We start from the raw sequence: 72089 nt of genomic DNA, 5'->3' as shown, positions 1-72089 counted from the left end.
AATTTTCATGGTGCACGCCCACACGCCCGTCACCTAGCATGTGTATCACCTCCCAACAATTCACATAATACATATATTCAGGGTTCATACCCTCAACTCTAAGATTAGAAGAATTAATTACCTTGAACAAGACGAATCCAATGTCGAGCAAGCTAAACAATGCTCCAGAAATTCCATTATGCGCGTATCAACTTCCGAACGGCTCGAATCTAGCCAATGTCGAGCAAGCTAAACAATGCTCCATATATTCATCATTACTCAACTTGTGTGCGTAGTCCGTAAATTTTTCCGAAAAGATTTTATGTGAAAAATTGATTAAAATGTGAAATAGAGCTTTAACACCTACTTAAGTTGACTTTGGTCAACATCTTTAGCAATCGAACCCGGATAATTGTTTTTGACAGTTCCGATAGTTCCGTATCGTGATTTGGGACTTTAGCGTATGCCCAAAATTTAATTTGGAGGTCCCTAGTTCAAGTTATGATCATTTAACGGAAACTAGAAATTTAAAGGCTAAAGATTTCCAAAGTTTGACCACGGATTTGACTTTATTGATATCGGACTCGGATTGAAATTTTGAAAATTGGAATAGCCCTGTTATGTCATTTATAACTTGTGTGCCACATTTGAAGTGATTTCGGATTCGTTTAATATGTTTTGGCACGAGTTTTGCAAAGTAAAAAGTTTGAAAAATCAAAAGTCTGAATCGAGATGTGAATTGTAATTTCGATGTTGTTTGACAGGATTTGAAACCCCGAGTAACCTTGTATTATGTTACGAGATTGGTTGGTATAATTAGACGAGGTCCTGAGGGGCTCGGGTGAGTTTCAGACATGTTTTAGATCATTTTTGCAAAAACTTTCAGTTACGGTTATGGTGTTTTGCACCTGCGACTGTTGGAGCGCAGGTGCGGCTCCGCTTTTACGGAGAGTCTCGTCACTTCTGTGATTTGGAGCCTGGGCAGCCTACTTGCTTCTGCGAGAAAATGGTTTGAGATGCGACCACCATTTTTGCAGTTCGGCGTTCGTAAATGCGGAAGGTACCGCTTCTGCGGCTCCTTCATACGCTTCTGCGCAGCTGCAAATGCGGCTCAATTTCCGCAGGTACGAAAATGCCGGACATAACCCATAAAATCGGAAGGTAGCCATTTTTACTCAATTTTGAGTTTTGGGTCTCGGATTTAGACGATTCCAAAGGGATGTTTTACGACTTTGAATTGGGTTAGTGTTTTATAACCAAAAGTGATTATATTTCATAAATCCATGTCTATATTCATCGTTTATATCGGATTTAGATGGAAGAAATTGGAAGTTTTGTAAAACTTTCCAAAAACGAAAATTTAAGATTTGGATGTCCATTTTACATCGAAATTTGGTAATTTTTGTATGGTTAAACTCATATCAGAATGGGTGTTCAGATTCTGTGAGTTTTTCTGAAATTCGAGACGTGGGTCCCACAGTCAATTATTAAAATAAATTTCAGATTTTAATCCGAAAAATTAGTAAATACATATGGAATTAATTCCTACGACTTGTATTGAGTATATTGAATTGTTTTGTTACTAGATTTGACGATTTCGGACAGGAATTCGCGAGGCAAAGATTTATTGCAATCATGAATTTGGTTACATAGCGAGGTAAGTGTCGTGGTTAACCTTGACTTGAGGGAATAGAACCCTTAAATGATTTGTTATATGAAATTCATGTGAACGACGTATAGGCTAGGTGACGAGTGTCTATATGTCGTCAAATTAATTGTTTATATAATTATTTAAACATCTTAAATAGTTTTAAGACACAAATTAATTGTTATAATAATCGTTTCTCTCGTATTCCTTGTCAAATATTAATTCTTGTATTCCTGCAATAATTGTTACATGTTTATTTGATTTATGTGTCTTAATTGCTACTTGACATTTAGCATAATAAATATTAAATTTCTTATTGTTCTCCCTCATTTGCACAATTAATTTCTACTTGTCATTATTTGTTTCATATATAAATTATAATTATTGTATGCCTTGATGCTTAATAGTTTCTCATTGAACGAGGTATTTATTAGAGTTTTTTTATTACATTTAAGAGTTGTTAAATCATATTGTTTGAACGGTTTGCACGCCACAACGAAAATGAAAATAAATATATTGGGGGATCGAGTTGCATACCGCAACAGATTTATTTAAAGTTTATATTGTTGGAGCGGGTTGCCCACCGCAACAGAATTTAATTGAAGGTTATATTGTTGGATCGGGCTGCACGCCGCAACGAATTTTATTCTAAGTTTATATTGTTGTAGCGAGTTGCACGCCGCAATGGAAATAAATTGAGGGATTATGACTGCTAAATTGACTTCAATTATTGATATTATTTACCGGTCTTACTACTATTCTTGTTATTATTATTATTATTATTGCGTACATGTTAATGTAAGCGACATGCCTTAGCCTCGTCACTACTTCGTCGAGGTTAGGCTCGACATTTATAGAGTACATGGGGTCAGTTTTACTCATACCACTCTGCAGTTCTTGTGCAGATTTTGGAGTTGGTCCCAGTGGCGTACTGTAGAATTGCTCGGATCCAGCTACCAGTGGAGACTTGAGGTATAGCTGCGCGGCGTTCGCATTCCTGGAGTCCCCTTCCACTTTATATTAGTTGTATGCTTTCTTTCAGACAACTTAATTTTATTCAGACCCTTGTTTGTATTATTCTAGAAGCTCCTGCACTTGTGACTCCAGTTCTGTGATGGTATTTAGACATCGCCATTACTATGGAGTATTCACTTTATTTCAGACTTTATTTCCACAATTGTTTCTTTTTTTATTAATTAATTTAAAAATTGTTTTAAAATGGCTAATATTATTCTAACCTTGGCTTGCCTAGCAAGTGAAATGTTAGGTGCCATCACGGTCCCGAAGGTGGGAATTTTGGGTCGTGACAGTTGGTATCAGAGAACTAGGTTACTTAGGTCTCACATGTCACGAGCAAGCTTAGTAGAGTCTGAAGGATTGGAACGCAGACGTCTGTACTTATCTTTCAGAGGCAATGAAGTTAAGGAACAATATCACTTCTTTCCTAATCTATCATGCGATCTTATTCTATCATCGATGATTGAACCATTTTATTCTTATTCTCTCGTAGATGGTGAGAACACATAATACATCTACCGATGGACATGGAACAGAGCCCCCGGTGGCAACTATGACCAGGGGTAGAGGTCGAGGCCGAGGTCGTGCTAGAGGCTGAGGCAGAGGAAGAGGTAGAGCTCAGTCTAGAGCTCGAGTGGCAACACCTGTTGTAGAACCTTAGGTGGATCTTCAAGAGGAGGTTCCAGTTCAAACTGTACTAGTTGGACCAGTTCAAGTCTCAGAAGGATTAATATCTACTCTTGTGGTTCATCACGCTCTAGTCCATTTTGTGAGTCTTATGGAGGGTGTGGCCCAGAATGTTACATTTCCAGGTGGCACCAACCATCTCACAAGCTGGGGGAGGAGCACAAACTCCCACTACTCCCACTGAGGAGTACATGTCTTCCCAGTATTAGGCTCCAGTAGCCCCACCAGTTGGGGTAGTTCAGCTAGTAGTTGTGGCACAGGCCAGTGATAGGCACACCATGTCTTCTTAGGCCTTATTGAGACTCGATAAGTTTACTAAGCTCTTTCCAGTTCACTTCAATAGTACAGCTTCTGAGGACCCATAGGATTATCTTGACCGCTTCCATGAGGTATTGCGGAACATGGGTATAGTTGAGACCAATGGGGTCGATTGTGCTATATTTCAGATGACGTGTTAAAACCAAGAGGCGTTGGAGAGATTTTTGTTGACCAGACCAGCTGGGTTGCCTACACTGACTTGGGAGAAGTTCTCACGGCTATTTCTAGAGAAATTTCTCCCTATCACATTGAGAGAGGATTTCCGCATGCAATTTGAGCATCTACGGCCGGGCAATATAACTGTTACTCAGTACGAGACCCGTTTTGTGGATCTAGCATGTCATGCTCTCCTTTTACTTCATACCGAGGGAGAGAGAGTGGGGAGGTTTATTGAGGGACTTACTCACCCTAGTAGGCTTCAGAGGGCCAAGGAGACCTGAAGAAAAATTTCCTTTCTGGCGGCTGCTAATGTTGCGAGGAGGATCGAGATGGTTCTTGCACAGGAGAGAGGCCAGGGGTATGATAAGAGGCCTCGTCGGTTCAGTGGGTTCAGTGATGCCTCGTCTGGAGGCAGGGATAAATTTGTTAGGGGTAATCCTCCCAGGTCGTTTCATTCAGCACTTCAGGCATCTCACGGTGCTTCGGGGAGTCACGGTCCTATTATGCCTTACTCTAGGCAGCCAGCATTTAGTGCACATTCAGCTCCTAGCAGTGCACCACTACTCTAGAGTCACTACAACAGTTATCCAAACCGTTCAGGTCAGCTTCAGCTTTAGCAGCCATGACAACAGGATGGGTGTTATGAGTGTGGGAACATTGGTCACATCAGGATGTATTGCCCTAGGTTGTCGAGTAACAGACCTCGGTAGGATTCTTGTGCCATCATACCGGCACCGGTTGCTTCACTGCCTGCTCTGCCTGCTCAGCCAGCTAGAGGCGGGGGTCAGGTAGCTAGAGGTGGAGGTCAAGCCATTAGAGGTGGAGTCTAGGCCGTTAGAGGTAGAGGCCAGCCAGTTAGAGGCTGTCCTAGAGACGCAGTTCAGGGTGGTGGGGCCCAACCCTGATTTTATGATTTTCCAGCTAGGCCTGAGGCCGAGTCATCCGATGCAGTGATCGCATGTATTGTTACAGTTTTCCATAGAGATGCTTCAGTTCTATTTGATCCAAGATCTACTTATTCCTATGTGTCCTCCTATTTTTATTCATATTTGGTTGTGCCTCGTGACTCTCTAGGTGCTTCTATATGTGTATCTACGCCAGTGGGAGACTCTGTTGTAGTAGATCATGTCTATCATTCATGTGTGGTTACTATTGGTAGTCTTGAGACTAGCGTGGATCTTCTACTTCTTGACATTTTAGATTTTGATGTTATCTTGGGTATGGATTAGCTGTCACCTTATCATGCTATATTGGATTGTCACACCAAAGCGGTGACCTTAGCCATGTCGGGGTTACCTCGACTAGAGTGGAAAGGGACTCTTGGTCATTCCACCAACATGATTATCTCTTATGTGAAGTCTTGTCGTATGGTCGAGAAGGGTTGTCTAGCTTATTTGACTCATATTTGCAATTCTAGTGCGGATGTTCCTTCTATGGATTCAGTCCCAGTTGTCCGTGAATTTCCAGATGTATTTCTTGCAGACCTACCGGGGATGCCACCGGAGAGAGATATTGACTTATGTATTGATTTAGCTCCGGGCACTCAGCCCATTTCTATCCCACCATATCATATAGTCCCGCCAGAGTTGAAAGAATTAAAGGAGTAGTTACAAGACTTGCTTGATCAGGGATTCATTAGACCTAGTGTCTCGCCCTGGGGTGCACCAGTATTATTTCTAAAGAAGAAAGATAGTTCTATGCGGATGTGTATAGATTATCGGCAGTTGAATAAGGCCACTATCAAAAACAAATATCTATTGCCAAGAATTGATGACTTATTCGATCTGCTTCAGGGTGGCAAGGTATTTTCGAATATTGATCCGAGGTCTGGTTACCATCAGTTGAAGATTAGGGAATCCAATGTCCCTAAGACAGCTTTACGGACTCAATATGGGCATTACGAATTCCCAGTGATATCATTTGGGCTGACAAATGCCCCAGCTACATTTATGGATTTGATGAATCGGGTGTTCAAGACCTATTTGGATTCTTTTGTGGTTGATTTCATTGATGATATCTTGATTTACTCCAGCAGTCGAGAGGAGCATGAGCAACATTTTCGGAGTGTGCTTCAGACTTTGAAAAATACCAGTTATACACCAAATTTTCAAAATGTGAATTTTGGTTAGACTCAGTTGCCTTTTTGGGACATGCAGTACTGCTGAAGGCATAAAAGTGGATCCTAAGAAGATTGAGGTAGTTCAAAATTATCCTAGACCTACTTCAGTTACGGTGATACAGAGTTTATTGGGTTTGTTAGGTTATTATCGTCGGTTCGTGGAAGGGTTTTCAGATATAGCAAGCCTATTGACCAGACTGACTCGGAAAGGTGTTCCATTCGGATGGTCAGATGAGTGTGAGTTGAGATTTCAGAAGCTCAGGACTTTCTTGACTACGACACTAGTGTTTGTATTACCCACAGGTTCAGGATCCTATAAGGTGTATTGTGATGCATCTCGCGTTGGACTTAGTGCAGCATTGATGCAAGATGGCAGGGTGATTGCATATGTGTTGCGGCAGTTGAACGTTCACGAGAAGAATTATCCTGATCATGACTTAGAATTGGCAACCATTGTTCACGCGGTGAAGATTTGGAGGCATTACCTCTGTGGTGTCTCGTGTGAGGTAATTACTGATCATCGTAGCCTTCAGTATATGTTCAAGCTAAATGATCTCAATTTGAGGTAGAGAAGATGTTTAGAGATCTTGAAAGATTATAAAATCAGCATTTTGTATCACCCCAGAAAGGCCAATGTGGTGGTGGATGCTTTGAGTAGAAAGGTTGTGAGTATGGGCAGTCTTGCGTATATTCCGATTAGTGAGTAGAAAGGCCCACAGTTTTTGGTATTCTATTCATCCAGGTGCCGCCAAAATGAATCATGATTTACGAAAAAATTATTCGTGGAGGAGAATGAAGAAGGATATAGTTGCATATGTAGCTCGGTGTCTAAATTGTTAGCAAGTCAAGTACGAGAATCAGAGACCTGATGGTTTGCTTCAGAAGTTAGAAATTCCTGAGTGGAAGTGGGAGCGTATCAGTATAGATTTTGTTGTTGGGCTCCCACAGACTCAGAGAAAATTTGACGCAGTTTGGGTCATTGTGGACAGGTTGACCAAGTCAGCACATTTCATTCTAGTGACAGTTACCTATTCTTCAGAGAGGTTAGCTAAAATTTACATTCGTGAGATTGTTCTCCTTAACGGTGTGCCCGTGTCTATTATTTCAGATCAAGGTATGCAGTTTACCTCACACTTCTAGAGGGTTGTACAACGTGAGTTAGGCACGCGGGTTGAGTTGAGTACAGCATATCATCCACAGACAGACGGACAGTCAGAGCGCACTATTCAAATATTGGAAGATATGCTTCGCGCTTGTGTTATAGACTTTGTAGGTTCTTGGGATCAGTTCTTGCCACTTGCGGAGTTTGCCTATAATAATAGCTACCAGTGGTTCATTCAGATGGCCCATATAAAGCATTATACGGAAGACGGTGTCGTTCGCCAGTTGGCTGGTTTGAACCGGGAGAGGCTTAGTTCTTGGGTACTGATTTGGTACAGGATGCCTTGGATAAAGTCAAAATTATTCAGGATCCACTTCGTACAACTCAGTTTAGGCAAAAGGATTATGCCAATCATAAGGTTCGTGATATTGCATTCATGGTTGGTGAAAGAGTATTGCTCCGGGTTTCACCTATGAAAGGTGTAATGAGCTTTGGAAAGAAGGGCAAGTTGAGCCCAAGGTATATAGGACCCTTCGAAATTCTTGAAAGGTTGGGTGCAGTAGCCTATAGGCTTGCACTACCACCTAGTTTATCAGCGGTTCATCCACTGTTCCATGTGTCTATGCTCCGGAAATATCATGGTGATCCGTCCCATGTGTTAGATTGTAGCTCAGTCCAATTGGACAAGGATTTGACTTACGAAGAGGATCCAGTAGCTATTCTAGCCCGGCAGGTCCGACAGTTGAGGTCTAAGAGTTATCCTTCAGTTCGGATGCAATATAGAGGTCAATCGATTAAGACAGCAACCTGGGAGCCTAAGTCGGACATGCGGAGTAAATATCCACACATTTTTACTAGCTCAGGTACTTTATTGATATCGGACTCGGATTGAGACTCCAAAAATTAGAATAGCTCTGTTATGTCATTTATGACTTGTGTGCCAAATTTGAAGTCATTTCGGATTCGTTTAATATGTTTTGGCATGAGTTTTGTAAAGTGAAAAGTTTGAAAAATCAAAAGTCTGAATCGAGGTGTGAATTGTAATTTCGATGTTGTTTGACGTGATTTGAAACCATGATTAAGTACGTATTATGTTACGGACTAGTTGGTATAATTGGACGAGGTACCAAGGGGCTCGGGTGATTTTCGGACATGTTTCAGATCATTTTTGCAAAAACTGTCTGTTCTGGTTCTGATGTTTCACACCTGCGACAGTTGGAGCACAGGTGCAGCTCCGCTTTTGTGGAGAGCCTCATCGCTTCTGCGATTTGGAGGTTGGGCAGCCTACTCTCTTCTGTGAGAAAATGGTCGTAGATGCGACAACCGCTTCTGCTGCTCGACGTACGCAAATGCGGAAGGTACCGCTTGTGAGGCTCCTTCATACGCTTCTGCGCAGCTGCAAATGCGGCTCAATTTCCGCAGATGCGAAAATACTGGGCAGAACCCATAAAATCAGAAGTTAGCCATTTTTACTAATTTTTGAGTTTTGGGTCTCGGATTTAGGCGATTCCAATGGGAATTTTCACGACTTTGAATTGGGTAAGTGTTCTATAATGAAAATTTATTATATTTCATAAATCAATTTTTATATTGATCATTTTATTTCTGATTTAGATGGATGAAATTGGAATTTGTGTAAAACTTTGCAAAAACAAAAAATTTTAGATTTGAAGGTCCATTTGACATCGAAATTTGGTAATTTTTTTATTGTTGAACTCATATCGGAACGAGTATTCAGATTTTGTGAGTTTTTCAGGAATTCGAGACGTGGGTACCACAGCCAATTATTAAAATAAATTTTGGATTTTAATCCGAAAAATTAGTAAATTCATACGGAATTAATCCCTACGACTTGTATTGAGTATATTGAATTATTTATAACTAGATTTGACAATTTCGGACATGAATTCACGAGGCAAAGTTTTATTGGAATCGTGAATTTGATTGCAATGCGAGGTATGTGTCGTGGTTAACCTTGACTAGAGGGAATAGAACCCTTGAATGGTTTGTTATTTGAAATTCATGTGAACGGTGTTTAGGCGAGGTTGCGAGTGTCTATACATCGTCAAATTAATTGTTTGCATAATAATTTAAACATCTTAAATTTTTTTAAGACACAAATTAATTGTTATAATAATTGTTTCTCTTATATTCCTTGTCAAATATTAATTCTTAAATTCCTATAATAATTGTTACATGATTATTTGATTTATGTGTCTTAATTGCTACTTGACATTTAGCATATTAAATATTAAACTGCCTATTTTCTCCCTGATTTCCCCAATTAATTTATACTAGTCATTATTTATTTCATAAATAAATTATAATTATTATGTGCCTTGATGTTTAATAGTTTCTCATTGAACGAGGTATTTATTTGAGTATTTTTATTACATTTAAGAGTTATTAAATTATATTTCTGGAACGGGTTGCACGCCGCAACGAAAATGAAAATGAATATATTGGGAGATCGTATTGCACGCCGTAACATATTTATTTAAAGTTTATATTGTTGGAGTGGGTTGCACACCGCAACAGAATTTAATTGAACGGTTATATTGTTGGATCGGGTTGCACGCCGCAACAAATTTTATTCTAAGTTTATATTGTTGTAGCGGGTTGCATGCCGCAATGGAAATAAACTGAGGGATTATGACTGCTGAATTGACTTCAATTATTGATATTATTTATCGGTCTTACTTCTATTCCTGTTATTATTATTATTATTGTGTACAGGTTAATGTAAGTGACCTGCCTTAGCCTCGTCAATACTTCGTCGACGTTAGGCTCGGTACCTATAGAGTACATGGGGTCGGTTGTACTCATACTACAATCTGCACTTCTTGTGCAGATTTTGGAGTTGGTCCCAGTGGCGTACTGTAGAATTCCTCGGATCCAGATACCAGTGAAGACTTGAGGTATAGTTGCACGACGTTCGTAGCCCTGAAGTCCCCTTCCCCTTTATTTTAGTTGTATGCTTTCTTTCAGAAAACTATATTCTATTAAGACCCTTGTTTATATTATTCTAGAAGCTCGTGCACTTGTGACTCTAGTTCTGGGATGGTATTTAGACATCGCCATTACTATGGAGTATTCACTTTATTTCTGCATTTGTCTCTTTATTATTAATTAATTTAAAATGGCTAATATTATTCTAACGTTGGCTTGCCTAGCAAGTGAAATGTTAGGCCTCATCACGGTCCCGAAGGTGGAAATTTTGGGTCGTAACAACTTCTTTGTGGACAATATATTTTTGTGTATGTTTCCTCTAAATTATTTGGTTGCTCTACCTTTACAAGAACTTTTGTTGTCGATCTTGATATCCCTCTTGAAAGTGCATCATATAGTTGTTTGTGCAAGAAAATATATTGCGGTAAATATAGTCCAATATTTAGGATGGTTGTCCTTGTGCTTTATTTATTATATTTGCAAAACATAAACATACCAAAACTTATTTTCACACAAATTTAAAATGATATTCTTTAGTTTCGGAAGACGAAAGTTGAATTAATGGATAAGAACCTACTTAGAAAAATATTGACCAGTATCATAATTTTTGCATGTAGGACTTTATTATCTAAACTTTTATTTACTATTTGTGTGCTATTACATAAGCTATTCAGCATATTTAAGTTTTTTAGTAGCATGAGAGACATATTTTTCTTCATAATTAACCTATATACAATGGAAGATCAACTTAGTCTATATATACGGTGACACTAACATACGCAAGAAATAATAAACTTGACAACAAACATGTATGGTAGAAGGTCATTTGGTATTAAAGTATTTAAGTATTCGTCTTGGTTGTAATTATTGGTATCATTTTTTGCTGAGTCAAAAACAGAAAAAATATTTTGTTTTTGCTATAAAATTTTGCAATCAATCTTTTTTTTAGTTGATAAACATATTTATTTCTGCTAGCTAAGATATCTTTTTAATTCTATCATGCAATTTGCACAAATTGCGTTTTAATCTAATAAGAGAAATATTTCGCTTATTTAATACATACTATTACTATTGGGATTGATAACCAAGTGTTCACGAAAAATCAAATCATCTTTTATTGGATGCTCTTATTCATTTCCGACATGAAGCAAGAAGACACTGAATACTGAATTTGTTGTTACTTTATATTTTTTGTAAGTTGAATCTTTTTAATTTGAGGCCAGAAGTATAACTTTGGCAAGCTAGCTTTTATAGTCTTTGCTTTTGTCGATTTTGGAACTACTGGTAGTACTTGACATAAATTACCTCCTAAACCATTAATATTTCACCAAATGGTTCATTAATATCCAATATATCTCTAGAACTCTGTTTGTAATGACTCGACCGGTTATTTTGAACACTAGAATTCTGTTCAGCTATTTGGAGTCTTGATTAGCTTTGTATTATGTAGTATAACTTGTATGTATCGTCGATTTTGATTTTTAAGTGTTTCGAAATTAGTTTGGAAGAATGAATTCCATGTTTGCAACTTTAAATTGGAAGAGTTGACCAAATTTGACTTTTTAGTATTTGACCTTGATTCTGAGTTTCAATAGTTCCGTTAGGTCCAGATAGTTATTTTGGACTTAGGCGTGTGCCCGTATTTGCATTTGGATAATTCTAGAAGGTTTTGGCACTAATTGGCGAAAGTTAGAAATCTGAAGGTTTGAAATATTCATAAGTTTGACCGGGAGTTGACTTTGAGGATATAGGCTGCGGATTGTTGTTTTGGAAATTGGAATAGCTTCATTATGTTATTTGGGACCTGTGTGCAAAATTTGAACTCATTCCGGCTTGAGTTGATATATTTCGGCACGAGTTTTGGAAGTTGAAGTTCAAAGTTCATTTAAGGTTGAATTGAGGTGCAATTTGTCGTTTCTATATTGTTATGTGTGATTTGAGGCCTCGAGTAAGTCCGTGTTATGTTATGCGACTTGTCGGTATATTTCGATGTTTTGGTCGTTTATTTCACATTTTGGGATTTTGGAGCACAGTTTTGGCGACATTGGAGAGGAATGTGATAACCTTAATTTCCCTTCGTAATATGTCGTGACGGCATCTAGTCTCTAAGACTAGGTAAGCCTAACAATTACTAAATTAATAGCAAAATTTAACCAACAACTATGAATTTTGATATGGAAATTTCCATACAAGCCAACAATCCCAAAACTGGTAGTACAAGTCATAAGCTCTACTGAGTTTGATAGAAAAATTCCTAAATACAATTGTTTCGGAATAGAAATAAACAGTAAAGGTACAATATCAGAAGGTGACTCTGAGGCCTGCGAACGCGATGGAAGGTTTACCTTGAGTCTCCTCAGCAAAACCCGAACAACTAGCTATTCATCAACCAATTCCGAAATACCTGGATCTGCACAAAAATATGTATAAAGCGTAGCATGAGTATACCACAATGGTACCTAGTAAGTATCAAGATTAATCTCAGTAGAGTAGTGATGGGGGACAGTCAAGACACCTACTTGACTAAACAACCTGAACAATTATGAAGGTGAACTAACGGGGAAACAATGTTAATATAAAGTTAAGCATGGTAAGGAAGACAAAACAATACTAGCAATGAAACAGTAGAAACTACAATTAGCAACAAGAAGCAAACAGATAGTAAAGTTGTAGAGTAAGCTGGACACATTCGAAGTCCGATTAAACCAAATAAAGGAAAATAAGTAATAACTCAACAAGAACAACCGCTTTTACACCAGATCTATTCAGGAATTTCCATGAGGTACCAAACCTCATAATCACAAATCACGGGTCCCAATTCTTGAACCCTAATTACTTGGCCTCTTGTGGCCACATTAAAAAATCATAATCGCACGGATGACTCACATGCCAAGAGAGTGACAATATCTAATATCCGCAAGGACCACTCATGTGCCAACAATAAAAATGACTCATGCCTGCACGGACAACTCATGTGCCATTAGGATAACTTTCACACAAAAGGCAAGTACAAGGGAGTACATGTAAATGGTAAATAATATCTGGATTCATCTTCGTAGCCGATATGGATGATTTATTTAAGTGTATGCTTGGGCAAGTGTTCTACCGCAATTCAGGTCAACAAGTAAGAGTAGAGACAATGAATGGCATATAAGAAATGATCACCACGAAATGGAAACGGTATAACTCACATAGGGTAAGCACACCATTACACAAAAAAACAATAATAACAATGCCCCTAGGCCATCACAAGCCATCACAAATCATTCTCCTACATAGCCCACTTTGTCTTGCCATGTGCACAATAATAAAGTAAATGCTTGCCTTGTCTCGCCGCACACGCATAATAATATTCCCACCTTATCTCGCCACATGCACAAACCCACATATATAGCTCGCATTGTCACGCCGCATGTGCAAATATCAATAGTAACAATAGCACGGAGAACTCAGGCGAACACCATGGCTATCCTCTCAACAATACCACGTGTTCCAAAATATAACAACACAATAAAATGACTTTCACAACATGTTACCATATGTCACAACATTTTCTCAAAATAGTTTCAATACCACAACCACGCATAGCCCTCGTCTCAACAATATTGGGTACAATATCACTAACACGATAATACGGAAAGTAAATCAACTCAAGAACTTCAGAACACAAAGAAACGGACGAACGAGTTCACAATTAAAGAGACAATAGAGAATAATGGTTTCAACAAGAATATCGCAACAAGGGGAGAGATAGCGTGCAACATTGATTTCTACATAACTACAACTCGACAGTAAGAGAAATAGCATGAATCAATGATTCTAAATAAGGATAAGTCAACAATGAAAGGGATAACAAAACTTCAATTAAGTTTGAGCAATTACGGAAAAGATACTACTAAATTCAATTAAGGATAAGCAATTACGGAAAAGATAATAATGATTTCAATTAAGGATAAGCAATTACGGAAAGAATAATAATAACTTAAATTAAGGATAAGCAATTACAGAAAAGAAAATAATAACTTCAATTAAGGATAAGATTTTACGGAAATGATAACATGGAAATAAAAGAGGAAACATCTTCAATTAAGGCACATAAGCGTTTAACTGGCAACAAGGGTAAAACATTAATCAATTAATTCCATATAAGACACGTAAGGGTAAATTTAGTAAATGGAGAATTTAACATGATAAAACAACTTCACGTCTAATGAACATAAAAATCTAAGAGTCCTAAACGATCAAATTTCCATAAATAAGCCCGATTATGTACTCGTCACCTCGCATACACGGCCTTGACGTGACACAATTAGCATAAATGACTCGAATCCTAAGGGGTAGCTTCCCCCCACACAACTTTAGGCAAGATATTTACCTCAACAAAGCTAGACCATTACTCTAATATGACCTTTTCGAGTGAAACATACTGCTCAAATCTAGTCAAAATAACTTTAAATCATAAATAAAACTCATAAGAACCGTTTCTGGATAATAAAGTTTCAATCTTTAACAAAAACTAAAAAGTCAGCCCCGGGCCCGCAACTCGTAACTCGGCCAAATTCACAAAATCCGAACACCCATTCAATTATGAGTCCAGCCATACTAATTTCATCCAATTCTGACTCCAAATCGATATTCAAAACTCAATTATTCTCTTTTAAAACGTTTTTGATTAAAAAAAAACCCAATTCTCCAATCAAAACATGGATTAATTGAACTTCTGTAATCACCCTAAAATACAAAAAAAATATAGTATATATACTGACCCCCATGAAAACATGAGAAGAACGCCACAAAAATCACCTCAATCAGAGCTCTAGAACACAAGATATGCTCAAAATACTAAATAAATGCAGGCTGGTTCTTTAATACACAGGGAGTTTCACTTCTGCGCCCATAACTCCACAGCTACGGTCTGCCAGCTGTAATTTCCGCATTTGCAGACCAACTTTCGCACCTGCGGGGTAGTATATGTGGACCCAACTTCGCATATGCGAAGCACCAACACCAGCTCTCTTCTCTGATACAAAAATGAATATAACGTCCTCATACGATGTCCAAATTTGATGATTCATTTTCCTATGGCTCTGTAATTATGATATGGATATAATGCTTCAATCAAAACAGAAATTGGAGCACATTTTCTTTATGTGTTACCATGTATACTTGAAGAAACGACGTCGAAACATAAAAAAACTAGCGCAACACAACCCAAACCTATCTGAAACACACCCGAGCTCCTAGGGACAGTGTCAGAACATACCAATAAGTCCCAAAACATAATGCGAACCTGATCGAGGCCTCAAACCACATCAAAAAATATCAAAACTATGAATCGTACCTCAAATCAAACTTAATGAACTTATGGACTTTCTACTTCTACAACTCGTGCTGAAACATGTCAAATAAACCCGGAATGGCGTTGAATTTGGCATGCAAGTCTTAAATGACATAACGGAGCTAATCCAACTCTCAGAACAATAATCCGAGCCCCATATGAACAAAGTCAACTACTGGTCAAACTGTTAACCTTCCAAAATTTCAACTTTCCAATTTTCGCCAAAATGCTTCAAATTATCCTACGGCCTTCCAAATACAAATATGGATACACGCCTAAGTCCAAAATTACAATACGAAGCTATTGGAATAATCAAAATGCGCTACATTGCCAAAAGTCTACAAAAAAGTCAATCTCCGGTCAACTCTTACCGTTTAAGTTTCTAAAACAAGAATCCTTCTTCTAAATTGATCATGAATCATCCGATATCCGAACTTAACCACACACACTAGTCATAATACATAATACGAAGTTTCTAGAGACCTTAAGCCACCGAACGGGACGCTAATTCTCAAAGTGACTGATCGGGTCATTACAAGGAATTTCACCACACGAACTGGGGTAAGCATTTTTAACTCGGTTGTCCATGCGGATTCAGATATTGATACTATAGCACGTGAGTTGTCCGTGCATCACGTGAGTTGTCCATGAGATTGATATTGATGTGAGCTCTATGAAAGCTGGTTACCATTAATGGATCGGGTCGGGCGTCGTAATGTGCTAATATTTGGTTATTGCATTTCATCTTTACATGAAAATCCCTTGACTAATTACCTGATTTACTTGCATATCTTCTTTATATGCTGGATTGTTGACTGAGTAGAACACTTTAAAACCAAGAATTGTAAGCATCAAAAATTGTTTTACCTGAGATTGTTCCTGATTTGATCATACACATGTTCTATACTTGTTGGAAATATTAAATTGCACAAGTGTTAGTGAGTGTCACGACCCAAATTCACCCTTCGTAGGAAGTCGTGATGGCACATAGACCATAGTACTAGGTAAGCCTAACAAATTGCGGAATAACATAATATAAAACTGAAGCCCAATTCTCAACACATGAAATAAATATAAAACTCCAAATCAATAATTACAACTCCCAAAATCTGGTAGGAATAAGTCACAAGCTTCTAAGAGAAAATACTAAGTATCTTTATACATCAAAGTCAAAAGAGAATGAGGGGAAACAACATAATAAGGATAGAGAGGGACTCCGAGGTCTGCGGGCGCTGGACGATATACTTAAAAGTCTCAACGCACGGTCCAACTCACTGATATCTGGGCTGGTAGGATGAACTTGGATCTGCATAAAATGATGTGTCGAAGTCTAGTATTAGTACACCACAATGATACCCAGTAAGTGACAAGCCTAACCCCAGTAGAGTAGTGATGAGGTCAAGTCAGGACCCTACTGGTTTAAAAGATAAGCAAGGCAGAAGAGATAATAATATTTGAAATAAATGAGAATTTAAAACAACGAGAAGTTTCAGAAAATAACAGCACAATAAATGGAGGTAAACATCAGAGGCTCTCCCAAGGTACCCCCTCGTAGTCCCAAATATAAATATGCAAGACAAGGGAATCTCCCGAGTAAACGCCCCGTAGATCCAAACTAAATATGCAGTGCAGAGGGATCTCCCGAGAAATCGCCTCGTAGTCCCAAAGTAAATATGCAGTAGATAACCGAAGGAACAACTAGTTTACAACAAGAATCTTACAATTAAAGATTTAATTCAAAACAAGGGAGGTAGGAAATTCAACTAAGCATGCTGAACAAATTGCAAGTAAGAGTTAATGTACGTATACATACGGTACTAAGCTAAACATGATCACTACATATGCTAAGAAAACTAAGTTAAGGAATTTAAAAGAAGACAACCCAGTAAGAACCGGAATTTCCAAAATTAGCATGTGTACGCTCTCGTCATGTAACGACACACATCGACACCAATCCTAGGGAGAATTTCCCCCATATAAAGTTAGACAAGTCACTTACCTCGACTTGCTCCAATTTAATCCGCTAGTAGGCCTTTTCCTCGATTATCCAACTCTGAATGGCTCAAATCTAGCCAAAATAATTCGATACAGTCAACAACAATTATAGGAATCAATTTCATAAGAAAATATTACATTTTTCAATAAAAATCCAAAATTAACTCAAAAATTGCCAGCAGGGCCCACGTCTTGGAATCTAGCAAAAATTATGAAATATGACAACCCACTCACTTACGAGTCCAACCATACCAGTTTTACTCAAATCCGACTGTGTATCGACACCTAAATCGCAAAAATTCATTTCTATGAGATTTCTAAAATTTTCCCAAATTTCCATCTCAAAACACTAATTAAATGATAAACAAAACCATGGATTAGGGTAATCTAACAAAATTGATTTAAGAACACTTACCCCGATATTTTCTCTGAAAAGCTCCAAAAAATCTCCTCCCCAAGCTCCAATTTGTCAAAATGGAAAATGGGACGAAGTCCCCTGTTTTATAACTTACAGTTCTGTTAGGCTTCCCTCTATCCTCGCCCCTCTATCATGGCCTCGATCATGTCCCTCAATCATCGGCCTTAATCCTGGGCCTTCGATCCTTGGCCTCGATCCTAGCCCTCGATCATGGCCTCGATCCGTGCCCTCGATCATGGGCCTCGATCCTAGCCCTCGATTCTGGGCCTCGATCCTGGTCCTTGATCCTCGGCCTCGATCCTAGCCCTCGATCATGGCCTCGATCCTGGCCCTCGATCATCGGTCTCGATCATCGGCCTTCAACCCTGCCCTTGAATTTCCAGCAGAATAAAAATTGCAGCAACTGTTTAAGTCCAACTTTTGATCTGTTAACCATCCGAAACTCGCCCTAGGCCCTTGATACCTCAACCAAATACATCAACAAGTCCTAAAACATCATACAAACTTATTTGATAGCTCAAATCACATAAAACAATGCTAAAACCACGAATCATACCCCAATTCAAGCTTAATGAAACTTAAAAATTTCCAACTTCTTCATTCGATGCCGGAACCTATCAAATCAAGTGTGATTGACCTTAAATTTTGCACACAAGTCATAAATGACATAACAGAGCTATAAAAAATTTTGAAACTAGATTCCGACCCCGATATCAAAAAGTCAACTCCCCGATCAAACATCCAAACTTAAATTCCTATTTTTGCCATTTCAAGCCTAATTTAACTACGGACTTCCAAATAAAATTCCAGACACGTTCCTAAGTCCAAAATCACCATACAGAGCTGTTGGAATCATGAAAATTCTATTCCGGGGTCGTTTACACATAAGTCAACATACGGTCACTATTTGAACAAAAGCTTTAAAACTTGGAACTAAGTGACTAGTCACATAACAGTAAATAGGGGAATGGGGCTACAACTTTTAAAACGACAGGCCGGGGTGTTACATCTTCCCCCTCTTAAAACAATCGTTCATCCTCTAACGAGCATAGAGACATACCTGAAGTGGTAAAAAGATGAGGATAATGGTTGTGCATATCCTGCTCGGTCTCCCAAGTCGCCTCCTCGACCGGATAACCCCTCCACTGAACCTACACTGAAGCAATGTTCTTTGACCTCAGCTTTCGAACCTACCTGTCCAAAATAGCCACTAGTTCCTCCACATAAGATTGTGCAACTGAAATGAACTGAAATCTAACACATGAGATGGATTGCCGTGATACTTCCAGAGCATAGAAACATGGAATACCGGATGAACTATAGAGAGACTAGGTTGTAGTGCAAGTCTATAAGCCACCTCTCCAACTCTTACAAGAATCTCAAAAGGCCGAATATACCTAGGCCTCAACTTGCCCTTCTTCCCAAACCTCAAAACACCCTTCATAGGCGAAACCCGAAGCAAGACCCGCTCACGGCCCATGAATGCAACATCATGCACCTTCCGATCCGCATAAATCTTCTATATAGATTGGGCTGTATGAAGTCGATCCTGAATCAATTTAACCTTTTCCAAGTCATCCTGGACCAAGTCTGTACCCAATAGTCTAGCCTCGCCCGGTTTGAACCAACCCACTAGAGACCGACACCGCCTACCATACAAGGCCTCATACGGAGCCATCTGAATTCTCAACTGGTAGTTGTTGTTGTAAGAAAACTCCGCAAGTGAAACGAATTGATCCCAATCACCCCCAAATCTATCACACACGCACGAAACATATCCTCCAGTATCTTGATAGTGCGATCGGACTGCCTATCCGTCTGAGGGTGAATTGTTGTACTCAACTCCACACGAGTACCCAACTCTTGTTGTATAGCCCTCCAGGACCGTCATGTAAATTGCGTACCCCGATCAAAGATGATAGATATCGGTATGCCATGAAGTCTAACAATCTCGCAAATATAGACCCGAGCCATCTGTTTCGAAAAGTAAGTAGTCATCACTGGAATGAAATGAGCTGCCTTGGTCAACCTATCCACAATCACCCAAACTGCATCAAACTTCCTCTGAGTCTATGGAAGCCCAACAACAAAATCCATAGTGATCTGCTCCCATTTCTATTATGGGATCTCTAACTTCTGAAGTAATCCACCCAGTCGTTCATGCTCATACTTCACCAGCTGGCAATTTAGGCACCGAGCTACATATTCCACTGTATCTTTCTTCATCCGCCTCCACCAATAGTGTTGTCTCAAGTCCTGATACATCTTTGTAGCACACAGATGAATGGAGTACCGTGAACTGTGAGCCTTCTGGAGAATCAACTCACACAAACAATCTACAGTAGGCACACATAGCCTGCCCTGCATTCGTAATACACTGTCATCTCCAATAGTGACTTCCTTAGCATCATCGTGCTGAACTGTATCCTTAAGGACAAGCAGATATGGGTCATCATACTGACGCTCCCTGATACGATCATATAGAGAAGACTGAGAAACTACACAAGCCAAAATTCTGCTCTGCTCGAAAATATCCAATCTGACAAACTGGATGGCGAAGGCTTGAACATCCAAGGCTAAAGGCCTCTCTGCTACCGGTAAATATGCTAAGTTGCCCAAACTCTCCGCCTTACGACTCAAGTCATCGGCCACTACATTGGCCTTCCCGAGATGATAGAGAATGGTGATATCATAATCCTTAAGCAACTCCAACCATCTTCGTTGCCACAAATTAAGATCCTTTTGTTTAAACAAATGTTGTAGACTCTGGTGATCGGTGTAGACCTCACAATAGACACCATACAAATAATGCTGCCAAATCTTCAAGGCATGACCAGTAGCTGCTAACTCAAGGTCATAGACAGGATAATTCTTCTCATGTACCTTTAACTATCTGGACGCGTAGGAAATTACCCTAGTGTCTTACATCAGCACTGTGCCGAGACCAATACGCGACACATCACAATACACAGTATAAGACCCTGAACCTGTAGGTAATACTAATAATGGGGCTGTAGTCAAAGTTGTCTTGATCTTTTGGAAACTCTCCTCACATTCCTCGGTCCAATTGAACGGAGTACCCTTCTGGGTCAATTTGGTCATAGGTGCAGCAATAGAAGAGAAACCCTCTACAAATCGGCGATAAATACCATGCCAAACCAAGGAAACTCAAGATCTCCATAGCTGAGGACGTTCTGGACCAACTCTGCACTACTTCAATCTTCTTCAAATCTACCTTGATCCCTTCGTACGAAACTGTATGGCGAAAAAATTGAAATAAATCGAGGAAGAATTCACACTTTGAAAATTTTGCATATAATTTCTTTTCTCTCAAAGTCTGAAGCACATTCCTCAGGTGTTGCTTATGATCTTCCTGACTCCAGGAATACACCAGAATGTCATCGATAAACACAATAATGAAGGAATCAAGATAGGGCTGAAATACACTATTCATTAAGTGCATAAATGTTGTTGGGGCATTGGTTAGCTCAAATGACATTATATTGAACTCATAATGACCATATCGAGTCCTAAAAGCAATCTTCGGAATATCTGGCTCCCGAATATTTAACTGATGATAGCCTGAACGCAAGTCAAACTTAGAGAACATTTTGGCACCTTTAAGTTGATTAAATAGGTCATCAATACGTGGCAATGGGTACATGTTCTTCGCCTTGGGGTGCTCCTGTTTTCACAAATAAGACAAGAGCACCCCAAGGTGACACACTAGGCCGAATAAAGCCCTTATCAAGCAACTCATGTAACTGTTTTTAAATTATTTCAACGCTGCTAGGGCCATACGATATGGTGGAATAGAAATGGGCTGAGTGCCTGGCAAAAAATCAATGCCAAAGTCAATATCCATGTTTGGTAGCATACCTAGAAGATCCGCTAGAAATACATCAGGAAAATTCCTTACTACAGGAATTGACTCCACGGTAGGAGTATTAACACTAACATCTCTCACATAGACCAAATACGCATCACACCCCTTCTCAACCATTCTTTGAGCTTTAAGAAATGAAACAACTCTGTTAGGAACATGATCCAAGGTACCTCTCCAATCTAGTCGTGTAGACCTGGCATAGCCAACGACACCGTCTTGGCATAATAAGCAAAGATAGCATGATAGGGCGACAACCAGTCCATGCCCAAAATAATATCGAAATCCACAATATTGAACAATAATAAATCAGCTCTTGTATCAAAGCCACTGATAATAATTAAATATGACTGATACATGCAGTCAACAATAATAGATTCACTCACGGGTGTAGATACATAAATAGAAGAACTCAAAGAATCATGGGATACGCCCAAATACGGGGCAAAATAAGATTACACAAAAGAATAAGTGAAGCCTAGATCAAATAAGACTGATGCATCTCTATGACAGACCGGAATAATAATTCAGATAACTGAATTAGATGCAACAGCCTCTGTCCTAGCTGGAAGGGCATAATATCTGGTCTGGCCTCCCCCTTTAGGGTGACCTCTACCTGTCCGACCTCCACCTCTAGCTGGATATGCAGGTGGAGTAGCAACCGGTGCAGTAATCATGGCCTGAGAAGTCTGAGGGCCTTGTGGAATAGGTGGGGACTGAGAAATATGTAGAGGTTCACCCCTCCTAAATCTGGGGCAATCCCCCATTATGTGACGAGTGTCACCACACTCAAAACAAGCCCTTGAAGGACGTGGCTAGTGGGACTGGCTAGGGCCTGATCGACTAGATTACCTACTGAAGGCACCTCGTATAGGAGGTATAGAAGACACTGGAGGTTCATAATATGGAGCATGAGGTCTGGGAGTAGCCGGAATACCACTGGAAGCCTAAAGTGCTAAATTAATAGGATGACTCACATAACCTCTACCATGACGGGCTGCAGAGGGGACACAAGAATTATTAAATGTGCCAGAATCTCGGGGTCTCATAGTTTCCGTCTCTTCTCTCTCCCGAGTCTGCATACCCTCCAATCTTCTAGCAATTGACACCACCTGTTGGTATGTGAATTCTATTTCTAGATCTCGGGCCTTACTACATCTGATACCAAGGTGGAGCCCCTCAATAAATTGGTGAACCTGCTCTCGAACAGTAGCAACTAAGGCTAGTACATGCCTAGCCAAATCACTGAATCAGACCGCATATTCCGACACGGTCATAGAACCTTGGCGCAGCTGCTCAAACTCTATACGTCATGCATCTCTAAGGCTCTGAGGAACATACTCCCTCAAGAATATATCTAAAACTTTAAGTCCAATTGAGTGAAGCTACTTCAGACGGACTATCCAACTCATATGCCCGCCACTACTATAGGCTACTACTCTAAGCTGAAATGCCATGAAAGAAATCCCAGTGGAATCCACAATACCCATAGTACGGAGGATACAGTGACATTCCTCTAGAAAACCCTGCGCATTCTCTGAAGCTAAACCGCTAAATGTGGGAGGGTGGTACTTTTTTGTACCTCTCAAGCCTGAGCTGCTCCCCCTCTGAAACTGCTGCCCTAACCTCGAGCCAAACTAGAACAACTGGTTGCACTGGTATAACCTTTGGGGGATCATCAACTTGGGCCCGTGGCTCTGGGTTATGGGCGACGGGAGTCTGTGCTCCTTCCCCGAACTGAGACGTGGCAGAGTGGAATTAACCCTACCTGAGCTAGAGTGCCAAATATGCTAAAACATTGGGCAAGAGTCTCATGAAGTGCAGGAGTGGTAACAGGCGTCTCAGCTGCCTGTTCTTCAACTGGAGATACTGTTGCTTCCTCTGCAGTAGCTTGTGCGGGTGCTCTAGCTGCACCGCCTGGTCTTCCCCGGCCTATGGCTCGGCCTCTGCCCCGACCCCGGCCTCTTGCGACTCTAACAGGGGGCACGGGTGTCTAATCATCAGATCCAGTTGTGGGTGTCCTCACCATCTCTGAGAGAATAGAAATACAATAGTTTATAATTTTGAAGTCAACAAATGCGCACGATAAGAAATCAAAGAAGTGAATATTTCCTAACAGTTCCATAGCCTCCCGAAGATAAGTGCAGACGTCTTTGTACCGATTCGCGAGACTCTACTAAATCTGATTGTGACTCATAACACATATGAACCTAGAGCTCTGATACCAACTTGTCACGACCCCAAATTGCCTCCGTAGGATGTCGTGATGGCATCTAGTCTGCAAGACTAGGTAAGCTCATAAATGTGGAATATAACTGAATACAAAACTGAAATTTAATCCTTAACAGTCGAATGAATAAAACTGCAATTTAACAATTTCAACTCCCAAAACCCGGTAGAAATAAGTCACAAGATTCTAAGAATTTATTCTTTATGTCTCTATACATCAGAGTCTAAAGCATATAAGGAAGACAACATAATAAGATACAAGGGGACTCCAGAGTCTGCGAACGTTGGCAGATATACCTCGAATTCTATGTACCCCGGTGGCTCACTGATATTTGGACTGGTAAGAAGTACCTGGATCTGTATAAAAAGATGTGCATAAGCGTAGTATGAGTACACAACAGCGGTACCCAGTAAGTGCCATGCCTAACCTTGGTAGAGTAGTGACGAGGTCAGGTCAGGCTCTACTGGAATAATAAAAGACATGGTGACATGTTTAACAATATATAACAATAAATGACAATGGAAATAAATCAAGTAGTATGTCACCATTTATTTACACAAAAATAAGGGCAAACAATACCTCACGGAAACAAAATAGAAATTTCCAACTTTAAGAAAATCTCAACAATAATCAAAGGCAACTGCGGCCATAAATAAATATCAACAAGGGAACTCCTGAGGTACCGCCTCTTAGTCCCAAATCATAAATAAATTCACAATATCGCATTTTTTTATATCACCGCGGGAGCTTTCACATTTAATTTTAAAGAATACATTTTTCCCGAAATAGAAAAATACAATCTCCTCAAATATTCAGCAAAATAATATCTCCACAAATTTAACATCTTGACTTAACATCCAATTATTAAATTTAAAATACTTCATTTTTAATAATATTTAACTTAAGGAAATTCAACCTTCAAATAATGCACAAAATAAAAGGAAGCAAAGTTTTAACTAAACAGGTAAAAATAATTAGTAGGGAAACTATCAGGTAAATTTAGGAATATAATATAGATCAATGATAATGAATATAATCGGATAAAATAATTTAATTAATGTATGACAGGGATATACACAATTTTAAAATTAGAGTTTTCTACATTTAGCCCGTGTACACACTCGTCAACTCGTGTACGCAACTTTTAACACATTACAATTATCACATGGCCCAAGATCGATGCCCAGGATCAAGGCCCATGATCGAGGCCGATGATCGAGGGCTGAGGATCGAGGGCAGCCTGACAGAACTGTAAGTTTTAAAGCAGGGGACTTCGTCCCATTTTCCATTTTTGACAAATTGGAGTTGGGGAGTAAATTTTTGGGAGAAATTGTTTCTTTAAAATTAAATATGAAGGCTCCCGCGGTGATATAAGGAGATGTATTGTTAATTTATTTTTGATTTGGGACTACGAGGAAGTACCTCGGGAGTGCCCTTGTTGATATTTATTGAAGGCCGCAGTTGCCTTTGATTATTGTTGTGATTTTCTTAAAGTTGGAAATTTTTGTTTTTTTTCTGCGAGGTATTTTTTGCCCTTATTTTTGTTTAATTAAATGGTGACATACTACTTGATTCATTTTCATTATCATTTATTGTTATTATATTGTTAAACATGTCACCGTGTCTTTTATTATTCCAGTAGGGCCTGACCTGACCTCGTCACTACTCTACCGAGGTTAGGCTTGGCACTTATTGGGTACCGTTGTGGTGTACTCATACTACGCTTCTACACATCTTTTTGTGCAGATCTGGGTACTTCTTACCAGCCCAGATATCAGTGAGCCACCGGGGTACAGAGACCTCGAGGTATATCTGCCAGCATCCGCAGACTCGAGAGTACCCTTCTATCTTATTATGTTGTCTTCCTTATTTGCTTTAGACTCTGATGTATACAGATATAGAGAATAAATTCTTAGAAGCTCGTGACTTATTTCTACTGGATTTTGGGAGTTGAAATTGTTAAATTGCAGTTTTTGTTCATTTGACTGTTAAGGATTAAATTTGAGTTTTGTATTCAGTTATATTCCGCATTTATAGGCTTACCTAGTCTTCCACACTAGGTGCCATCACGACATCATACGGAGGGAATTTGGGGTCGTGACATGTCACCTCACGTACAAGGCACTCACATATCACAAATTGTTACAACAATACCAAATCCTTAGGGGATTTCCCCCACACGAGGTTAGACAAGTCATTTGCCTCAAATCTCGCTCAAACAATAGGTAAGAATGCCTTTCCCTCGATTGTTTGACTCGTAATGGCCCAAATCTAGCCAAAAGCAATTACATATCATAAATACAACTACAAGAAACTAATTTAAATCGTAAAGCTGACTTTAGCAAATAATCGAAAAATCACCCCAAAGAGTCGACCCGAGCTCACGTCTCGGAATCAGGAAACAGTCACAAATTACGAACACCCATTCGGTAGCGACTTCACCCATACCAAAATTATCAAAATCCGACACCAAGTCGCCGCTCAAATCCTAAACTTACACTCTCCAAATCCCTAGCCTCAAACTCCCACATTCCACTTTAATACACACTAATTAGGTGGGGAAATCAATGGGGAAACAAGATTATTGATCAAGAATAAGCCCAAGGAACTTACCTCAAAAATGATCTTAACATATTGCCAAACCCAAACTCAAAATGTTTATAATGATCAAAAATCGCGAACCCTTGCATTTAAGTGTTCTGCCTAGCATTTCCGCTTCTGCGGACACTTAGCCGCATCCACGGCATCGCAGAAGTGCCAACTTATCCGCTTATGCGGTTCCCTGACTCTTGCGGTCACTCTTTCGCATCTATGGAGCATCCTATTCTATAGTCCCAATCACGCTTCTGTGGGTGCGCATCTGCGCAAACACGTCCGCTTCTGCGGACAGGCCTCCCCACACCCGTCCGCTCCTGCGATCAATCTCCAACAGAAGCGACTCCGATGCTGAAACATATCAAATCAAGTCCGATTGATGTCAAATTTTGCACACAAGTCATAATTGATATTACGGACCTATTACAACTTTCGGAATCGAAATCCGATCCCGATATTAAAAAGTCCACTACATGTCAAATTTCCCAAAAATTATCCCATTTTCCAACTTTCTCCAATTGACGCTAAAATGACCTACGGGCCTCCAATTTAATATCCAAACACGCTCCTAAGATCAAAATCTCCCTATGTATCTATTGGAACAGTCAAAACTCCATTTTGGGGTCATCTTCATATAGTTCGAACTACGGTCAAATCCTACGAGTTAAACTTCCATTTTAGGGACTGTGTGTCTCATTTTAATCCGAAACAAGAAACAAATCCACCCGGCAAGTTACATAACCACAAAATGCAGTAGATGGAGAAAACAATAGGGGTTCAGGCATACTTCTCTTAAAACAACCGGTCGGGTCATTACAATGAGTATCATCTATAGTTCTTGCTTCTTCTTTTCTCGTCGAGGTTAGTTAAGATACTTATTGAGTAGATGGGGTCGGTTGTACTCATACTACACTTATGCACCTTGTGTGCAGATCTTTGTGTTGATGATGTCGTGTACGGAAGGTTGACATTGAAGATATACTTGCTTTCTAGTTAAGGCTATCTCTTGTCCTAGGTAGCATTAGATTGAGATTCTGTTCATTTATATTTCAAACAGATGTTGTAATTATTTCAATTTAGTTTTGTAAAAATCTAAGTCTTAGTGCCTGATGGATTCTACTACTAGTCCTTATGAATTCTTTGTATAAAAGTTTAGTTATATTCTCATCATTTCTTTCAGTAAATCTCATTTGAATTGGATTATTGTAGCGAGTCGGGTTAGGTGCCATCACGACTAGTTGGATTTTGGGTCGTGGCACCGTTTGACACTTTGCCATAAGTGCTTCATCCCATGTTATTAATTTTGCTTTCCTTATAAATTTAGCACCATTGCTCTGCTTTGATATATTTGTGATGGTTATTTATGTTGTTTGAAGAGATATATCAAATCTAAATTGGGTGGCCTCAAATAAAATCGTTATTGGTACACCACTTGCTATTATTGCTAAAAGTGGCATGCCTCTTGATATGATATTTGCATGACATAGAAATATTATTTCGATTTCGCCGGAAGCATCTACAAAGAATAATCCCGTTATAGCAGAGTCGACTATTTATAATATAACCTTGAAAGCTTGTTCTTGTTTAGGATTTAATCAACAACACAAATATTTGCACACAAGGTGCAGAAGTGTAATATGAGTAGAACCGACCACATGTACTCAATAAGTAACAAACCTAACCTTAGGTTGAAAGTAGTGACGAGCTGGGACTAAGGTCAAAGTCTAACACCAATAGCCAACAACAACTCATAACAATATAATAAAAGTGGTACAGGAAATAACTCAGAGATATAATGTTTAGCTCGTTCACAGTTCTGGAAAATAGCCATGTTTTTCAAGTATAACAGTGAAAACCAAAATTTTCTACCGAAAGAACCAAAATATGAGTAAGTTTGTAAAATTATGATTTTCTTTCCAAAACTTTTCAACAGGTAAATGTTTCATTATTAAATGGCATGAGAAAAAGTACATCTATATGCCTACATGTCAATGTGTATGAGAAGTCATGAATGACGTGATATCGTACAACATGGGGAAAATGCATCTTTATGCATGTATGTCAAGTGTGCATATCGAATGCAGTACAACATAGTGAATAACCATATGGATACTCACAGAGTATGAATCCACTCAGTCATCCCAATCACTCGGCACTCGCACTCGCACTTAATAGTTACCTGCACTCACTGTGAGTGTGCAGACTCCGGAGGGGCTCCTTCAGCCTAAGAACTATAATGAGCCAATGATGGCATGAATCCACACGGTCAACTCATGTGTTGTACGGAGAACTCACATTCCATAGTATCAATATATGGATCCGCACGGACAATTCATGTGCCATAGTATCAATATGTGTATCCGCATGGACAACTCACATGTTGCACGGACAACTCACATGATGTAGTATCAATAAACTCACAATCAGGCCCTCAGCCTCACTCAGCCATCAATCTCTCCAATCTCCCGGGCTAACTATGTCATGAAACTAGCCCAAAATGATGATATGATGCATCAATAAATAACAACGGAGACTAAGATATGATATGAAGTAAATGTATATAACTGAGTGCGAAATTACAATTTAACATATAATTCGACATTAGAAATGACCTCAATGGGACCCAAAAATACTAGCATTTGCCTAAGCATGATTCTAACATGGATCAGAGCTCAATTACCCTAGCACGTAGAGATTTCGTGGTTACAGATAAGATTAGGTAACTATACAGTACCACCTAAAGAACTGAGTCACAATTCACACGGTTTATACCTACACGCCCGTCACCTAGCATGTGCATCACCTCAACACATAACATATATCACGTATATTCAGGGGTTCATACCCTCAGCACCAGTTTAAGAGGTGTTACTTACTTCGAACAAGCCAGATCCAGTACCGAGCAAGCCAAGCGATGCTCCAAATATTCTATCCCGCACGTACCGACCTCAGAACGGCTCGAAACTAGCCAAAAGAAACAAACCCAAATGATAAAAGTCGAATCTTTAATCAAAAGCCCAAAATCAACCCAAACGTCAACACTGGACCACACCTTGGAACTCGACAAAACTTATAAATACTGACAACGCATTCAATTACGAGTCCAACCATACTAATTTCACTCAAATCCGACTCTCTAACGATGTTCAAAACTCAAAAATTTGCTTTGTAAAATTTTAGACGAAATCCCCCAATATTCTCCTTAAAACTCATAATACAATTATCAAAAATGAAGATAGAATCACGAAATATAATCAAAATCGAGTGTAGAACATTCAAAATGTGAATAAAATCCGATCTCAAATCGCCACCAAAATCGCTCAAATCCTTGTGATAAAAATCGCTCAAATTCGAGCTCCCCATCTCAAAATGTGAATAAAATAGCCAAGCCCTCGATATATATAGCTTCTTCCCAGGTATCGTCGTGCATGCGACCCACTTAGCCGCTTTTACGATGTCACTTTTGCGGAAAATGATTTGCTCCTACGAATGACCAATGGTAGCCTGCCCTCGCACCTGCGGCTGAAAGTCCGCTTTTCCGATCACGCTGGTGCGAGTCAAAAATGCGCTTATGTGCTGCCTTCACCTCTGTGTTCCCAGCACCGCATATGTAATTGCGCAGGTGCAAAAAATAACCTTGCACATGCGACACTGTCCTGGTCGTGCCATGCCATTTCCGACGTCTCACTTACGCCTAACATTCTGCAGGTGCGATCACACCAGGACAACTCAAAACCAGCCCTAACGAAATTGATTCGAACGAGCTGAACCTAGTCTGAAACTCCTCCGAGCTACTCGGGACCCTATCCGAATATACCAACAAGACCTATAACATAACGCGGACCAACAATGACATATAACAACATCTAAATGATGAATCATACCTCAATTCGAACTCAAATGAACTTTGAACCTTCAGCTACCAAAACTTGCGGCGAAACATTTCGAATCTACCCGGAATTATCTCCAATTTTGCACACAAGTTCCAAATGACATAACGAAGCTATTCCAATTCCCGGAATCATAATCCGAATCCGATATCAGAAAAGTCAACTCCCAGTCAAACTTATCAACTTTCCAAGCCTTCAAATTTCCAACATTCACCAATTAGTGTTGAATCCTTTTAGATATATCCAAATGCAAATCCAGGCATACAACCGAGTCCAAAATCACCATCCGGACCTAACGGTACCATCAAAACTCCGTTCCGGGGTCAAACTCACAAAATTCAAACCTAGTCAACTCTTACACCTTAAAGTTTCAACAATGAAATTCATTCTTCCAACTCGATTCCGAATATCCCGAAAACCAAAACCGACGATTCACACAAGTCATAATACATCCTACAGAGATACTCATTCCCTCAAACTGCTGAGCGAAGTGCAAACGCTCAAAACGACCGGTCGGGTCGTTACATCCCCCTCCCCCCCACTTAAACATACATTCGTCCTCGAACGTACCAAGAGCCGTTCCAAAGCCATCAAACCATCGTGTAACCTTATCATGTACATATTAGGGGGTGATCTCATGTTACCCTATTCTAGATAGGCATGACAACACAACATGACTGAAGATCATTACTTCAACCTTAGCTCGTAAACCACAAAATCAAGTTTCCAACATTCGAAATGTCCTATAAGATCTGAATTTCACATCTACACATTGTATAAGCGTCTCAACAAGCTGTATCAAGCCACAACCACAACCCAAGATGTAATCACATGATATACCGCATAACTCGCGTACTTGTAGCAATAACTTCTGATCATAATAACTGCTCAAAACAAAACCGGTACTGGTAATAAACCTCATATCAAAAAATAAAACATAACCTTCGTACACTACCAAAGATGAAAGAAGCATGCAGAACCTCATAACCACTTATCAGATCAACAAGTCATGGAGCTCCCTCTTATTCGACAAGAACTATAGCCAATTTCTAAGCCGATGAACGGCATTATCCTTCAAAATATATCGCAACCAAATCCGATAGCACCCATTCTAGGTCTGATGACCTCATCTCATCACACAACCACTCTAGTGACATGCCACATCAATACAACTTAAACCACAACCCACACAATCCATGCACCAATAAACAACAACCCAAATGTACTCAATCATGGAGAATGACTCAAACGAGAGAACCATCTCGTAAGTTCAACAAGTACCACCACAACCGCAATGCTACAAACCCATCTTACATAGTAGAACAAATACACACAAATCTAACACAAAATGGTGATATCCTGACATAATACAGCTATAATGCGTAACCCCATCCAAACACTGGTCCACATGAAATACCTCAAGCCACAATCTCAAAATCAATAACTATGTGCAATTTGTCATCAAGTACCAAATATGCATGACCGAACCACGGAGAAGAAAATAGCACAATATACCACAGTCTGGAGAGAACATAACCAAGTCGCAATCAACCATTCAACATCCTAATTAGGGGAGGGCATAAAATCCAAAAAATCAAATTCTGAATTGAACCGAATTAATTTGGTATTTCGGTATCGATTTTTTCTATATTTCGGTATACTTCAGTACAAAAATTAAGATATTTCGGTATTTCGGAACGGTATACGATATTGAATTTTTGATATTTTGGTATACCAAAATACCAAAATATTTAAGCCCAAGCCCAACTCTATTTCTATTTTCTGCTTACCCCCTTTCTCTTTTCTACTTTCTAACCTTAGACTTCTCTCAAAAATTTCAACATTGCTTTGTTGTTGTTGATTCACGACTACAATAGTAGAGGGAGACGATGACTTCACGACCTCGGTAAAAGGTGTATATCCTCTCTGTTTTTGTTGCATCTGATTATTGTTTAATTCTGATTTCTGTTGATGCTTATTAGATATCAGATGTTGTTGTTGTGTTGCATTCTTCTGCTTGTTTAAATAAGTTCTTAAATGGACAATTGTTTTTATTATTTCTTTGTTTATTGTTTAATGTACGTTCTGCTGCTGATTTCTGTGTTTATTATTTAATGTACTTTAATTCTGTTGATGCTTGTTGTTGTTAGCCTTGTTAGTTGGCTAGTTTCTTGGTATACTTGAATTCTGCTAAAGTTGCTTTGTAAACATTAGCAGGCTACTAGCTTATTCATACAGGATGCTAGCTTATTCAAATGATGCTTCTTCATGTATTGTCTAGCAGCTAGCTTAGCATATCTTGTCCAGTTCATTGTCCACTCCATTTATATCATATATTCCATTAATGTATCAAACTGAAACCGTATCGAAACTGTAACGAACCAAAATAAGAAATATTGAACCGTACCGAACTAATTTGGTACGGTATTTGGTATACACAATTGATAAACCAAATACCGAAACACCAAACCGACGTTCTTATATCGAACCGAAGTACCGAATGCCCACCCCTAATCCTAATATCCATCTTGATCGAATTCCGATATAAGGCCCAAATAGGACCGCATCATGGGTGCCTATAACCAACAGATCCCAACCTCTTGTAGCATAGAAGGGTAACTCATAGAACATCTCAAAACACGAATAAGCTCAACTATAATCGAATGGCACATCCCTCAACTACAGCAGTACGGAGTCAACCAATCTGACTCGGTGTAGAATACACATCCTCATTGGGTCTGCCAATGGACCCCATATCCACTCTTGTCACCCACAAACAGATACATAACCCTGTGAAAGTACACAATGACTGAAACATAACACATACTATCATCTGGCTAGCTTTGGCCACATCTTCACATTCCACAACCATGAAACAATCTCTCTTTGAGAACTCCCGGTCTCCAAGTCCATAGAACACATAAATCACCATATCTGATCTCAATTCCATCGCCCGAATGTCTAACACCTCTCTCAGACACGATCATCCCACGAGAAATACTTCTAAAATTCTTCCATGCCACATAGCAAAAATTTGAATATCCACAGTCAATCAATCAGGCGAGTATAGCAATACCAATGAAGCATCTGTAAATCAGCACATAGTGCACCTTCTGAAAGGTGCACCCTTCTCAGGAATTACTAAGTAGTTATAACATCCATCTAAACACCGAAAATCGTCCATGCCATCTAAGAATTTAAGATCTTCCCCTTAGAATTGACCGTGACCTTGCACATGTAAACCTCAATCCCACACAACACAACACAACTATCATGCCATCATATGAAACGTACGAGAATCTCATAATCAACTCTAAGTCATAAGGAGAATACATACCCGATCAGTCTGAAACCTTCCATTTGATCTCATCCAGGAGAAAATCATAATACGCAACATGTTTTTCATGCTGGTAGGGAATATCCATCTCAAGCCATAATAGAAAAGATCGAGAACACTTCAAAACCCTTTCCCCCTAACCAAACCATCATAACTGAGTTTCTATTACTCAACAAAGCCACGCAAGTCGCCAAACCCAAGAGTATTTACACCAAAACACATGTAAAGCCTCACCACATCATAAGTACCCAAAGAACCGATCATATCTATTATCGTACTGATCCAATCTACTACCAAGTTGTCCTATGTTCTCAGAGTTCCTTCCGAATTACCCTCAAGTTGACACTTCTCCTTGCGAGAATACCACGATCCTCACCCAAAGCTCACCACAAGAGATCCTACCATAAAACCACATTGCCCTAAGACCCATAAGCTGTTATATTCCCTCTTAAGCACCCCAAACGTACCACAACCGAGAAATCTTGTCACAACCCAATTTCCCCTCTATGTGACGTCATGACGGCACCTAGTCTCTATGACTAGGTAAGCCTAACATTTGCGGAATAATAAGATGAAAACATAAATTCAACAACTAACTGTAGCAATAACACCATAACTGAATACCATGCCACTTGGCATGTACAATAACCAACTCCTTAGTATACTACACAACATTCGCAAAACCCCGGAACATCATAAGTTACAAGCTACAAAAGGAAACTAGTATCTCTATACACCGGAATCTAATAATAGAAGTAAGGAAGGTAAATGACATATGACGGAATAGAGGGGGACTCTGAGGTCTACGGACATGATAGATTTACCTTGAAGTTTCTGGACAGCAAGAAGCACTCTCAGGGCTAATAAGATGTACCTGGATCTGCACACAAAATATGTGCAGAAGAGTAGCATGAGTACACCACAATAGTACCCAGTAAGTGTCAAGCCTAACTTTGGTAGAGTAGTGACGAGGTCAGGTCTGGGCCCTACTGGTATAAATAATAATAATAATAATAATAATAAAGCAAGGAAAGAATGAAATATCTCAGTGAAATAAAGACTAGAATTTAACAGGAAAAATTTTTTCATAGAAGGTAACAGCTCAGTACACAGAAATACAACAGGGTATCTCCCGAGATACTGTCACGTAGTCCCAAACATAAATGTGCAGGGGAATCTCCCGGAATACCGTTCCGTAGTCCCAAAATAAATATGCATGAGAGTGGGATCTCCTGGAATATATTCTGTAGTCCCAAAGTAAATATTCAAGACATGGGATCTCCTAGAATACCATTCCGAAGTCCCAAAGTAAATATGCAAGACATGGGGATCTCCCGGAATACCGTTCTGTAGTCCCAAAGTAAATATGCAAGACAAAGGGATCTCCCGGAATACTGTTCTGTAGTCCTAGAGTAAATATAGCCCAAACAATAGAACTCGACAACTACAACACGAAATCTTACAAATTAGACCCCGTACGGGTCAAGGTAAAACAGTAAAATCCACTAAACATGCTGCACGAAAATCAAATAAACAATTAAGGCAAGTAGGCATGCTATTTTAGTCTAGCAAGATACTACACCTGTTGATAAGACTCAATTAAGAATGAAAAACAGGTTATTACTTAGTAGAAATCAGGTTTTTACAAAAATTAGCCCGTGTATGTACACGTCACATCACCTACACGACACTCATATATCTAAACAGTACAAATCCTACGGGGATTTCCCCCACACAAGGTTAGGCATACCATTTACCTCGAACCAAGCTCAATCAATAGGTAAGAATGCCTTTTCCACGAATATCCGACTCTAAATGGCTCGAATCTAGCCAAAATAATTCGATACAGTCAACAAAAATTATAAGAATCAATTTCATAAGAAAATACTACATTTTTCAATAAAACCCCGAAATTAACTCAAAAATCGCATGTGGGGCCCACATTTCGAAATCCGATGAAACTCATAAAATCAAACAACGCATTCAATTACAATTCCAACCATACCAGCTTCACTCAAATCCGACTCCGAATCGATACCGAAAACTCAAAAATTTGTTTCTATGAGATTTCTAAAATTGTCCCAAATTTCCATCTCAATACACTAATTAAATGGTGAAAACAATGATATATTAGTGTATAGTGACCAAATCAGAGTTATAATCACTTACCCAAATGTTTTTCCTTGAACATTTATCAAAAATCGCCTCTCCTCAAGATTTAATTTGTCAAAAATGGCACAGGGGTTTATAATTCTATCAAGGTAGCCCTCGGTCCTGCCTCGATATTGGGTCTCGATCAAGGCTTCGATCATGGCAATCGATCATGGGCCTCGATCCTGACCTTAGATCTTAGGCATCGATCATGCCTTCGATCATGGCCCTCGATTTTGGCCTTCGATCATGGCCCTCGATTTTGGCCTTCGATCATATCCCTCGATCATGAGTCTCGACCCTGGCTTCGATCCTGGCCCTCGACCCTGGCCTTCAATCCTGGCCCTCGACCCTGGCTTCGATCCTGGGCTCGACCTCTGGGCTTCGATCCTAGGCTCGATTTCTGCATTTCCAGCATAAGAAATTGCAGCAGCTGTTTAAGTCCAATTTGATCCGTTAACCATCTGAAACTCACTCGAGGCCCTCGGGACCTCAACCAAATACACCAACAAGTCCTAAAACATCATACAGACCTAGTCGAAGCCTCAAACCACATCAAATAATGCTAAAACCACGAATCACACCCCAATTCAAGCTTAATGAAACTTGAGAATTTCCAACTTCTACATTCAATGTTGAAACCTATCAAATCAAGTCTGATTGACCTCACATTTTGCACACATGTCATAAATGACATAACTGAGCTATGAAAAGTTTTGGAACTAGATTCCGACCATGATATAAAAAGTCAACTCTCCGGTCAAACTTCCAAACTTAAATTCCTATTTTAGCCATTTCAAGCCTAAATAAGCTACAGACCTCCATAACAAAATCCGGAGATGCCCCTAAATCCAAGATCACCTAATAGAGCTAAAGGGACCGACGGAATTCCATTCCGGAGTCGTCTTCACACAGTTCTGACTATGGTCCAAATCTTAAGGCTTAAACCTCCATTTAGGGACTAAGTGTCCCAAAACACTCCAAAAACCAAAACGAAACCTCCTGGCAAGTCACAATAGCAGAAATAGATATGCAAGAAGCAGTAAATAGGGGATTGGGGCTATTACTCTCAAAACACCCGGCCGGTTCATTACATCCTCCCCCTCTTAAAAAAATCGTTCGTCCTCGAACGAGCACAGAGACATACCTGAAATGGTTAAAAGATGAGGATAACGGTTGCGCATATCCTGCTCGTTCTCGCAAGTTTCCTCCTCGACCGGATGACCTCTCCACTCAACCTTCACGGATGAAATGTCCTTTGACCTCATCTCTCAAACCTGCCTGTCCAAAATAGCCATCAGCTGCTCAACATAAGATAGATCCTTATCTAACTGAACTGAACTGAAGTCTAACACATGAGATGGATCACCGTGATACTTCTGGAGCATGGAGACATGGAACATTGGATGAACTACAGAGAGACTAGGTGGTAGGGCAAGTCTGTAAGCCACCTTCCCAAATCTCTCAAGAATCTCAAAAGGCCCAATATACCTAGGGCTCAACTTTCCCTTCTTACCGAACCTCATAACACCCTTCATAGGCGAAATCCAGAGCAAGACCCACTCACCAACCACGAATGCAACATCACGAACCTTCCGGTCTGCATAACTCTTCTGTCTAGACTGGGCTGTGCGAAGTCTATCCTAAATGACCTTAACCTTCTCCAAGGCATCCTGAACTAAGTCTGTACCCAATAATCTAGTCTCGTCCAGCTCGAACCAACCCATTGGGGACCGACACTGCCTACCATATAGAGCCTCATACGGTACCATTTGAATGTTGGACCGATAACTATTATTGTAAGAAAACTTCAGAAGTGGCAAAAACTGGTTCCAAGCACCCCCAAAATCTATCACATAAGCGCGAAGCATATCCTCCAGTATCTGAATAGTGCGCTCGGATTGTCCATCCGTCTGAGGTGAAATGTTGTGCTCGACTAAATTCGAGTACCTAACTCATGTTGTATAGCTCTCCAGAACCGTGATGTATACTGCGTACCCCGATCAGAGTTAACAGATACCGGCATGCCATGAAGCCTGACGATCTCACGGATGTAGATTAGAGCTAGCTGCTCGGAAGAATAGGTAGTCATTATAGGAATGAAATGAGCCGATTTGGTCAGCCAATCCACAATCACCCAAATTCCATCAAACCTCCGCTGAGTCCGTGGGAGCCCATCAATTAAATCTATAGTGATCCGCTCCCATTTCCATTATGGAATCTCCAACTTCTGAAGCAACACGCAGCTCATACTTCACTTGCTGGCAATTTAGGCACTGAGAAACATGCTTCACTATGTATTTCTTCATTCTCCTCCACCAGTAGTGCTGTCTCAAGTCCTGATACATCTTTCCGGGACCCGAATAAATGGAGTACCGCGAGCTGTGAGCCTCATGGAGAATCAACTCACACAAACCATCTGCATTGGGCACACATATCTGGCCCTGCATCCTCAACACGCCGTCATCACCAATATTCACATCTCTAGAATCACCTCGTTGAACCATGTCCTGAAGGACGAGCAGATGTGGATCATTATACTGATGCTCCCTGATACGATAATAAAGAGAAGACCGAGAGACCACACAAGCCAATACTTGACTCGGCTAAAAAATATCAAATCTCACAAACTGGCTAGCTAAGGCATGAACATCCAATGCCAATAGCCTCTCTCCTGCTGGTAGATATGCTAAACTCCCCAAACTCTCTGCCTGGCGACTCAAAGCATCGGCCACCACATTGGCCTTTCTAGGGTGGAACAGAATAATGATATCATAATCCTAAAGCAGCTCCAACCACCTCCATTGACACAAATTAAGATCCTTCTACTTGAACAGATGCTGCAAACTTTGGTGATCGGTGTAAATTTCACAAGGAACACCGTGCAAATAATGCCGCCAAATATCCAAGGCATGAACAATAGCTGCTAACTCAAGGTCGTGGATAGGATAGTTCTTTTCGTGCACCTTTAGTTGTCTGGACGCGTAGGCAATCACCCTGCTATCTTGTATCAATACCGCGCCGAGACCAATCCGCGATGCATCATAATATACAGTATAAGACCTCAAACCTGTAGGCAATACCAATACTAGGGTTGCAGTCAAAGTTGTCTTGAGCTTCTGAAAGCTCTCCTCACATTCCTCTGTCTACCTGAACGGAGCACCCTTCTGGGTCAGCCTGGTCATAAGTGCTGCAATAGATGAGAAACCCTCTACAAATCGACGGTAATACCCCACCAAACCAAGAAAACTCCGGATCTCTGTAGCTGAGGATGGTCTGGGCCAATTCTGCACTACTTTAATCTTTTTCAGATCCACCTGGATCCCCTCATTCGATACTATATGACCCAAGAATTCCACTGAGTCCAACCAAAACTCACACTTTGAAAATTTTGCATATAACTTCTTTTCTCTTAAGGTGTGAAGCGCAGTCCCCAGGTGCTACTTATGATCCTCCCGACTCCAGGAGTATACAAGAATGTTGTCAATAAACACAATGACGAATGAGTCAAGATAAGGCCGGAACACATTGTGCATCAAGTGCAAAAAAGATATTGGGGCATTGGTTAGCCCAAATGATAACACAAGGAACTCTTAGTGACCGTACCGAGTCCTGAAAGAAGTCTTCGGGACATCTGGCACTCGAATTTTCAACAGATAATATCCTAAACGTAAGTCAATCTTGGAAAACACTATGGCACCCTGTAACTGATCAAATAAGTCATCAATACGAGGAAATTGATACATGTTCTTCACTATGACTTTGTTTAACTGGCGGTAATCAATACACATATGCATAGAACCATCATTATTCTTCACAAACAAGACATGAGCACTCCAAGGTGATACAGTGGGCCTAATGAAGCCCTTATAAAACAACTCCTGCAACTGCTCCTTTAACTCCTTCAACTCAGGATGAGCCATACGATACGGAGGAATAGAGATGGGTTGAGTGCCCGACAACAGATCAATGCCAAAATCAATATCTCTGTCGGGCGGCATGCCATGAAGATCAGCTGGAAACACATTTGGAAAGTCTCTCACTACTGGAACTGACCCAACTGTTGGAGTGTCAATACTGACATCTCTCACATAAGCTAGATACGCGTCACATCCCTTCTCAACCATTCGTTGAACATTAAGAAATGAAATAACTCTACTATAAGTATACTCTAAGCTACCTCTCCACTCTAATCGTGGTAATCCTGGCATAACTAGTGTCATGGTCTTAGCGTGAAAATCAAGAATAGCATAATGGGATGACAAGCAGTCCATGCCCAAAATAATATCAAAGTCCACCATGCTAAGCAATAATAAATCAGCTCTGGCCTAAAAACCACTAAGAGCAATAAAACACGACCGATACACGCGGTCCACAACAAGAGAATCTCCCACACGAGTAGACACATAAATATGGGAACTCAAATAATCCCGAGATGCCCCCAAATATGGGGCAAAATAAGAGGACACATAAGAATATGTAGAGCCTAGGTCAAATAATACTGACGCATCTTTATGGCAGACCGGAACAATACCTATAATTATAGAATCAGAAGTAACTGCCTCTGTACGAGTAGGAAGGGCATAATATCTGGCTTGGCCTCCCCCTCGACGGCGGCCTCTACCTCTCCGACCTCCACGTCGGGCTGGCTGAGTAGGTGGTGTGGTTGCTAGTACTGTAATCATAGCCTGAGGACCCGGTGGAGCACACTGTGGCTAAGAAGTTTGTGGAGGTGCAACCCTCCTAAATCTAGGGCAATCCCTCACCATATGGCGAGTGTCGCCACACTCAAAAACCGCTCTTGGAGGGAGTGGCTATAGTGGCTAACTCGGGCCAGGTTTGCTGGACTGGTCGCTAGGAACACCCCGTGCAGGAGACATACTAGATAATGGCTGTGCATAATAAGGATCCTGGGGCCTAGAAGCGGTTGGGACACCACTAACGGCTGGAAGAGCTGAATGAACGGGGCGACTCACATAACCCCTACCATGGCGAGCTGCTGGGGCACGAGCACTAGAATAATAACCAGTCTCTCGAGACCTCTTGACCTCTCTGTCCTCTATATCCCGGGCAAGCATGCCCTCTAATCACCTGGCAATACTCACAACCTGCTAATAAGAAATATCCATCTCCAACTCTCTAGACATACTAATCTGGATGCTAGGGTGGAGTCCCTCAATAAACCGTCGAACCCTCTCTCGAACTGTGGCAACCAAGGCCGGTGTATGTCGGGCCAAATCACTGAAACTGATTGCATACTCTAACACAGTCATAGATCTCTAGCGTAGCTACTGAAACTCCACCTGCCATGAGTCCCTGAGGCTCCGAGGAACATACTCTATTAAAAACATGTCCGAGAACTGAGTCCATGTAAGCGAAAATGCCTCATCAAGACTACTTAACTCATAGGCACGCCACCACTGATAGGCTAATCCTCTAAGCTGGAATATAGTAAACGAAACCCCGCTCGTCTCCGCTACTCCCATAGTATGGAGAATACGGTAACACTACTCCAGAAAACCTTGAGCATCAACTGTAGCCAATCTGCTAAAGGTAGGTGAGTGGTACTTCTTGTAACTCTCAAGTCTGAGCTACTCCACCTCATAAGCTAATGCCCTAACCTCTGGCTGAGCTGGAGCTACCAGTTGCATTGGTATAATCTCTGGAACCTGGTTGACCTAAACCCGCAGCTCTGGATTACCGACAACGGGAGTTTGTGCTCCTCCCCAACCTGAGATGTGGCAGGGAGCAAGTGGAATCAATCCAGCCTTAGCTAACATGCTGAACATTCTCAAAAACTGGGATAGAGTCTCCTGGAGGGCTGGTGCAGAAACAGGTACCTCAGGTGACTGCCCTCCAGCTGGAGCTAGTGGGGGCTCCTCTGTAGTAGCTCGTGCGGGTACTCTAGCTGCACCACGTGGACATCCTTGGCCTCTACCCCGGCCCTGGCCTATCGCGACTCTAGCAGGCAGCGCGGGTGCCTGGTCATCAGATCCACTTGTAAGTGTCCTCACCATTTGTGAGAATAGAATACAGAAGTTTAGAATTTTTGAAGTTAACAATTTTCGCACGATAAGGAATCAAAGTTGTGACATTTTCCTAACAGTTCCATAGACTCCCGAAGATAAGTACAGACGTCTCCATACCGATCCGAGAGACTCTAATAAACCAGCTTGTGACTCACGACACCTATGAACCTAGAGCTCTGATACCAACTTGTCAAGACCCAATTTCTCATCTGTGTGATGTTGTGACGACACCTAGTCTCTTTGACTAGGTAAGCCTAATATTTGCGGAATAATGAGATGAAAACATAAATTCAACAACTAACTGTAGCAATAACACCATAACTGAATGCCATGCCGCTTGGAATGTAAAATAACCCACTCCTTAGTATACTACATACCATCCCCAAAAGCCGGAACATCATAAGTCACAAGCTACAGGAGGAAACTAGTATCTCTATACACCAGAGTCTAATAACAGAAGTAAGAAAGGTAAATGACATAGGAGGGAAGAGAGAAAGACTCCGAGGTGTGGGGACACGGCAGATATACCTTAAAGTATCCGTACAGTAGCAAGCACTCTCAGCTAGTAGCGGTGCTAATAAGAAGTACCTGGATCTGCACACAAAACATGTGCAGAAGAGTAGCATGATTACACAACAATGATGCCTAGTAAGTGACAATCCTAACCTTGGTAGAGTAGTGACGAGGTCAGGTCCGGGCCCTGCTGGCATAAATAATAATAAAGCAAGGCAAGAATGAAATATCGCAGTAAAATAAAGACTGGAATTTAACAAGAAAACATTCATAGAAGGTAACAACTCAGTACACAGAAATACAATAAAAGATCTCTCTAGATATCGTCTCGTAATCCCAAACGTAAATGTGCAGGGAGAACTCCCGGAATATAGTTCCGTAGTCCCAAAGTAAATATGCAAGATAGAGGGATCTCCCAAGATACCGTCTCATAATCCCAAACGTAAATGTGTAGGGGGATCTTCCGTAGTCCCAAAGTAAATATGCAAGGCAGGGGGATCTCTAGGAATACCGTTCCATAGTCCCAAAGTAAATATGCAAGACAAGGGGATCTCCCGGAATACCGTTCCACATTCCCAAAGTAAATATGCAACTCAAACAATAGAACTCGACAACTACAACAGTGAATCTTACAAATTAGACCGAGTAAAAATAAGGTAAAATAAGAAAATCCACTAAACATGTTGCACGGAATTCAGATAAACAATTAAGGAAAGTAGGAATGCTATTTTAGCCTAGCAGGATACTACACATGTTAATAAGACTTAATTAAGGAGGAAAAACATGTTATTACTTGGTAGAAATTGGGTTTTTACAAAATTTAGCCCGTGTACATACTTGTCACATCACGTACACAGCACTCATATGTCAAAACAGTACAAATCCTACAAGGATTTCCCCCACACAAGGTTTGCCAAGACACTTACCTCGAACCAAGCGCAATCAATCGGTAAGAATGCCTTTTCCACGAATCTCCCACTCTGAATGGCTCGAATCTAGCCAAAATAATTCGATACAGTCAAAAAAAATTATAGGAATTAATTTCATAAGAACATACTATATTTTTCAATAAGAACCCGAAATTAACTCAAATATCGCTCGTAGAGCCCACGTCTCGGAATCCGGCGAAACTCATAAAATCTAATAACCCATTCAACTACGAGTCAAACCATAACAGTTTCACTCAAATCCGACTCCGAATCAACACCGAAATCTCAAAAATTCGTTTCTATGAGATTTCTAAAATTTTCCCAAATTTCCATTTGGATACACTAATTAAATGGTGAAAACAATAATATATTCGTGTATATTGACCAAATCCCAGTTAGAATCACTTACCCAAATGTTTTGCCTTGAAATTCTATCAAAAATCGCCTCTCCTCAAGCTCCAATTCGTCAAAATGGCACAGGGGACCCCTGTTTTATAATTCTGTCCAGGCAGCCCTCGGTCCTGCCTTGATCCTGGGCCTCGATCATGGCCCTCGATCCTGGGACTCTATCCTGACCTTTGATCCTGGGCATCGATCATGGCTTTGATCCTGGCCCTCGATTCTGGTCTTCGATCCTGGCCCTCGATCCTGGCCTTCGATCATGGCCCTCGATTATTGCCTTCAATCATGGCCCTTTATCTTGAGCCTCGACCCTGGCTTTGATCCAGGGCTCGACTTCTGGGCTTCGATCTTGGGCTCGATTTCTGCATTTCCAGCAGCTTTTGCAGCAGTTGTTTAAGTCCAATTTGATCCGTTAACCATCCGAAACTTACATGAGGCCCTTGGGACCTCAACCAAATACACCAACAAGTCCTAAAATATCGTACGGACGTAGTCGAAGCCTCAAATCACATCAAATAATGCTAAAATCCACGAATTACACCCCAATTCAAGCTTAATGAAACTTAAGAATTTTCAACTTCTACAATTGAGGTCGAAACCTATCAAATCAAGTCCGATTGACCTCTAATTTTGCACACAAGTCATAAATGACATAACTGAGCTATGAAAAGTTTCAAAACTGGATTCCGATCCCGATATCAAAAAGTCAACTCCCCGGTCAAACTTCCAAACTTAAATTCCTATTTTAGTCATTTCAAGCCTAAATGAGTTACAGACCTCCAAAACAAAATCCGGACACGTTCCTAAACCCAAATCACCTAACGGAGCTAACATAACTGACGGAACTCCATTCCAGAGTCGTCTTCACACAGTTCCGATTACGGTATAAATCCTAAGGCTTAAACCTCCATTTAGGGACTAAGTATCCCAAAGCACTCCAAAAACCAAAACGAAACCTCCTGGCAAGTCACAATAGCATAGATAGATATGGGAGAAGCAGTAAATAGGGGATCGACGCTGTTACTCTCAAAATGCCTTGCCGTGTCATTAAATATCCACTCTGAAGAGAACTTTTGTGAATCTGAAGTCGTTTCCTCCACCTTTATGATACCAAAATGTAAAATCCATAATGATATAGAAATACCACGAGTCTTGACACCATCCAATGCAAATCTCAGATTTTAGCCATATACATATCCGCAAATTCTCAATTTAATCTTGAATACATTAGAACTTTCTAGATAGTCATCCACCATGCTCAAATCTCAATTGCACCGTCCAAATAGGCCGAACAACTTGCGCCCCATTAGCACAACATCACCCAAAGAAGTGACCCAACCTTAGCGCAACCGAGCAAATTTCTACACCATGCGCACTACATCCGACACGAATAACAACTCAAATCATTCCATGATTCCCATATACCCATAAAGTGTAACATATCTCGTATCCAAAAATTTCTCTACTCGAGTCATTCTCTATCTCAACCTTTGTAAGTCATAACTGATCCACAAGTATGCCCCAGACCAAAACCAATACAACACGTAACCATGCAATAATTTTGTCGATAGCAGAGTCCCCCACTTAGCTCAATGCTAGAGAATACAACATCGGATAACTCACCATACCAATACTATGTACTGCCATAATACCATAGGGACATTCAACTAAATCCTTCATAAGCTCACATAACACAAACGATATAGTACCTTAAATCATCTACTAAGCTCGCTACATCCACATGACGATCAAGTCAACTTTCTCAACCAAATTCAAATTAAAATCTCAACACATATACCCTGCTAGTAGAAAGGAAACTCTCCACACAACATTATAAGGATCACACCTCCGTGGACTACTCCGCAGGAGATAACTCACCTACTTAGCCTCAAATTGACATCTTGCTATACCCTTTCGCAGCCACGATTACTACCCCATCACTTAATCTTCCTAAGTCTGAACTCACAACAAGACATGAAAATCTACTTCGTTTCACAATTAAACAACATGAAAAATAATCTTTCAACACACTCATAACTCGAGAATATATGTCACATCAAGACAGTAATCTAGCACCCAATAGTCCTTTTTACAACTCAAGCAAACTATTCTCGTTACAATCACATCATCTGAACACATCCCGCAGTCACATCATACTCATCATATAGCCATCCAGCCACTCATCGAGTCACAAATTCCACTCATAGGGACGCTACCGGACATATAAGTCCAAAAGCACGTGCTCACACAACCGAAATCCACGTGCTCAAGCTATAGTCAAAATCCGTCCTCAAGTCCTCTAGTCTGGCCAATCATTAGCACATAGAAATCACATCTTGCACCTCATCCATGAAATCACAAGTCATCGAGGAACAGTTCATCCCGAGCGCTCCCATGCGCAAACGAATGCGTGAAAAGAATTCAAATAGTTATGGTTTAAGCTAAATCAATGTCGCATGAAAAGGAAATAAATATGGGAAGTTTATCCTAAATGCCCCGTAGCCTCTTGAAGATAGGTATGGGCACCATCATACCGATCCGCAAGACTCTACTGGACACTTGCTCATGACTTGTAGAACCTATAAACCTAGAGCTCTGATACCAATTTGTCACGACCCAAAATCCAACTTGTCGTGATGGCACCTAACCCAACCCGTTAGATAAGACAATTAACAACTAACCAATTTAATGAGATTTATAAAGAAAAGAAATGATAATACAACTGCTTTTATACAAGAATTTCCCAAGGACTAGTTGTACAAATCATGAGTTTTTAAGATTTAGAATTTACAAAACTGGTGTGACATAAAGTAATCATATGTCTGAAATATACATGAGCATATTAAAATTTTAAAGCAACCAAGGTCGAGAGGCAGTTATGACCGGAACGCATGTACATCTTCAGATCCAGCTCTCATCGTGTACAGCAACATCAGCATATAACATCTGCACGCAAGGTGCAGAAGTGTTGTATGAGTACAACCAACCACATGTACTAAATATGTAACAAACCTAACCTTAGGTCGAAAGTAGTGACGAGCTGGGACAAAGGTCAAAGTCCAACACCAATAGCCAACAACAAATCATAACAATGTAATAAAAGTGGTATAGGAAATAACTCGGAGATATAATGTTCAGCTTGTTCACAGTTCCGGAAAATAGGCATGCTTTTAAAGTATAACGGTGAAAACCCAAATCTTATATCGGAAGCACCAAAATATGAGTAAGTTTGTAAAATCGTGATTTTTTTTCCAAAACTTTTCAACGGGTAAATGTTTCATTATCAAATGGCATGAGGAAAAGTACATCTCTATGCCTGCATGTAAATGTGTATGAGAAGTCATGAATGACGTGATACCGTACAATATGAGGAAAAATGCATCTCTATGCCTGTGTGTCAAGTGTGCATGTAGAATGCAGTACAACATAGTGAATAACCATATGCATACTCTCAGAGTATCAATCTACTCAGCCCTTCCAATCACTCAGACCTCCCAATCAATCGGCACTCGCACTCGCACTCAATAGGTGCATGCGCTCACTATGGGTGTGCAGACTCTGGAGGGGCTCTTTCAGCCCAAGAGCTATCATGAGCCAATCATGGCATGAATATGCACGTATAACTCACATGTTGCACGGACAATTCCTGTGCCATAATATCAATATCTAGATCCGCAAGCGATGCTCCAAATATTCTATCCCACGCATACCGACCTACGAACGGCTCTAAACTAGCCAAAAGCAACTCAAATACATCAAATAATTCCAAAAGAAACAAACTCCATCTTTAAAAGTCGAATCTTTAATCAAAAGTCCAAAATCAACCCAAAATTCCAACATGGCCCCGAACCTCAGAACTTGACGAAACTTATAAGAACTGGCAACCCATGCAATTATGAGTCCAACCATGCTAATTTTATCCAAATCCGACTCTGAATCGATGTTCAAAACTCAAAAATTCGCTTTCTGAAATTTTAGACAAAATCTCCCAGTTTTCTCCATAAACACATAATCCAATTACCAAAAATAAGATAGAATCACGGAATATAATCAAAACCGAGTGTAGAATACTTATCCCAATCCTTGTGATCAAAATCGCTTCCAAAATCGCTCAAATCTGAGCTCCACATCTCAAAATATGAATAAAATAGCCAAGCCTTCGATATATATAGCTTCTGCCTAGGTATCGTCGCGCATGCAACCCACTTAGCCGCTTCTGCGATGTCGCTTTTTCATAAAACTTTTTGCTCCTATGAATGAACAATGGTATCCTGCCCTCGCATCTGCGGCTGAAAGTCCGCTTCTGCGATCACGCTGGTGCGAGTCAAAAATGCGCTTCCGCGCTGCCATTCCCTTCGTGTTCCCAGCACCACATCTGCAATCGCGTAGGTGCGGAAAATAACCTCGCACCTGCGACACTGCTTTGGTCCTGTCATGCCGCTTTTGCGGCCACTACCTCGCTTGTGCGATGTCGCACCTGTGCCCAACATTCCGTAGGTGCGATCACACCACGACTACTCAAACACCTCCAAACAATCTGAAACTCCTTCGAGCTACTCGGGACCCCGTCTGAATATACCAATAAGTTCTATAACATACCTCTAACCTACTAAAGGTCCCAAATCCCGCATAACAACATCAAAATGACGAATAGTACCTCAATTCGAACTCAAATAAACTTTGAACGTTCAACTTTCAAAACTCGCGCCGAAACATATCGAATCAACCCGGAATTAACTAAAATTTTGCACACAAATCCCAAATGACATAATGAAGCTATTCCAATTTCCAAAACCACAATCCGAACCCGATATCATCAAAGTCAACTCCCGGTCAAACTTATTGTCACGTCCCAACTGGAGGGTCATGACTAGCACCCGGGCCATACTTGCCGAGCACCAACGTACATTTTATCTAACCTTCCTTATTATATTTAATGGCCAACAAGATCAATATAAATGGTATACATGGATCATGAACATCCAACAATGAAAGATAATGTCATGAACATACATAACATGGGACGACAAGAGTGTCAAGAAACTATATATAAGGTACGAGCTACCATGCTTCCATGAAAGACTATACAACAAAAATCAGCTGACAAGGCATTCCAAGCCATACATGAGTCGACACCTGTCTATGAGCCTCTAAAGGAACATAAGTGCTACAACATTGCAGAAACAGGGCCCCGACATACCCATAATGTCTGTAACAAAAATGCATACCAAGACCACGACAAGTCCGGAGAAGGGATCTCGCCAATAACCACTGAACTGGACAGCCTACTGTGGTGGGAGAGCTGCGTCTACCCGTCTATCAGGACCTGCAGCATGACATACAGAGTCCACAAATAAAAAGGACGTCAGTACGAATAAAGTACTGAGTATGTAAGGCAGGAAAGCGTAAGTAAGAACAGTAATGTAAACAGGGATAGAGAATATACAACATGTGACATCTGGGTACCTCTGAGGGCTATTGACATGAAATACATGATACATACATATATATACATAAACTTTTAAAACATACGCCTTTGTGGGCATCACCATCATCATATCGTACCCGGCCGTAATAGGCTTGGTAAAACGTACCCGGCCATGTGGAGCTCGGTAAAACCCAACTGATCAGTGGTTGCACAATAGGTGCCGTACCTGGCCGACTATAGTGCGGCTCGGTAGAGTAAAATAGATACATATATATGATGCATGCTGGACTCATTGGAATCACATTTTGAACCTTTCGGAGTGACGTAAGGTCGGTATCCTTCGTACACGTTATTAGGATTAACTCTTCATCAAGAATCTTATAAGAATCAGGAACTACCAACAACATTGATAATATAAGAATAAAAGAAGTAACATCAATATCAATCGTTTCATAAGAAGGGCAGCAATGTAAGTACTGCTAGCTTCTAAGAGTAGAGTATCTTTGGGAGCTCGTTCATTACATTATGTACAATCGGAGTCGTGCAAAAGAATGAAGAGGATAGCCTCACATACCTTGTATATACTGCCCAACCTCAAGCTATGCAAATGTCACGACTCCTTAGTCTTTAAACAAAAATAACAACTCCAATTTAACCTTAATTTTCCACGAAATATCCCTCCAATTTAGCGCCACGGGATTCCCGACACTTGATTTGTGTTGTTTGCCCTTTGTTTGGGTCTTGGATCATGAGAGAACCTTGAGAGAGTGTTTTTAAGGTTCTAAGGTCTGAATATACTGAAAAAGAATGACTTAAAACGGTGTTGAGGTATCTTATATATATCCATATGTCTTAAACCGCCTATGTGGGCCCCATAGAGAGCTGCTTGGCGCACTCTTGCGAAAATGCGAATATCTCTCTATTCCGAGATCGTATCAACAAACGGTTTAGTGAGTTAAAAACTACATTCATAGATATTCAATTTTATAGGTAGATCACCCCATAATTCCAAGTACATTGGGAGAAAAATGTAGTAACGTTTGTCCTAAAGTTTAAGTAAAATTATAAACGTAAGTTGCGACAACTTTTATCGACTTTTGTTTCATAACTCGCTTGACTTTAAGACTTATGATACGGATATTATATGATTCAAATACATTAAAACATGACCTCTTGGGACAATTAATCACCTCTAGTGTTACCCGAAAATACGGGTTACAATATCCTTGATTCGTTTAACTTCTAATACTTGTTAACCACTCTTATACACCCTTGTATCGTTTAAGACCAATAGGAATAATTTCTTATCATCTCAAAGATAATCTCTTCTTGTATTTACGTCGACTAACTTACGGCGTGATCTAAGGTACGCGAATTTGGGTTGTAACACCCTATCCCTCTTAGGAACATTCGAGTTTCCCTTATAAAATGGACACTAGCCAAACTTGCAAGCAGTTAAACCCAACCTATGGCCTTACAAGAGTATACAAAGCATTATGGATATGTACATTATCTGCATATCACCATTTTGTATTTAAAAAAAAGTATTCACAAGCTATTGCTTACCTCATAGAGCCGTTCCACCTTATAATGCGTCCTTCTTTCCCCCGGCATCCTCCTTATCTTCACTCTGGAATAGGTAAGGGTATTTAGACTTCATCTCCTCTTCTGTTTCCCATGTCATTTCTTCTATATTCTTGTTCCTCTATAATACTTTGACGGAAGCTACATCCTTTGTTCTCAGCTTGCGGACTTGAAGATCTAATATAGCCACTGGCACTTCATCATATGATAGATCCTCTGTAACTTGTACATCTTTGATTGGGACTACTCGAGAAGGGTCTCCAATACATTTTCTCAACATAGATACATGGAATACTGGGTGGACAAATTCCAATTCGGATGGAAATTCTAACTCATAAGCAACCTGTCCAATTCGTCGAAGAATTTTGTACGGCACAATATACTACGGACTCAACTTACCCTTCTTCCCAAAATGCATAACACCCTTCATCGGCGAGATCTTCAGGAAAACCCAATCACCAACCTCAAATTCTAGATCACGACGTTGGACATTGGAATAAGACTTTTGCCTGCTTTGTGCCGTCCTCAGTTGCTCTTGTATCACTTTCACCTTCTCAACGGCTTGGTGAATCCAATCTGGCCCATATAATTCTGTCTCACCGACTTCGAACAATCCAACTGATGATCTACATCTCCTCCCGTACAATGCCTCATACGGGGATATTTTAATACTGGAATGTTAGCTATTATTGTAGGCGAATTCTATAAGTGCCAGATGGTCATCCCAATTACCCTTGAAATCTAGAACACATGCTCGTAGCATATCTTCAAGCGTCTGAATGGTACGTTCAGCCTGTCCGTTAGTCTGCGGATGGAATGCAGTGCTGAGATTTACTTGTGTGCCTAAACCCTTCTGAAAAGACCTCCAAAAGTTAGCCGTAAATTGAGCTCTTCGGTCTGATAAAATAGATACCGGCACATCATGAAGCCTAACAATCTCCTTGATATACAACTTCGCATAATCTTCAGCCGTGTAAGTTGTCTTAACTGGCAGAAAATGGGCAGATTTTGTATGTCGATCAACTATCACCCAGATGAAGTCCATATTAATCACCTCCCATTTCCAGGTCGGAATCTCTATATTCTGAATCAATCCACTAGGTTTCTGATGCTCGATCTTTACTTGTTGACAATTAGGACACTGGGCTACAAATTCTGCAATAGACTTCTTCATGTTATCCCACCAATACTGCTCCTTAATGTCATGATACATCTTTGTCGAGCCAGGATGGATAGAATATCGGGACTGATGAATCTCAATCATAATCTTCTCTCGCAACCCTGCCATATTAGGCATACATAATCGGCCCTGGTATCTCAGTGTCCCATCTCCTCCGATCTTGAAAGCTGTAATCTTACACTACTGAATTCCCTCTCTCAATCTTACTAAGCTAGGATCTTCATATTGCCGTGCTTTTACCTCGGCTACCAAAGATGATTCTGTTATATTCTGTACAGTAACACCTCCGTCATCAGAGTCCAACAATCTGATTCTCATATTGGCTAGCTGGTGAAGCTCTTTGGTCAACCCTTGTCTACCTGCCTCAATATGTATTAAACTTCCCATTGACTTACGGCTGAGAGCGTCTGCCACAACATTGGATTTACCGGGATGGTACAATATCTCGACGTCGTAGTCTTTCAGTAATTCAAGCTACCTATGCTGCCTCAAATTCAACTCCTTCTGCTTGAAGATGTATTGTAAACTCTTGTGATCTGTGTAGATGTCAACATGGACGCCGTATAAGTAGTGTCGCCATATCTTTAAAGCATATATTACTGCAGCCAATTCCAAATCATGAGTCGATAATTCTTTTCATGCTTCTTTAATTGTCTTGATGCATAAGCAATCACCTTCCCACGTTGCATCAATACGCACCCCAAACCTATACCTGAGGCATCACAATATACCACATAACCTTCTATTCCTTCTGGGAGAGTGAGCACTTGCGCGGATGTCAATCGATTCTTTAGCTCTTGAAAACTATGTTCACAAGCATCAGACCACTGGAACTTGGTAGCTTTCTGCGTTAACTTAGTCAATGGTGCTGATATAGAGGAAAACCTTTCTACAAACCGCCTACAATATCCTGCTAGCCCCAGGAAGCTTCGGACTTCTGACGGTGTTGTAGGTCTCGGCCAATTCTTCACTGCATCGATCTTCTGAGTGTCGACACTAATACCCTCATCAGATATCACATGGCCAAGGAATGCTACTGATTTCAGCCACAATTCACATTTAGAGAGCTTAGCATATAACTTATGATCCTGAAGGTCAGTATTACTATCCGCAACTGGCCCACATGTTGCGCCTCCGAACGAGCATACACCAGAATGTCATTAATGAATACGATCACGAACACATCAAGATAGGGCCTGAATACACTATTCATGAGATACATAAAAGCTGCTGGGGCATTTGTTAGCCCGAACGACATCACCAAGAACTCAAAGTGCCCATATCTTGTCTGAAAGGCCGTCTTTGGAATATCATTCTCCTTAACCCTCACCTGACGATACCCTGAACGCAAGTCAATCTTGGAGAAATACTTGGCACCATGGAGTTGGTCAAACAGGTCATCAATCCTTGGAAGTGGATACTTGTTCTTTGTTGTAAACTTATTCAACTGTCGATAATCGATACACATCCTTAACGACCCATCTTTCTTCCGCACAAACAAGACTGGCGCACCCTAAGGTGAAGTGCTAGGCCTAATGAAACCCTTATCCAACAAGTCCTTCAACTGCGCCTTCAACTCTGGCAACTCTGCCGAGGCCATCCTGTATGGAGGGATAGAGATCGATTAAGTGTCAGGCAACGCATCAATGCTAAACTCAATCTCCCTTTCAGGAGGAAGGCCTGGGAGTTCATCTGGGAAAACATCGGGAAAATTCATTGACCACGGGGATTGATTGTAGAGTAAGCGGCTTCGCCTCCGCATCCCTAACGCGAACAAGATGATAAATGTAACCTTTTGAGATCATCTTCCTTACCTTAAGATAGGAAATAAACCTACATTTCGGCATAGCAATGTTCCCCTTCCATTCAATGGCGGGTTCACTAGGAAACTGAAAACTAACCATCTTCGTATGACTGTCAACATTTGCATAGCATGAGGCCAACCAGTCCATTCCCATTATCACATCGAAATCAACCATTTCTAACTCAAATACATTTGCCGAGGTTTGACGACTACAAATCATCATAATGCAACCTCTATATACCCTTCTAGCAATCACAGAATCTCCTATCGGAGTGGATACCGCAAGTGGTTTACTTATCAATTCAGGTTCAACGCCAAACTTATTAGCCACAAAGGGTGTAACATATGATAAGGTAGATCCCGGATCAATTAGCGCATATACATCATAATAAAACACAGACAATATACCTGTAACAACATCCGGAGACAACTCGAGATCTTGTCGACCTGCTAGAGCATAGGTTCGATTTTGAGCACCACTCGAACTCGGCACTGAACCTCTACCTCTACCACGACCTGAAAACCTTGTGCTAGAGGTCGAACTGATGAGGAAGAACCGGACACAGATCCAGTCGGCTGAGCCATACCACCACCTCCTTTGTTAGGACAATCCTGCATCATATGGCCAGGCAGTCCGCAAGAAAAGCACGCATCGAAACCTCGATGGCACAGTCTAAAGTGGGCTTTGCCACACTGATCACAACGAGGTGTTGGGGTTCTCGTCTGACTAGTATCTCTATGAAATTGTGAGCTTGATGCCCTCGAACTCTGACCTGAACCAAAATAGGTAAATCGATCATACCGAGGCCTCTGAAACTGTGGAGGAGCACTAGCTATAGGTGGCGCCGAACTCCTCGAAGACAGGGGCCTGATACTGCCTCTGAACTCATCAGAATACCCTGCAAATCTCGCCCTCTTATGCTGGCCCCTATCTTGCTCCCTATCTGCCCTTTGCTGGCGCTTACGATCCTCTAGGGTCTGGGCATAAGCCTGAATACAGGAAATATCCATGCCCTCTGCCAAGGAGGCTGTTGTGCACTCATTTATCAGATGTGGTCCCAACCCGTTCACGAACAGGTGCACCCTATCACTCAGCTCGGCCACCATATGGGGAGCATACCTTGCTAAAGAATCAAATTGTATACTATACTCTCATACACTCATATTACCCTGTCGAAGGTTCAAGAACTTATCAGCTCTAGCTCGTCGTACCTCAACTGCCAAGTAGTGACGAAGAAAGGCCTCAGAAAATTCCTTCCACACGGCTGGAGGAGCGTTCGGACCCTAGATCTCTCCCAACTATCAAATCCTAAAAAATCGCTAAATCCCGTAACCGATAAGAAGCCAACTCTACTGCCTCCGCATCACTAGCATGCATAACCCGCAATGTACGATGAACCTGATTAATAAATGTTTGCGGGTCCTCCTTGGGGTCTGATCCGGTAAACTCTAGAGGGTCTAGATTAATAAAATCACGAACTCTCGCACTAACCGGTTTATCAGCAGCACCCATATTCTGCCTCTGAGCCTGAGCAACTACCAAGCTAGTCAACAACTGCACCGCACTGCGCATATCATGGTCTGTAGTGCCAGACGGAGGAACTGGATGTACTGGGTGCCTCCTAATATCCTCTAGAGGAGACGGAGAGGTATGAGACGGCATCTCACTCTGAGCCTTATTTTGGCCTGCTCTGGCTGGAGGCACCTGAATGTTACCCTCTCCCATAGCTGTATCAAGCCGTTTACTAATTGCTTGCTTCCTAGTCGAAGGCATCGCTGAAAGAAAACAAGGTGAATATTAGATATGAACACTTACGACTCAACTCTACGCACGATCTAGATTCAGGAAGAAGGTAACAACCCTAGATGTCACGTAGCCTCCTGATTATAGATGTGGCGCGCTACACATCCATAATCAAAACGCTACTAGACACGGCTCATAGATAACCCCTAGGACAGACTTGCTCTTATACCAAGTTTGTCACGACCCAACTGGAGGGTCATGAGTAGCACCCGGGCCATACTTGCCGAGCACCAACGTACATTTTATCTAACCTTTCTTATTATCTTTAAGGGCCGACAAGATCAATATAAATGGTATACATAGATCATGAACATCCAACAATGAAAGATAATGTCATGAACATACATAACATGGGACGACAAGACTGTCAAGAAACTATATATAAGGTACGAGCTACCATGCTTCCATGAAAGACTATACAACAAAAAATCAGCCGACAAGGCATTCCAAACCATACATGAGTCGACACCTGTCTATGAGCCTCTAAAGGAACATAAGTGCTACAACATTGCCGGAACAGGGCCCCGACATACCCATAATGTCTATAACAAAAATGCATACCAAGACCACGGCAAGTCCGGAGAAGGGATCTCGCCAATAACCACTGAACTGGACAGCCTACTGTGGTGGGGGAGCTACGTCTACCTGTCTATCAGGACCTGCAGCACGACATGCAGCGTCCACAAATAAAAAGGACGTCAGTACGAATAAAGTACTGAGTATGTGAGGCAAGAAAGCATAAGTAAGAACAGTAATGTAAACAGGGATAGAGAATATACAACCTGTGACATCTAGGTACCTCTGAGGGCTACTGACATGAAATACATGATACATACATATATATACATAAACTCTTAAAACATACGCCTTTGTGGGCATCACCATCATCATATCGTACACGGCCGTAATAGGCTCGGTAAAACGTACCCGACCACGTGGAGCTCGGTATAACCCAACTGATCAGTGGTTGCACAATAGGTACCGTACCCGGCCGACTATAGCGCGGCTCGGTAGAGTAAAATAGATACATATATATGATGCATGCTGGACTCATTGGAATCACATTTTGAACTGTTCGGAGTGACGTAAGGTCGGTATCCTTCATACACGTTATTAGGATTAACTCTTCATCAAGAATCTTATAAGAATCAGGAACTACCAACAACATTGATAATATAAGAATAAAAGAATTAACATCAATATCAATCATTTCATAAGAAGGGCAGCAATGTAAGTACTGCTAGCTTCTAAGAGTATAGTATCTTTGGGAGCTCGTTCATTACATTATGTACAATCGGAGTCGTGCAAAAGAATGAAGGGGATAGCCTCACATACCTTGTATATACTGCCCAACCTCAAGCTATGCAAATGTCACGACTCCTTAGTCTTTAAACAGAAATAACAACTCCAATTTGACCTTAATTTTCCACGAAATATCCCTCCAATTTAGCGCCACGGGATTCCCGACACTTGATTTGTGTTGTTTGCCCTTTGTTTGGGTCTTGGATCATGAGAGAACCTTGAGAGAGTGTTTTTAGGGTTCTAAGGTCTGAATATACTGAAAAAGAATGACTTAAAACGAGGTTGAGGTATCTTATATATATCCATATGTCATAAACCGCCTATGCGGGCCTCATAGAGAGCTTCTTGGCGCACTCTCGCGAAAATGCGAATATCTCTCTATTCCGAGATCGTATCGACAAACGGTTTAATGAGTTAAAAACTAGACTCATAGATATTCAATTTGATAGGTAGATCATCCCAAAATTCCAAGTACATTGGGAGAAAAATGTAGTAACATTTGACCTAAAGTTTAAGTAAAATTATAAACGTAAGTTGCGACAACTTTTATCGACTTTTGTTTCATAACTCGCTTGACTTTAAGACTTATGATACGGATATTATATGATTCAAATACATTAAAACATGACCTCTTGGGAAAAGTTAATCACCTCTAGTGTTACCCGAAAATACGGGTTACAATATCCTTGATTCGTTTAACTTCTAATACTTGTTAACCACTCTTATACACCCTTGTATCGTTTAAGACCAATAGGATTAACTTCGTATCATCTCAAAGATAATCTCTTCTTGGATTTACGTCGACTAACTTACGGCGTGATCTAAGGTACGCGAATTTGGGTTGTAACACTTATGAACTTTCCAAGCCTTCAAATTTCCAACCTTCGCCAATTGGTGTCGAATTCTTCTAGAAATATCCAAATGCAAATCCGGGCATACGTCCTAGTCCAAAATCACCATCCGGACCTAACAGAACCATTAAAATTCCGTTCTGGGCTCAAATTCACAAAAGTCAAATTTAGTCAACTCTTTCAACTTAAAGCTTAAACAACGAAATTCATTTTTCCAAATCGATTCTGAATAATCTGAAAACCAAAACCGACGATTTACACAAGTCAGAATACATCCTACGGAGCTACTCATGCCCTCAAACCATCGAGCGAATTGCAAATGCTCAAAACGACCTGTCAGGTTGTAACAAATAATTACCATAGAAGATATTGTAGTCCAAAAAATAAGTTATTGCAGTTATGCCCTTTCCCTATGAATTCTTCCGTTTGATATTTTAGGGCTACTTTGGTATATTAATATTGTATTTATGCTTTTATAATAATATATGCTCTCTTTTTTTTAAATGGATTCGGACAATGTAATACATTTTAAAATTAAATTAGTAATAGGACATTATAATATGTTTTCAAATTAAATTAGTAATAGATATTTTTAAGAAGTATATCCTAAAAATAATAGGATTACATGACTAAAGATATTTACTTGTTCAATTTTATATGATTAAGATAGTCGAAAAGTAATTATACTAATTGAATTTCTAAAGGTAATCATGTAGGATTCCTAACGTGTAGTATTATGTCCTAAAACTAATAGGATTATAAGTCTAACATCTAGAATTCCGGTTATGTCCTTTTATTATGAGTTATTATTCTTAATATTTTAAGGTTATTTTTGTAAGCCGGTATTGTATTTATATTTTTATAATAATATAATATAGATAGATATAGATATAGATTAAAGTTTTCTAAATAAAACTTTGTCTTCTCAACCAAAGACTTTATCTCAATGTTCGGTATAAAAAATTATTTTGAAGCCGGTAGTTATGAACCCAAATTGGGGAGGTAATCAAGTAAAATATTCATATGGATGGAGAAAATGAAAATGCGACCCTTGTGTGAAATGTGAATACCAGGCCATATTCAACGATAGCTGATGGACATGACCATTATTTACATTGTTTTCATGAATTTTTAAGTTTTTGTTCCTCTATTCTATCGTTAGAAAAAAGAGGACCTGAATAAACCAAATAATATTAAAAGACGACTTGAACAGTTAAATTGTTATCGTATTTGATCTCGAGAAAACGCCTAACATAGAAAATGACAGGCAAAATAACATTCCAATTTCCATCTATTTCTATCTATATGAATTTATTTTATTTTTAGTCCACACCAAAAATAATGACCAATTTTTATATTTGAAAACAATTTACTTTCATATAATAATTTATAGACATAAAATATATGTATATAACAAGTTTAAAAAAAAATATTTTTTTTAAATTTTGTACTCAGTCAAATAAGTTACATGAATCGGAATACGGAGGGAGAAGTACTTTTCATTTTGTTCGAACGAAATTTAAAGAGTAAAACGATAAAAAGAGTAAAACGATTGATTTTATTATTAAAAACAATAAAGCTTTCCTAGGACTAATCATCAGTTTTAGCGCGTTGAATTTTTCTTTTTTGGCAAATGTCTTTTTCTCATAGTAAGTTAAAGATGTCCCATTCGTTAATAGGAGTAAGTTAAAGATGTCCCATTAGTTAGTAAGTTAAAGATGTCCCATTAATATAATGATTCTTGGTAATGACCAATGAGTTGATGAGAAAGAATGGTGATGATTGCTGACAAAAGAAAAAGGTCATATTGGTCAAGACATGCAAAAGCTTGTACTGAAGCTATGCCAACAATATTGCTCTGCTATAGCATATTTACAGAAATATCCTTCTGGACTGGGGCCGAAAACCGAATCGAACCGAACCTTAATGGCTTATTGGTATCGGTTTAACGGTTTAACGGACGGGGAACGGATTGAAATTTTTTTATTAACGACTTATCGGTTTGGGGGCGGATTATTCAATTTTCTTAACGGATAATCCGTGATGTTTGGCATATTTCGATATGTGTTGATGTTATATATATATATATATACACACACACATATATATCATTCATATTACTGCTCTGGACAATTGTACGAAGTGCAACGTGAATTGTACTGATTTATTTTTATCCATAAATATGAATTGATATTCTTGGATGTTGTTTCTTCTGAGTAGTGGGTTAATTAGTTATCTGGGCAGAGGTGTTGTCCAAACAGGTTTTTAATTATTACTCCCAAGTCCCAACTTGTATGTATGACACTTTTAACTTTGACCCAACAAGCTTGCTCCCTCTCGAACGAGTTTCATATATTGAAGAAAGGTCTCAAATGTGTTGATGCTGCTGGAACTCGTGCAAATATGAAATATTATCTTTCCATGTCTTATATTTTACTTCGGTTTAATAACAATTTACTAATTTAAAAAGTACAATCTAAACCGATAATAGCTAAACTGATATCAACCCGCTCGATATTTTATCGGGTGGCTAACAGATTAATACATTTAAAAGTCGATAACCGATAAACTAAATCGCTAAGAGTAAATAACCGTCTGATTCGCCCGATAAGCAACCCTATCCTGGACCCATATTTCAAAAGGTGCGACATGATAATTTCGTCATTTTGGGTCCCCAACAAATCATTGAAGACAACAATCCAAGCAGACGATGCACATAAATTAAACGAAATGACCAGAGTGTCCTCGGTGTTTAGGAAAAAGCACGAATATTCATGTTCCCTTAAGATAGTTATTACTTTGCGTAAATTATTCAACTTTGTGTTCATTATCCAAAAATTATTTTTCTTTATTTTGTTACGTAAAAGTCATTCAACTTTGTTTTTATTACCCAAAAGACACTTTTCTTTCTTTTGTTATACGAAAATTATTTTATTATGCTCTAGTTATCACTATAATCATTTTGACCAGATTTTACAAACCTTTCTATTATTCCCTTGACATTATAAATTCTCCCATTTATAAAATGCTATACAATATACTTTTATACGGATATTTTACTTATAATAAAAATAAATTAATATTATTTTATTTTATTATTTTTATAATATATTCGTACATTTTTTTTTCTTAATATTAATTTTCAAGATATATAAGTAGCATTATTAAATTTGCCAATAACATTACCGTGAATAAATTTTGAAGTCCACGTTCTTAATTATGCTTAATGAAATATTTAATGAAAATTACAAAATCAAAGCTCATTCATTTATCACTATCACGACCCAAAATCTCACCCGTCGTGACGACGCCTATCTCGATATTAGGCAAACCGACAATATCAATAAAATATTATTTTTTAAATACGGAAAATATCATAATTAAGTTTAAGATAAAATCCCGCAAATATCGATACACACACTCCCAAAATATGGTGTCACTGAGTACATGAGCATCTAATATGAATACAAGTTTAAAAAATATGGTCCATAACAGTGTGAGATCAAATATAGTAAATAATTGGATAGGGATGGAGAGGCAAGGTCTGCGAAACACGACAGCTACCTCTGAATCTCCGAAAAATCAACTGTGCGAAAGAAATCAACACCCGCTATGGCCGGGAACACCTGAATCTACACACGAAGTGGAGGGTGTAGTATGAGTACAACCAACTCAGTAAGTAACAATAATAAATAAAAAACTAAAGATAGTGACGAGCTACACATTTATAGTTCACTTTCAGTAATTCCAGCAAAGAATAGACATGCTTTCAAACCCAGCAGTTTAAGTCAAATCAATTTTATATAGTTCAAGTTCATGTAATCCGGATATAAAATCTTTGAGAAAACTTCACAACAATGACAGATAGCAACTAAGTGCAACAACATATGAAAAGCAAGTACCGCCTTTTAGGGCAACAGTCACTTAACTCGTTACAATAGCTCAACCACTCGGCTCTGAGCCCTCAGCACTCACACTCAATTGGTACCCACGCTCACTAGGGGTGTATAGACTCTAGAGGGGCTCCTACAGAGCAAGCGTTATAATCTGCACGGACAACTCACGTGCTGCATGGACAACTCACGTGCTAAAATATCCTGCATGGACAACTCACGTGCTATAATATCCATACCTCACCGACAGGCCCTCGGCCTCACTCAGTTATCAACCTCTCTAGTCTCTATGGCTCTCGAAAATCACAAAGATCAGCCCAAACAAAGATAACATAGTGTATCAACTAAAAAATTAAGACTGAGGTATGATATGCAAGAAAAATCATGACTGAGTACAGGACAACAATTAGCAAATAATGCAACAAGTACGCGACCTCTGTGGGTCCCAACAATACTATCACATAAGCATGATTTGCAGTCAAATTGATTCAACACATAGAGAGCATATAGCTAACAACAAGTTATTCAACTTTGTAGTTTCACGGGACGGACCAAGTCACAATCTCCTCGGTGAACGTCCACACGCCTGTCACCTAGCATGTGCGTCACCTCCAAAATAATCACATGACACAAAATCTGGGGTTTCATACCTCAAACCGTGAAATTCTTATTCCGCTAAGCCTTTGCCTCGTGAATTGGCCTCCAAACGCCTCAAATCTAGCCATAAATAATTTGATTAAGTCATTAAAATTTATTGGAATTAATTCCATAAGCAAAATGCTAATTTTTCATAAACTTTATCCGAAATTTAGCTGAAACATCGCCCGTGAGGCCCACGTCTCGAAACCCGATAAAGGTTACAAAATCCGACAACCCATTCAATTATGAGTCCAACCATACCAAAATTAGCCAATTCCGATCACAACTCGACCTTCAAATCCTCAATTTGTGGTTTATGAAGTTTCTATAATTATTCCCAAATTTTCATCTCAAAGTACTAATTAAATGATAAAATCAGTGATATATTCATGTATAAATCGTCTCAAACCGAGGTCCCAAGGTCGAAAAATTAAATAATAACCTAAGTTTCGGTTATATAGTACATTCTATGAACTCACCATGTGTGGTCCGCACAATTCCAAGTGCGGTCGCATATCCCAGCTCATGCGGTCGCACAAATATTGTGCGGCCGCACTCTCTTGGTGACTGCACTGCCATGCTTTAGTATTTTTGTCATAACTTTCTCTATAGATGTTAACATGATGACCTCTTTACCTTTCTGGAAACTAGACACGAAGGGCTACAACTTTTATTTTTGAATCATCTCAAAATTCCTTGTGGTCCGCACAATTCCCCTAAGGTCCGCACTTCCCTTTAGCCTCAGCACTCCCAAAGTGTGCGGTCCGCTCTTCCAAAGACCCCCAGAACAATATTAGAGTGTCGAAAAGCCCGTACTCACTCAAAACTCACCCCGAAACTCACCCGAGGCCCCCGGGACCTTAACCAAATATACCAACCAATCCTAAACCACCATACGAACTTAGTCGAGCTCTCAAATCACATCAAACAACGCTAAAATCACGAATCATCGTCCGATTCAAAATTAAAGAACTTGAAACTTCCAAATTCGACAACCGATACCGAAACCAACCAAACCACATCCGATTGACCCCAAATTTTACACACAAGTCAAAATCAACATTACAGACCTATTTCAACTTTCAGAATCAGAATCTGACACTGATATAAAATATTCCACTACCGGTGCAAAACTCCAAAAATTCAACTTTCACCATTTCAAGCCTAAATGAGCTACAGACCTCTAAAAACATCTTCGGACACGCTCCTAAGTCCAAAATCACCATACGGAGCTATTGGAATTATCAAAGTTTTAATACAAGGTCGTTTACACATATGTCCACATCCGGTCAACTTTTCTAACTTAAGTTTCAATTATGAGACTAGCTGTCTCATTTCACTCCGAATTTCTTTCGGACCCGAACCAACTAATCCGGTAAGTAATAAAATAACGATAAAGCATACATTGAGCAGTAAATGGAGGAACGAGGTTATACTACTCAAAACGACCGGCCGTGTCATTACATTCTCCTTCTCTTAAGCAAATGTTCGTCCTCAACCGGTTTTAGAATTATACATAGAGTCTCAAGTAGGTGTGGATATTTGCTCTACATCTTTTGCTCAATCTCCCAAGTAGCTTCTCCGACTAGCAGGCCTCTCCACTGTACCTTCACTGATGCTATGTTCTTTGACCTCAGCTTTCGATCCTGCCGGTTTTAAAGTAGCCACCGACTCCATATCATAAGTCAAATTACCATCCAATTGTACTGTATTGAAATCCAGAATATGAGACTAATCCCCAACATACTTTTGGAGCATGGACACATGGAACACTAGATGAACAACTGATAGACTAGGTGGCAAGAAAAGTTCATAAGCCACCTCCCCAATCATCTTAAGTATCTCAAAAGGCCCAATATACCGAGGGCTCAACTTGCCCTTCTTCCCGAACCTCAACACACCCTTCATGGGTGAAATCTTGAGCAGAACCTTCTCCCCAACCATGTAAACAACATCACGAACTTTCCGGTCGGCATAACTCTTCTGTCTAGACTGTGCCGTGCAAAGCCGTTCTTGAATCACTTTGACCTTCTCTAAAGCATCCTGAACCAAGCCGGTACCCAATAGCCTAGCCTCACCCAGTTCAAACCAACCCACCGTGGACCGGCACCGTCTCCTATACAAAGCCTCATACAAAGCTATCTGAATGCTTGACTGGTAGATATTGTTATAAACAAACTCTGCGAGTGACAAAAATTGATCCCAAGAACCCCCAAAATCAATGACACAAGCGCGTAGCATATCCTCTAATATCTGAATAGTGCGCTCGGACTATCCGTCCGTCTAAGGATGAAATGTTGTACTTAAATGAACCTGTGTGCCCAATTCCCGCTGCACTACTCTCAAAAACTATAATGTAAACTGCGTGCCCCGATCTGAAATGATGGACACTAGCACACCGTGTAGGTGAACAATCTCGTGGATATAAATCTCATCCAACCGCTCTGAAGAATAATTAGTACCAACTGGAATAAAATGCGAGGTCTTAGTCAACCGATCTACAATAACCCAAACCGCATCAAACTTCCTCAAAGTCCGTGGAAGTACAACTACGAAGTCCATGGTAATACGCTCCCATCTCCACTACGGAATTTCAAGCCTCTGAAGTAATCCTGTTGGTCTCTGATGCTCGTACTTTTCCTGTTGACAATTTAAACACCGAGCTACAAATCCAACTATATCTTTCTTTATTTGCCTCCACTAATAGTGTTACCTCAAATCCTGATATATTTTCGCGGAACCTGGATGAATGGAGTACCGCGAACTGTGAGATTCCTGGAGAATCAACTCACCAAACCATCTACATTAGGCACACATAGCCTGCCCTGCATCCGTAATACACCGTCATTTCCAATAGTGACTTGGTTGCCATCACCGTGCTGAACCGTGTACTTAAGGACATGCAGATACGGATCATCATACTGGCGCTCTCTGATGCGATCATATAAAGAAGGACGAGAAACCTACAAGCCAAAACTCGATTCGGCTCGTAAATATCTAATCTAACAAACTAGTTGGCTAAGGCCTGAACATCCAAGGCTAAAGGCCTCTCTTTTACCGGTAAGTATGCTAGGTTGCCCAAACTCTCCGCCTTACGACTCAAGGCATCGGCCACTACATTGGCCTTTCCGGGATGATAAAGAATGGTAATGTCATAATCCTTAAGCAACCCCAACCACCTTCGCTACCACAAATTAAGACCTTTCTGTTTGAACAAATGTTGTAGACTCCGGTGATAGGTATAAACCTCACAATGGACACCGTACAAATAGTGTCGCCAAATCTTCAAGGCATGAACATTACCTGCTAATTCAAGGTCATGGACTAGATAATTCTTCTCATATACCTTTAACTATCTGGATGCATAGGCAATCAACCTATCATTTTGCATCAGCATTGCGCCAAGACCAATACGTGACACATCACAAAACATAGTATAAGACTCTAAACCTGTAGGCAACACCAATACTAGAGCTGTAGTCAAAGCTGTTTTGAGCTTCTGAAAGCTCTCTTCACATTCATCCGACCACCTGAATAGAGCACCTTTGTGGGTCAATTTAGTCACTGGCGATGCAATAAACGAGAAACCCTCCACGAAGAGACGATAATAACCGGCCACGCCAAGAAAACTCCGAATCTCAGTAACTTAATATGGCATGGGCCAACTCTGAACTGCCTCTATTTTCTTGGGATCCACCTTAATCCCTTCACTGGACACTATGTGTCCCAAGAATGCCACCGAACTAAGCCATAACTCACACTTAGAGAATTTGGCATAAAGTCTCTTCTCTCTCAATATTTGTAATACAATACCCAAGTGTTGTGCATAATCCTCCTGGCTACGTGAGTACACAAGGATATCATCAATAAATACTATGACAAATGAATCAAGATATGGATGGAATAAACTATTCATCAAATGCATAAATGATGTTGGGGCATTGTTTAGCCCAAAAGACATCACAAGAAAATCATCGTGGCCATAACGAGTTCTGAATATCGTCTTTAGAATATCCTAATCCCGAATTTTTAACTGGTGATACCCAGATCTCAAATCAATTTTGGAGAACACCCTCGCTCCCTAAAGCTGGTCAAATAAGTCATCAATACATGACAAGGGATATTTATTCTTGATTGTAACTTTGTTCAACTGCCTATAATCGATGCACATCCGCATAGTACGATCTTTCTTTTTCACAAATAGAACCGGTGCACCCCAAAGTGACACACTAGGCCTAATAAACCCCTTTTCAAGGAGTTCCTAAAGTTGCTCTTTCAATTCTTTTAACTCAGCTGGTGCCATACGATATGGAGGAATATAAATGGGCCGAGTGCCCTGCACCAATTCTATACCGAAATCAATATCCCTGTCGGGTGGCATACCCGGAAGGTCTATAGGAAATATATCCGGAAAGTCTCGCACGACCGGTACTGAATCAATAATAGGAGTATCTGCATCAACATCTCTCATAAAGGCTAAATATGACAAACATCCCTTTCCCAAAATACATTGGGCCTTTAAATAAGAAATTACCCTACTAGGAACAAAATCTAGAGAACCTCTCCATTCAACATTTGGCAACCCCGACATTGTCAACGTCACCGTTTTTGCGTGACAGTCCAGAATAGCATGACATGGAGACAACCAATCCATACCCAGGATTACATCGAAATAAACCACACCGAGTAATAAGATATCAACTCTAGTCTCCAGTTCCCCAATAGTTACCACACACGACCGATACACACGGTCCACAGTAATAATATCACCCACCGGTGTAGACACACAAACAGGTGAAACTAAGGACTCACAGGGCATGTCCAGATAATGAGCAAAATATGATGATATATATGAATAAGTGGATCCAGGGTCAAATAATATAGAAGCATCCTTGTGGCACACTGAAAATATATACGTGATTATTGTATCTGAAGCAAAAGCATTTGGCCTGGTAGAAAAAGCATAGAATCGGGCATGACCGCCACCTGACCGCCCCCCCTCTTGGGCGACCCCTAGCTACCTGACCCCACCTCGATCTGGCTGGGCGGGTGGTGTAACTACTGGTGCTGTTGGTCGCGAGCTCTGCTGTAGAGCCCCGTTAAACAACCTAGGATAATCTTTCTTGAAATAACCCAATTCTCCGCACTTGAAGCAACCCCTCCTCTGACGGAACTACTGATCCTGATAACCCGAGGAATTACCTGTAAAAGCCTGAGAAGACGAGGTATGATGAGAACTCTGCGCTGCTAGTGCACTGAACGAAGACTGGCATGAATGAGCACTGTAAGAACTGTGGCTAACTGATGCACCATGATGAGCTGGACGAGTCACCTGAGTGTGTCTGAAAGAATGACCCCTTCAGCGGTAAAACTGACCCCCTGAATGAACACCGCTGAAATCACCTGAACTACGAGGCCACCTAGCCTCTCTCTCAACCCGCTCCTGACTGCATACCATCTCAATCTGACTAGCAATGTCGTCCACCTCGTCGAAAGTAGCACCAGACACTCTCTCTCTAGTCGTGAGTAATATTAGCTGAAAAGTGAGGCCATCTATGAACCTCCTGATTCTTTATCTGTATGTGGGAATCAACCAGATAGCATGACGGTCCAACTTTAAAAATCTCATCTCATACTACATCATAAACATATCACCCTAACGAAGCTACTCGAACTGCCTGCGTCGCTCTTCCCTGTGGGACTATGCACGAACTTCTCCAGGAATAGAACGGAAAACTGCTGCCAGCTAATGGGTGCTGCACCGACCGGCCTACACCTATCGTAAGCCTCCCACCATTTGAAGGAAGCCCCAGAAAACTGAAAAGTAGTGAACGAGACCCCACTGATCTCCAGAATACCCATTGTCCGAAGCATCCATTGATACCTATCCAAAAACCCTGAGCATCCTCTGACTCAGTAACGGTGAATGGTAGAGGTCGAAGACTCTCAAATATCTCAAGTATCCTCTGCTCATCGTCTGCCATAACAGAAACTACCGGGGCATGAGCAGTTGCAGCCGGCTGCGTTGGTAGTGCCCCCGATATCTAAAGTCCCTGTACTACTTAGTCTGGAGTACGGGCAACAGAGGTGTGAGTACCTCCCCCGGCCTGAGAAGTGGCAGGTGCGGCCTGAGCCGAAACCACCTAAGCAAGACCAGTACAAAATGTTAATATATGGGCCAGAGCCTCCTTAAGGCCTGGATTCACAATAGGTGTAGCTGGTGCTTGAGCTGGTCCTGCCAGCTCAACTGTATCCGGAATCGGCTCCTGAGCTGGAGCAACTGGTGCTACTACAGGTGCTGCTCCAACTGCTGCGCGAGCTATACCTCAACCTCTACCTCGGCCCCGGCCTCTACCACGGCCCCGACCTCTCGCGTCCCTAACTGGTGGCACTGGTGGTTGGTCATCCGATTCGGTAGTACGTGTCCTCACCATCTGTGAGAAAATAGAATAACATAAATTTAGTTTCCGGAATCGGAAAATTCGCAAGACAGAATACAAGAAATTAAAATTTTTCCTAAGGGTTCTGCAGCCTCTCACAGATAAGTACAGACGTCTCCGTACCGATCTGCAAGACTCTACGAAACCTGCTTATGACTCATGAGAGTGCCCGGCAACAGATCAATACCTAAATCAATATCTTTGTCGGGCGGCATGCCAGGAAGATCAGCTGGAAATACATTTGGAAAGTCTCTCACTACTTGAACTGACTCAACTGTTGGAGTGTCAATACTGACATCTCTCACATAAGCTAGATACGCGTCACACCCCTTCTCAACCATTCATTGAGCATTAAGAAATGAAATAACTCTACTATAAGTATACTCTAAGTTACCTCTCCACTCTAATCGTGGTAATCCTGGCATAGCTAGTGTCATGGTCTTAGCATGAAAATCAAGAATAGCATAATGGGGCGACAACCAGTCCAAGCCCAAAATAATATCAAAGTCCACCATGCTAAGCAATAATAAATCATCTATGGTCTCAAAACCACTAAGAGCAATAAAACATGACCGATACACGCGGTCCACAACAAGAGAATCTCCCACACGAGTAGACACATAAATATGGAAACTCAAAGAATCCCGAGATGCACCCAAATACGGGGCAAAATAAGAGGACACATAAGAATATGTAGAGCCTGGGGTCAAATAATACCAACACATCTCTATGGCAGACCGGAACAATACCTATAATTATAGAATCAGAAGTAACTGCCTCTGTACGAGCAGGAAGGGCATAATATCTAGCTTGGCCTCCCCCTCGAGGGCGGCCTCTACCTCTCCGACCTCCACGTCGGGCTGGCTGAGCAGGTGGTGTGGCTGCTAGCACTGTAAGCATAGCCTGAGGACCCGGTGGAGCACGATGTGGATGAGAAGTCTGTGGAGGTGCACCCCTCCTAAATCTAGGGCAATCCCTCACCATATGGCGAGTGTCGCCACACTCAAAAACCGCTCTCGGAAGGCGTGGCTATAGTGGCTAACTCGGGCCAGGTCTGCTGGACTGGTCGCTAGGAACACCCCGTGCAGGAGACATACTAGATAATGGCGGTGCATAATAAGGCTCCTGGGGCTTAGAAGCGGTTAGGACACCACTAATGGCTGGAAGAGATGAATGAATGGGGCGACTCACATAACCCCTACCATGGCGAGCTGTTGGGGCACGAGCACCAGAATAATAACCAGTCTCTCGAGACTTCTTGGCCTCTCTGTCCTCTCTGTCCCAGGAAAGCATGCCCTCCAATCACCTGGCAATACTCACAACCTACTAATAAGAAATATCCATCTCCAACTCTCTAGACATACTAATCTGGATGCTATGGTGGAGTCCCTCAATAAACCGTCGAACCCTCTCTCGAACTGTGGCTACCAAGGCCAGTGTATGTCGGGCCAAATCACTGAAACTGACTGCATACTCTGACACAGTCATGGATCCTTGGCGTAGCTGCTGAAACTCCACGCGCCATGAGTCCCTGAGGCTCCGAGGGACATACTCTATTAAAAACATGTCCGAGAACTGAGTCCATATAAGCAAAAATGCCTCATCCAGACTGCTCAACTCATAGGCACGCCACCACTGATAGGCTACTCCTCTAAGCTGGAATGTAGTAAACGAAACCCCGCTCATCTTCACTATGCCCATAGTATGGAGAATACGATGACACTACTCCAGAAAACCTTGAGCATCATCCGTAGCCAATCTGCTGAAGGTAGGTGGATGGTACTTCTTGTACCTCTCAATTCTGAGCCACTCCACCTCATAAGCTAATGCCCTAACCTCTGGCTGAGCTGGAGCTACCGGTTGCGTTGGTATAATCTCTGGAACCTAGTCGACCTAAACCCGTAGCTCTGGATTACCGGCAATGGGAGTTTGTGCTCCTCCCCGACCTGAGATGTGGCAGGGAGAAAGTGGAATCAATCCAGCCTTAGCTAACATGCTGAACATGCTCAAAAACTGGGATAGAGTCTCCTGGAGGGCTGGTGCAGAAACAGGTACCTCAGGTGCCTGCCCTCCAGTTGGAGCTAGTGGGGGCTCCTCTGTAGTAGCTCGTGCGGGTACTTTAGCTGCACCACGTGGACGTCCTCGGCCTCTACCCCGGCCCTGGCCTCTCGCGACTCTAGCAGCCTGCGCGGGTGCCTGGTCATCAGATCCACTTGTAAGTGTCCTCACCATTTGTGAGAATAGAATATAGAAGTTTAGAATTTTTGAAGTCAACAATTTTCGCACGACAAGGAATCAAAGTTGTGACATTTTCCTAACAGTTCCATAGCCTCCTGAAGATAAGTACAGACGTCTTCGTACCGATCTGCAAGACTCTAATAAACCGGCTTGTGACTCACGACACCTATGAACCTAGAGCTCTGATACCAACTTGTCAAGACCCAATTTCTCATCCGTGTGATGTTATGATGACACCTAGTCTCTTTGACTAGGTAAGCCTAATATTTGCGGAATAATGAGATGAAAACATAAATTCAACATCTAATTGTAGCAATAACACCATAACTGAATACCATGGCACTTGGAATGTAAAATAACCCACTCCTTAGTATACTACATACCATCCCCAAAAGCCGGAACATCATAAGTCTCAAGCTACAGAAGGAAACTAGTATCTCTATACACCAGAGTCTAATAACAGAAGTAAGGAAGGTAAATGACATAGGAGGGAATAGAGAGGGACTCCGAGGTGTGGGGACGTGGTAGATATACCTTGAAGTATCCGCACAGCAGCAAGCACTCTCAGCTAGTAGCGGTGCTGATAAGAAGTACCTGGATCTGCACACAAAACATGTGCAGAAGAGTAGCATGATTACACCACAATGATGCCTAGTAAGTGCCAATCCTAACCTTGGTAGAGTAGTGACGAGGTCAGGTCCGGGCTCTGCTGGTATAAATAATAATAAAGCAAGGCAAGAATGAAATATCGCAGTAAAATAAAGACTGGAATTTAACAAGAAAACATTCATAGAAGGTAACAACTCAGTACACAGAAATACAATAAGAGATCTCCCGAGATATCGTCTCGTAATCCCAAACGTAAATGTGCAGGGAGATCTCCTGGAATAGAAGGATCTCCCAAGATACCATCTCATAATCCCAAACATAAATGTGCAGGGGGATCCTTCCGTAGTCCCAAAGTAAATATGCAATACAGGGGGATCTCTAGGAATACCGTTCCATAGTCCCAAAGTAAATATGCAAGACAAGAGGATCTCCCGGAATACCGTTCCGTAGTCCCAAAGTAAATATGCAACTCAAACAATAGAACTCGACAACTACAACAGTGAATCTTACAAATTAAACCAAGTAAAAATGAGGTAAAATAGGAAAATCCACTAAACATGCTGCACGAAATTCAGATAAACAATTAAGGAAAGTAGGAATGCTATTTTAGCCTAGCAGGATACTACACA

Source organism: Nicotiana tabacum, chromosome 24 (assembly GCF_000715075.1).
Source record: "Nicotiana tabacum cultivar K326 chromosome 24, ASM71507v2, whole genome shotgun sequence".
Classification (NCBI taxonomy): Eukaryota; Viridiplantae; Streptophyta; class Magnoliopsida; order Solanales; family Solanaceae; genus Nicotiana; species Nicotiana tabacum.
Note: the sequence above shows the minus strand (reverse complement) of the source record.